This window comes from Lolium rigidum, chromosome 3, assembly GCF_022539505.1.
Source record: "Lolium rigidum isolate FL_2022 chromosome 3, APGP_CSIRO_Lrig_0.1, whole genome shotgun sequence".
Lineage (NCBI taxonomy): Eukaryota > Viridiplantae > Streptophyta > Magnoliopsida > Poales > Poaceae > Lolium > Lolium rigidum.
The window spans coordinates 34,132,836-34,204,924 of NC_061510.1; the positions used below are offsets into that span (position 1 = coordinate 34,132,836).

The 72,089-nt window shown below is 45.6% G+C and overlaps 1 long non-coding RNA gene across 12 annotated transcripts; it reads left to right on the plus strand.

The window, feature by feature from the left end:
- Window positions 1-6,668: 6,668 nt before the first annotated feature.
- Window positions 6,669-39,441, plus strand: LOC124701409. 12 transcript variants are annotated; one of them, XR_007002029.1, is made up of 7 exons: window positions 6,669-6,919; window positions 7,856-8,074; window positions 8,435-8,517; window positions 8,601-8,846; window positions 8,928-9,350; window positions 9,641-9,822; window positions 39,036-39,441. It is a non-coding gene; the product is annotated as an uncharacterized LOC124701409 (long non-coding RNA). The 12 variants fall into 12 exon arrangements; XR_007002027.1 differs by lacking the exon at window positions 39,036-39,441 and adding an exon at window positions 37,932-38,348; XR_007002030.1 differs by lacking the exon at window positions 39,036-39,441 and adding an exon at window positions 14,214-14,262.
- Window positions 39,442-72,089: the final 32,648 nt, after the last annotated feature.

A 72,089-nucleotide genomic window follows, 5' to 3' on the forward strand; every position in this document is an offset into this window, starting at 1 on the left:
ATATATGCAGACATAGTTGAAGCAGAGGGTTGTACTTGTACATCTCTAAACTGTAAAGACCGTTAAAACTCTTCAAAGCACCGCGTTGTTTGTCCATATTAATCGGCTTTTTCTTTGGAATGGCGGATTTTGTAGTTAGTAGTACACATATTACAAATTTGTTCTCCTGTTTTCAAGCCAACTTAGAGCATCTCCAACAGACGCGCTAAAACCCTCGCGCGGCAAAAAAACCGCCGTTTTGCCGCGCGCGGTCGCTGCCGCGCTGCTCCAGCGGACGCGGGAAAACTGCGCGCGCGCTAAAAATTTTACCGCCCGCGCGCTTTCGCGCTATCCCGCGCGGGAAATCTGCCGCGTGCGTTACCGCGCGCGCCATAAAGAGGACACGCGCGAAGCGGCCAACTGCCACTCCTCCCCACGCGTCTTCCTCCCGCGCCCTCTCTCTCCCCGCCGCTCTCCCTCCCGCGCCGCTCCGCCTCCGGCCGTTCCTCCTCGACGCGAAGATGCCGCCGCGCCGCCGCTCATCCTCCGGCTACCGCGGCGTCCGCGCACGGCCGAGCGGCCGATTCGACGCCGAGATTCGCTCCGGCGAGGAGCGGATCCGGCTCGGCACCTACGACACGGCGCATGAGGCGGCGCGAGCCTACGACGCCGTCGCGTGGCGCCTCGGCCGCCCCCGCCGGCAGATGAACTTCGACGATGTGTGGACGCGCGAGCAGGCGGAGATGCTCGCGCCGCCATCGCCGCTCATCACGAACGAGCAGCGGCGCCGCGCCCGCGACCTCGAGCAGCGCGCCGCGCGTGGCGGAGCGAGACGAGCGCAACCGCCTTGCGTGGGCGCGCGCGTTCCCGGAGGACGTCGCCGCCACGGCGGCCTTCTACGCGGAGAAGGAGGGGGAAAAGGCGGCGCGAGCGGCGATGAAGAAGGCGAGTCGCGAGAAGCGCCGCGCCGATTCCGCGGCGAGGAAGAAGGCGAGGGCCGACGCGGCGGCGAGGAGGAAGGAGGAACGGCAGAAGGCCGCAGGGCCGTCGACCGTCGTCCTTTCGTCCTCCTCCGAGTTCCAGTACACGACGACGTCGACGCCGGTGTCGGACACGACACTGAGCAGCTCCGACTTCGACTGGGAGTCCGACGACGGCGAGGAGTAGTTTATTTATTAGTATTTTCGTTAAAATGTCGTATTGTATCGCGCACTTTTAATATATATTCGTATTTTCGATCAAATTTCAGTTTGTTTGATGAATTTTAAAAAACAAACGGTCCGATTTAGCAGTTTGTGACGCGCGCGCGCTGCAAAATAGCGCCTCTGGTGGAGGTGCGTTTTTCGCACACCAACGCGCGCTGCAAAATACAGCCTCTGCCGGGGGCAAATTCGCTATGCCGCGCGCGAGCGGTATACAGCGCGCCCAATCGCCGGTATAGCGCGCGAGGTTTTAGCGCGTCTGTTGGAGATGCTCTTAGAACATATTATCTCATATGGTATTAAGAACTAGTTGAATGCCCGTGCGTTGCTACGGCTACTATATTTTTTCTGGCAGCATGTAAATACAATACCCGCAAAAATTCACGTGTATAAAAAAAGCACAATATATTGCGGACGTCAACGAGGACGTGCGGTCACTCACTGCCCATATGGAAAGTATCTAGTGTGAACTGAACAAAAAAAGAGTCCGCTCCTGCGCGTCGCTCCCGCGGGCGGCGCCAGGAGCTAACCCTAGCCGTCGCCGCCAGTCCCTCCCCACCTCTGTCCCTCCTCCTCGCTGCCGCCAGAGGGCAACGCCCGGGCAAAGCCCCGGGGGCGCCGGCGGCGGCGGGGCCTTTTCTCCCCCTCGCGCGGCGGTGGTGGCGCGGCTGCTGCGGTTGGCGGGGGCGCTGCGCTGGTCGTGGGGCGCGGCGGCGTGGTCGCTCGGCGGCGGCGTGGCGGCTGCGTGTGCTGGTGGTGCTCGTCGGGGTCGGAAGCTCGGGCGCCTTGGCGGCCCAGATCTCGACGGCCGGCTCGGTGACCTCCGGTCGGCGGCGCTGCGTCGATCTGGCCCTGGAAGCCATGGAGCGCGCACGTCTCGAGGTTGGTGGCGGCGGGGGCGCTGCGGGCGGCAGTGCTGGCTTCAGGCGGTCTCTTTCTCTGCCATTGGGCGGCCGCGACGGCGGCGATGCTTCAGGAGGCCGCGGCGGCGGCGCAGCTTCGGGTGCTGCGGCAGCGGGGCTGCTTTGGGCGGTCGCGGCGGCGGCGCTGCATCGGGAGCTGGGGCGGCGGCGCTGCATTGGGCGGCCGCGGCGGCGGGTCTGCATCGGGAGGCCGCAGCGGCGTGTCTGCATCGGGAGGCCGCGGCGGTGGCGCCGCATCGGGCGCAGCGTGGGCGGAGGAGCCAGCCGGTGGCCATGGCGGCGGTGCTGTTTCTGATGGCTGCGGCGAGGGGTGGGCCCTGATCTGGGCCTGCCGGGCTAGTTGGCTGTGCGGTGGCGGCTTCGGATGGTGCGGGTGTTCACGTCTGCGGACTTCGGCGGTCGTCCTCGATCCCCGTGTCGGTGTTGTCGGCGTCCCCTCTATGTGGCGTTCCGGCGGCGCCCACGGTGATCTTCGGCGGTTCTCCGTTGGCTACGGGCTGTGTTACCCTTTGCGCGTCGGCGGCTACGGGTTGGCCAGGAGGTTGCTCAGCGCTTGCAGATGGTGGTTTGTGCCGGTCCTTGTTGGCGGGCGCGAGGTCTTGGAACTCTTCGCTGGGTGAAAGCTCTGACTTGGCGGCCGGCCGGGACCGACGACGGTGACGCCTGTGGGCGCCGCATACTTCTTGAAGGCGTTGTCGTAGCGGGTGTTTCTTGTTCTCCGCTCGGGTTCTCCGGGGGAAACCCTAGATCCCTCGCGGGATCGGGCGTGGGCGGCGCTCTTGCGTCGCTTTGCCTCTTGGGGCCTCGCTTTGGATGTCCACCGGACAAGGGACTTGTGGAGTGTTTTGGTGGTTTTTCGGCGGAGGCGGGTTCGTCTTCGGCCGGGCGGGGCGCGGCCTCGGGGCCGGTGTGGTAGTTGGAGCGGTGGCTCCGGTCTTTCGCCTCCGCCGGTTGCGTTGAGGTGTGGTGTCGACCTGGCTGGTCGTCGACCCGTGTGGAGCGCAGCCTCGGGGCTGGCGTGTGGTGTCGTGTTGTAACGGTTTTCGGCCAGTTTTCCTCATAAACGGGCCAACTCTTTTCTCCTATATCAATGAAAGGCAAAGCTTTTGCCTCATTTCAAAAAAAAAAGTCGTTCAAAATATATTTTGACAACCGATATAATTGGCATTATTTGAATAAAATAAGTACTTGACTAATTATTTTATGTTAACAAATATCTACTCCTCGATGCTCCTTAGATATATGTTAGGGATACTTTCTTTTACTTCATTTTCATGGTACTTGAGTAAGAGTACCGAAAAATTCTTCCCTAGCTTATAAACATCATATAAAACAATACTCCATCCGTCCCGAAATAACCTGGGTAGCATGTATAGTAATTAATTTTTACAAAAAAAACCCTTCCTAATTCCAAACATTTCGAAAACATGTCCGACTCAAATAGTCGTCTTCCTTTGCATCGGGGACAGCCTCGCTCCTGCTGCTCCTCGGGGAGGGCGTCTGATGTCGGCGTCCGCCATCTGCGTCGCCAGGTCGTCAAACGCGAACGTGTTACACATCGACGTCGGTGCGCCTCCCTGCCAGCTGCCCTGTTCCACATCGACGCTGAGAGGAAGAGACTCGGACTCAGAGGATTTGCGAGGTGAGGAAGAGGTTTGAGGCCTCGAGTGTTGCTGTGGTGGATCCAACTGCTCCAAAATAAGGTTTGTGCCTGCTAATTTCACAAACAATTCCGTGATTAATTTTCCAAAATTTCATGACCGATTCTCTAAAATCCGGTGATTAGTTTCCAACAGAAAGAGGCTCTACCCTTCCCTGCCATTATTTAATGTCCTACCAATTCTTTTAAGTATTGTTTTCTAGCAGTAGGAATTTTAACCTTGTAAATGCAAATAACTTTTACGTGCAATGTACATGAGATTTCCGGTAAAATATGTGAAAACAGAACCTACCTGAATGGCATGTATGACATCAGGATAATCAACACCACAAGCAGGTACATTAGAATTAACTAATATCACAACCTTTGACCTTCTTAAATCATCCGAGAACCTTAGTCCTTGCTGATTGTGACTATCTGGAATGAGTCTCTCTAATATTCAGTTTCAACTCGGAGAGAACTTCAGCAAGAAGTTTCGTGACCATTGCGGTAATACAGAATATAATCAATCACCTCTTATATTTCCGGCGGCGGAGGATCTGCTCCTTTCTTGCATCCCCAATCGGTCAACTGTTAATCCATATACATATCAGGTTCACACTCTATCCCTGCTGCTCTCCTATATCTCCGGTCGTGACCAGCTAGTATATGCATGCAAGATAGAGCCCCATGATCACAAACACTGAACCCAGCACGCTGCAAGATCAAGTCATCACAAAATCAACACTGATTGAGCTTGTTTGTACCTACTGCAATCTACAAACAGCATTCTGATGAAACGTAAGTGTTAAAATTTCATAAGTTCAGAAAGGGTGTCAATATGGGTGGCCGACATTCAGAGGTAGACCGTTCGTGGAGGATGAATAGATGGATTCATGTGATGCAAATCTTGGACTGCGTGCTGAAGGTGGACATGAACACTGGACCCTCTATTCATGGAAGTAGGTTAGCATCAGGTACCCAAACCCTGACAGACCACTGCCTGCTCAATCACAACAAACAAATCCACATAAATAAAATTAAATCCCAAAATCCCATCCAATTGAACGATGGATCATGGATCTTGGTCGCCGCCGCCGTACCACCACTCTGTGGTGACCCTCAGCCGCCACCGCGATGACAATATCCACGATGACCCTCAGCCGCCGTTGCTGCTCCACCACTCTACGTAGTCTAGCTGAAACTTGCGAAGACCAGAAACGAACTTGTTAGATGGACAAGCTTGATTAGAGTGGGGTTATATCATTGGATATCAATAAGAGTGGAAAATAAAAAAATGATAATAGCACTAAGAAAAATCAAATATTTTATGCTTTTGCACCACATATAATCAAAGCCTTTGTGAAGGATTTGGCAAAATGTAGCAACATCCGGAAACCAAGTTAATTTAGAAAAAAAGGTGAAACCATTCAACACTATGGGAAATATGGTAACATAATGATCTGCTTGTCATCGTCACAGTAATATAATTCAGATGACCAACTCAATGGAAGTGATCAAATGCCGAAGGGCTAGCTTAAGCAACTGAACCAGAAGGCTGAAAAATAAATAAGTCGTACAAATGAACAATCACCTCATGGACATGGAATCAAACTCTGTAGCTATGGCTGACTCCCATAGTGGAATCAAACCATCCGAGGTGCATTCACAGGTGACATCCGGCCATCTAACCTCGATCCAACGGTAAAAAAAGAGAGGAATGGCACGAAACTGTTCAAAGGTGACAATGCCCATGGCATGGCACCCGATCCCAGTCCATTTTGTACTTTTCTTGTAGCACGTCTAGTCTCTTTAGTAAACCTGCTGATTTTTTTCTATTTACTCTGATCTATTGATCTGGAAGCACTTCTTCTCTTTGGCCATCAATTAGCCATGACGTCTTGCCCAATACCAACATGACTTGATCTTTGCTCATATCTACTGTGATTAACCAAAAGGAGAGCCTCACACGAAATTAAACAACAAATATAGACTGTCAGCGGATTATGGTTTAGAGGTTGATGCCTTCAAAACTAATCAAACATATGGGCTACCAGAGGAGTAAGAATACACAGGGGTAGGCCAGTAGGAGGTAAGGGATTTGGGTGGTCGGGATATACCTTGGGAGGAACAACATAGAAGGATGAGGAGAGGACTTTGGGCGAACTCTCCAGCTAGCATTCCAATGGAACCTCAGCCGTTCCATCATTCCATGGCCTCCTTCCTCTCGCCGTCCTCCTTGTCGCAGCGTTACTCGCCACGATAGCGAGGACTCTCACCATGGTGGTAACCACGGACTTGGCACCAGAGAACAAGCCAACTAAGGACGCGATAAAGCAGAGGGGAGGGGGTGGTTGGTCGCGCCATACTGGAGAGGAGACTGGGCGGCGGCGCGTGAAGAAAAGCCCGACACAAGATGGATTCGTTGGCGTTGGTGCCTGTGAGATTGACTACCAAGTTTTCTGGACGGAGGAGCTAGGAACGTGATTACCCGTAATTGAGCGAGCGTAGTATTTGACTTTCCCTGATTGGGGCGTTAATTGTTGGTACATAAGGTAATGAGGGATAAGGAAATATATCTTGCCGTGATTAACCGTGATGATACGCGCTGACAAAGGAAATGAGGGGCAAGTTGCCGTAACGGAAGGTTAGATATTAAGCGAAGACCGTCAGATTAGATTAAACGGACACGATGCTCCCAATGACGACCATCAAACGCGTTGAGTGTCAAACGACCAACTCCCATTTAATAGTAAAGACAAGCAAGTGCGTGCTACTAGCGAGCCATTCTAGCCTATCCACGATACCCAGTGTCGCGGCCGGACTAGGAACCCGCCTTGCTTCGCCTCCACTCGTTGGCCCACATGCCAGGAGTCAATAGGCTCTTGTGAAGAGCAAAAAAAAGAGACCGTGTGGAGGGGAAAAGGAGGTCGCGACCTAGAAACCCTATCCAGCCATCCAGGAGCCCTCGCATGCTGCAGCCGCCACTCGCATTCTCCTCCCCTCGCGCTTCCCCTCCCGCCGCCAGTCTCCTCCGCCCCCATCCGTCACAGCTGATTCTAGAGATAGCGCCATGGCTGTAGGTGGGGAGCGCCCTGGATGGAAACAAGAGGAGGCCACACTGCCCGCCGGAGCGAGGACGCTGAGTCGTCGTCTGCCTTCTCTTCCTTCATCAGGTCAGCACCTTCTCCCTCACCTCCCCTTCCCTCAATTTGATTTGGTCGCCTGGGGCAAACAGATGATTCATGTGGTTCGGCATGATACAATTTAGTTGGCCACATTTATCTTTTTTGTTTAGATCAGAAGGATGCAACTTTATTACTTGCCCAAATCAAGAGCAAAACAACTTAAAACATAGTCTGGAAGGGAATCATCCCACTACAATTTAGTTGGCCTCATTTATCTTTTGAAGTAGAGCAACTTTGGTATCTTGTAATGCTGCCCTAATACCATTGTTGTAGCACACGACCGAGATCACCATCAGCTATTTGTAACAGATATCCCTTTCGCACATGTTGCATGTATCCCCTGATATAATTAGGTAAGCCATGAAATTTGCAAGATGAGCATCTACTTTTTTGATGGATCTGTCATGCGTGTACTTGTATGCTGCTGAAAATATTTATTTATGCATCTTATGTACTTTGTTTGAAAGTGGAACACCCCGTACTTTTTTCCCAAATGGAAACGATTATGAAATTTATTGTTCCATCAGTTGCAACTATTATTCTCTTTTAGTTTTACTTCTTTATTGGTCATTGGACTACATAATTGTAAGTTCACTAGATTTGCGCTACTGCCATGTGCTTTACTTGCATCTTTTTTTTAAGCATAGTTTTTTGAGATGAAATTGAGTTTTAGCTGGAAAACTTCATAATTCGTTTCTCTGATCTGGTTGCTGCATATTGGTTGGATGTGCACATCTTCTCTTTTTAGTTATAATGGCATGCTACCAAAAGCTCGGCTAGAAGAAAACGTGATTGAAATAAGACGTTGCATATATATTTGCACTAATTGACTGATTATTGTAATGCATGCTTCTTTCATAAGCACTTCTACAGAATGTTACATTTTCTTGAGATTCATAATAATTAAGTTTTTAACTACTGCAGGGTGAGTACGTAGAGTGCTGGATGTCAATGAGTCCCCTATATGCTTGAGTAGAGTGATGGATACTCATGAACGAGTTGCTGCAGTTGTTACCTGCAGTTGAAACACTTGAACTTAGTTGGAAACGGTGTGCAAATGTGGATAATCTATGGAAATGGTCAAACCTATGAAATCTGGACCTTGGATTTAATCATTTGTAATATGTTTTGTCCATTAATAAGGTAAACTTTCCTTTCTAATTCAGTTTAAATTTAAATTAATACAAGCAACACGGACAACCTTGTCATTTATTTGTAGTTTTAGGAATGATTTGGTACAGATGGAAAATGCACACTATTATACTTGATAATGATTTGGAATTATTCAGCCAAATGTTTTTTAGTGTGAGCTAGAATTAGGATTCGAATCGAGGTCTGATTGTTGTGGAAGTGCCAATAAGAGGTTTGGTTACTGAAGCTGGACATGGCCTTAAATACTAATCTGATTCATTTGTGTGCTTCTTTCTTTATTTCATTGACCATTTGGTTTAGCAAGAAGAATGTCTTGTCTTAACGTCAATTTTTCCTCTCCAATTGTTGTAGGCCTACCTAGGATGATGCAGATCCTAATTATGCTATGCACCGCACCGGGCATGGGTGGTACCTATTTGGCCCATTGCTGTATGGTAAGGCGCTCCTTATTTTCTCACAGCGGTACTCCATTTGTTATAAAGATAATGATTTTTTTCTGGTTTACTTGTAATTTCAGGGATGATTTGGTACAGAGAAAAAATGTGCATTGTTGTGCTTGATAATGATTTGGAAGGTAAATTATTCAGCTGGTCGATTTTTAGTGTAGACTTGAATTAGGACTCGAATTGAGGTCTGATTCTTGTGGAAGTACCATTAAGAGGTTTGATTATGGAAGGTGGACAAGGCCTTAAGGACTCTAAGGTTATGTGAGCAGCTATTGCTCTAGGATATCCCTTACACCGCAACTGGAAAAGCCCTTTGGGTAATCAACTAATCTAGAAGTTCTTTATATTTATTTAGCATGTTTGTATATTCTAATGGCTTTTTGATTTCTTTTTATTAGTGATGATGAAGTGGAATATTTTATTATGCAAGAATCAAGATATTGGACTGCAAAGTTGGAAATTTTTAGTAGACTTTGATTGGCAGATATCTGATCTTGAAGACTTTGTTTGCCAAATTATTCTTATGGTTGGTCTGCAGTTTGGTACTGGTTGGCATACTTTGGAGTATCTTTGAATAACAGTCTGATTCTATATTTGAAGCATGGAGCCTAGGGGTTAAGCTTAAAACGATCTCCTCTTTCATTTGCGGTTGGTTATTTCGAGTTGCAGAATTACTAAATTGACCATATGCCTAGCCTCCCAATTTTGTATGGGTGCCAAAAATGTGGATGCATAATTTAAATGGACTGCAGATGAAGGTGGCTGGAGATGGGAATATAAATCTTGTATTTCGCAAGCTTCTTATTGGGGATGAAAAGTAGGTATGCAAAGTCAGATGAAATGTAGCCATGGCCATGCTGCTAGATTGTGGAATAGACTTTGTACTTTGTATTTTTGGCCCTGTAGTGTTAGATGTTCACCATCTATACAGAAAATTGTCCAAATTATGTTACCCCATTTAATGTTAGCAGGACTTTAATTTCTATATTTTATTGTCTTTTTTTAACATTTATGCTATGCATTTCTTGAAGGATAACTGGTGTGAGTTTGTGGATTTGCTCAACTCTCTTCTCTTCTCATTTTTGCTTCCTACTGAATAGATTCCTTGCAGGCATCAGGTTCCATGGATGGTACGAGCAGGAGTACGCTATGAGTTGGAGAGGGTATCATCATCTAACAATGCAAACTATTGATTGTGGAAATGTTCCATTATATTAAAAAAGCAACTAAAGGATAGTTCCATTTGACATTAGTGAACCAATGCATTCTCATGCCATAGCATCTTCTGATCAGGTATCTCAGTTTCTCAAAGCATTTTTTAGCTGCTAATGTCTTTTCTATGTTAAATTATTTTATGTACGTGATTGGATTAGCTTGGTCAGCGAATCTTATTAACCTAAACCTGTAAATCTTGACCAAGACTCTGTAAGTTCTTGGGTCAGAACCTACACTCTCTTGGATGTTTTATCTGAAACATGATAGATCATGTAAAAAAAATTGTATTATGTAAGCAAAATTTAAAGCGTCTGTCTTCTACAAATCCCTGGGAGGTATCAACGATGCACTATTAAAAAAACATCTGATACTGAACCATCCTCCATGCACACCCTTTATGATTACCAGGACTTTCCTTTCTATTTATTGCTTGGGTGCCGCATCATTACAGGTTCACCAAACGAACTCGTATTCAAGAACAGTGTTACCTAATTGTTGCATAAAATTACGGTTTCATGGTGAATCTGTTATGGTGGTGCTAGAGGGATGGCGCGAGAGGGCCGGTCGGGGGCCTTGCCCACGGCCGGTGGCAAGAGGGAAGGGATTTCCTTCTTAATTCTTGCTTGATTAGATTGATACATCTCCTCTCCTTATATAGAGAGGTTTACTTGACTCCCAAGCAAGGCTTACTTGACCCCTAAGCAAACCATAAGACTAACGGGCCCGAGCCCATGACGTACTCTAACACTACACCCCACCTAGACACGCGGCTCGTCCTCGAGCCGCAACCTAAACAAACCATGACTCGACGCAACACAAACCTAACACCTAAAAACGAGCCTTTTACATCTCGGCTTGTTTTATTACTCTCAACCCGAAATGGATCGGGACGCTTTATTGTTGACCCCCGAACATAAAGTGGACACCGTCCGCTCGTCGGACGTGCACCTGTACAGCCCACCGGATCCCATGGAAACCGCGCGGGACAAAAGGAGCCCGCGCGGCGGCCGGCGGCGAATGCAAGTGGTGCTACGCGGTGCGCTCCTGTCGGTGACACCATGCCTTCTCCCCGCCGAATGACCGTCGATGGCGCGGACTTTGAGGTCGCCGCCCGCGGGAAAACAAGCATGTCCGCCGCCCGTGGGGGAAACCGTACGCCCAAGATCCCCGACGCAGCGGGACGAGATCGAGGTCCGTTGCGCAATGAAGCGCAACTTGAAGGAGCTGCAGCTCGCGAGCACGCATCTCCCGCACACGCCGACGCACAAGGAGGCCGCGCGCGGCAGCTTGCGGCCTCACCGCCGCCGACACGTGGCGGATAGCGATCCAAGCCGAAGCCGGTGACGGCGACGAGGGAAACGGACTCGGTGGAAGGGCATCCCGGCGGTGTTGATGTAGAGCCCGGGGCCAAGGTCGTTCCCACACCGCCGAAAGGCGAGGACGGCGTCGGTGGCCGCAGCAGCGCCGTCGCTGCGGTGTTGGTGGCGACGGCAGCAGCCGGCTGCTGTTGCAGCTGCCCACCGAACGGCAGGGGACATTGTCGGTGAGGACAGCAGCTGCAGCCGGTGGCGTTGGTGGCGGCGGCGGCACTGCCGCCGTTGTCGTAGCGTCCCGGCGGGGAAGAAGGCGGTCGACCGGCCGGAGAAGAGGGACCCCGGCTCCGAGGTATGGCCCGACTCGGAGATGATGGACGACGGCAGCGGGACTCGCAGCGGCTCGACGTCGGGTGGCGGCGACGACGCAGCAGCAGCGTGGGCTGCTGCCGGCGGCGGCGGCCCGTAGGATCGGCCAGAAGAGGTGGATCCCCCGGACGGCGAGTGGCGAGATCGCGGAGGGCTGCGGTGATCTCCGCCGGGAGAGAACGGCGGGGACATCGGAGTGCGGCGGTGGCGGGTGGGAAGAACTCGGTGGAGGGTCGGACATAATCGAACCCGGAAAGCCGATACCAAATGTTATGGTGGTGCTAGAGGGATGGCGCGAGAGGCCGGCCGGGGCCTTGCCCACGGCCGGTGGCAAGAGGAAGGGATTTCCTTCTTAATTCTTGCTTGATTAGATTGATACATCTCCTCTCCTTATATAGAGAGGTTTACTTGACTCCCAAGCAAGGCTTACTTGACCCCTAAGCAAACCATAAGACTAACGGGCCTGTGCCCATGACGTACTCTAACTGTAATCCAGCAGAGTACTTGCTCGGGCCATGAACACCATACATGTGTGACATATGGACCTATTATGGATACGTGATAGACAATTTTAGATGTCATTGTATCCAAACCGCAAAAAGAGCCAAGGAAGGAAAAAACAACATAGGGGCAATGAGCTCCACTGGGGATTCGACTACACACCATTCCCCCGTGAGGGATGAGAAGACAAACGTGACCAGCCTTGGTTTCATAGTCTTCCATGCATATCACCTTGAACGATGTCTCATCATCGTCCTCCTTGCCAATGGGAGCGAGGATGGGCACGATTCCACAAGGGCGCTCTTTCTGGGCACCAGTCAGGTCCTCAGGTATGGGCGGAAGCAGCAGGTGGCGCTGGGACGGTGGATCACACACCACGAGGTTGCCGAGCTCGTTCCAACCCAAGGTGTCCTCCTTGAGAAGGAGGTGTCCGTTCGCCGGGCTTGGGGACAAAGGAGTAAGTGAAATTGGCCGTGTCTGGCGAGGGCACGGGCGAGCGGGGCGCCGGGCGGGGTGGAATCTATCTTTCTCGATGAATCCGAGGAGCGACGGATGGGTGCGTTTGCGTAAGCGGCGGAGGAAAGAGCGCTCGGTGATGATGCAGTGGAAACGGGGTAGGTGGTCGAGGCGCGACGAGTGCGGCCGGGTGGGTAAGCATAGGAAGATCTTCTCCAGGATCTCGTCGATGAGGTGCGGCGTCGGGCCGGGCCATGGCGCCCGCCAACGGGGTGGGAGGAAGGGGATTGGTGGCTAGGGCCTTGGGCGGAGTGGAGCGAGCAGCGGCCGTGGCCGTTGTGTTCTGTTTACACCATCTCCACTGGCTGCCCTAATAGTGAGCTTTCTCCTTTCGGAGCCCCGGCTAGATCTTGCTTCTTGCCTATTGATACGTCTCCAACGTATCGATAATTTCTTATGTTCCATGCTACTTTATTGATGATACCTACATGTTTTATGCACATTATATGTCGTATTTACGCATTTTCTGGAACTAACCTATTAACAAGATGCCGAAGAGCCAGCTTGTTGTTTTCTCGTCGTTTTTGGTTTCGTAAATCCTATTAACGAAATATTCTCGAATTGGACGAAATCAACGCCTGTGGTCCTATTTTTGCACGAAGCTTCCGTAAGACCGAAGAGGAGTCGAAGTGGGGCCACGAGGCGCCGCCACCATAGGGCGGCGCGCCCTGTGCTCGGCCGCGTCGACCTATGGTGTGGGGCCCTCGTGTGGCCCCCCACGTTGCCCTTCCGCCTACTTAAAGCCTCCGTCGCGAAACCCCCAGCACCGAGAGCCACGATACGAAAACCTTCCGCAGACGCCGCCGCCGCGAATCCCATCTCGGGGATTCAGAGATCGCTCTCCGCACCCTCGTCGGAGAGGGATTCATCTCCCGGAGGACTCTTCATCGCCATGATCACCTCCGGAGTGATGAGTGAGTAGTTCACCCCCGGACCATGGGTCCATAGCAGTAGCTAGATGGTCGTCTTCTCCTTGTTGTGCTTCATTGTTGGATCTTGTGAGCTCGCCTAACATGATCAAGATCATCTATCCGTAATACTATATGTTGTGTTTGTCGGGATCCGATGGATAGAGAATACTATGTTATGGTGATTATCAATCTATTGTTTATGTGTTGTTTATGATCTTGCATGCTCTCCGTTATTAGTAGAGGCTCTGGCCAAGTTTTTGCTCTTAACTCCAAGAGGGGGTATTTATGCTCGATAGTGGGTTCATTCCTTCATTGACACCGGGACAAAGTGACTGAAAGTTCTAAGGTTGTGTTGTGTCGTTGCCACTAGGGATAAAACATTGATGCTATGTCTAAGGATGTAGTTGTCGATTACATTACGCACCATACTTAATGCAATTGTCTCGTTGCTTAGCAACTTAATACCGAATGGGGTTCGGATGATAACCTGAAGGTGGACTTTTTAGGCATAGATGCAGTTGGATGGCGGTCTATGTACTTTGTCGTAATTCCCAATTAAATCTCACTATATTTATCATATCATGTACATGCATTGTTATGCCCTTCTCTATTTGTCAATTGCCCGACTGTAATTTGTTCACCCAACATGCTTTTATCTTATGGGAGAGACACCTCTAGTGAACCGTGGACCCTGGCCCTATTCTTTACATAGCATACAATCTACTGCAATTGTGTTTTACTGTTTTCTTGCAAACAATCATCTTCCACCCGATACGCTTAATCCTTTGTTACAGCAAGCCGGTGAGATTGACAACCTCACTGTTTCGTTGGGTTAAATTACTTTGGTTTTGTTGTGCAGATTCCACGTTGGCGCCGGAATCCCTGGTGTTGCGCCGCATCACATTTCGCCACCATCAACCTTCAACGTGCTTCTTGACTCCTACTGGTCCGATTAAACCTTGGTTTTTATCGAGGAAACTTGCCATCGTGCGCATCATACCTTCCTCTTGGGGTTCCCAACGGACGTGTACATCTACGCGCATCAAGCAAATTTCGGCGCCGTTGTCGGGAGATCAAGACACGCCGCAAGGGGAGTCTCCACTTCTCAATCTCTTTACTTTGTTTTTGTCTTGCTTTATTTTATTTACTACTTTGTTTGCTGCACCTAAACAAAACACACAAAAATTAGTTGCTAGTTTTACTTTATTTACTGTCTTGCTCTTGATACGTCTCCAACGTATCGATAATTTCTTATGTTCCATGCTACTTTATTGATGATACCTACATGTTTTATGCACATTATATGTCATATTTATGCATTTTCTGGAACTAACCTATTAACAAGATGCGTAAGAGCCGCTGTCTTGTTTTCTCGCGTTTTTGGTTTCGTAAATCCTAGTAAGGAAATATTCTCGAATTGGACGAAATCTTCGCCCAGTGGTCCTATTTTTGCACGAAGCTTCCGTAAGACCGAAGAGGGAAGGAAGTGGGGCCACGAGGCGCCGACACCATAGGCCGGCGCGGCCCGTGCCCCGGCCGCGCCGACCTAGGGTGTGGGGCCCTCGTGTGGCCCCCGCGTTGCCCTTCCGCCTACTTAAAGCCTCCGTCGCGAAAACCCCGCATCGAGAGCCACGATACGGAAAACCTTCCGCAGACGCCGCCGCCGCGAATCCCATCTCGGGGGATTCAGGAGATCGCCTCCGCACCTGCCGGAGAGGGGATTCATCTCCCGGAGGACTCTTCATCGCTATGATCGCCTCCGGAGTGATGAGTGAGTAGTTCACCCCTGGACCATGGGTCCATAGCAGTAGCTAGATGGTCGTCTTCTCCTTGTTGTGCTTCATTGTTGGATCTTGTGAGCTGCCTAACATGATCAAGATCATCTATATGTAATTCTATATGTTGTGTTTGTCGGGATCCGATGGATAGAGAATACTATGTTATGGTGATTATCAATCTATTGTTTATGTGTTGTTTATGATCTTGCATGCTCTCCGTTATTAGTTGAGGCTCGGCCAAGTTTTTGCTCTTAACTCCAAGAGGGGGTATTTATGCTCGATAGTGGGTTCATGCCTTCATTGACACCCGGGATCGTGATGTAAGGTTCTAAGGTTGTGATGTGTTGTTGCCACTAGGGATAAAACATTGATGCTATGTCTAAGGATGTAGTTGTTGATTACATTACGCACCATACTTAATGCAATTGTCTGTTGCTTAGCAACTTAATACTGAATGGGGTTCGGATGATAACCTGAAGGTGGACTTTTTAGGCATAGATGCAGTTGGATGGCGGTCTATGTACTTTGTCGTAGTGCCCAATTAAATCTCACTATATTTATCATATCATGTATATGCATTGTTATGCCTTTCTCTATTTGTCAATTGCCCGATCGTAATTTGTTCACCCAACATGCTTTTATCTTATGGGAGAGACACCTCTAGTGAACCGTGGACCCGGTCCTATTCTTTACATAGCATACAATCTACCGTAATTGTTCTTTACTCGTTTTCTTGCAAACAATCATCTTCCACACAATACGGTTAATCCTTTGTTACGACAAGCTTCAGTGAGATTGACAACCTCACCGTTTCGTTGGGGCAAAGTACTTTGGTTGTGTTGTGCAGGTTCCACGTTGGCGCCGAATCCTCGGTGTTGCGCCGCATCACATTTCGCGACCATCAACCTTCAACGTGCTTCTTGGCTCCTCTCGGTTCGATTAAACCTTGGTTTCTTTCTCGAGGGAAAACTTGCCACCGTGCGCATCATACCTTCCTCTTGGGGTTCCCAACGGACGTGTACATCTACGCGCATCAAGCCTCGTTTTCTCGGCGCCGTTGCTCGGGAGATCAAGACACGCCTGCAAGGGGAGTCTCCACTTCTCAATCTCTTTACTTTGTTTTTGTCTTGCTTTATTTTATTTACTACTTTGTTTGCTGCACCTAAACAAAACACACAAAAAATTAGTTGCTAGTTTTACTTTATTTATTGTCTTGCTCACTATATCAAAAACACAAAAAAAATTAGTTACTTGCATTTAATTTATCTAGTTTGTTTTATTTACCGTTGCTAAAATGAATACCCCTGAAAATACTAAGTTGTGTGACTTCACAAATGCAAATAATAATGATTTCCTATGCACACCTATTGCTCCACCTACTACTACAGCGGAATTCTTTGAAATTAAACCTGCTTTACTGAACTTGGTTATGAGAGATCAATTTTCTGGTGTTAGTTCTGATGATGCTCGCTGCCCATCTCAATAATTTTGTTGAACTTTGTGAAATGCAAAAGTATAAGGATGTAGATGGTGATATTATTAAATTGAAAGTGTTTCCTTTCTCATTAAGAGGAAGAGCTAAAGATTGGTTGCTATCTTTGCCTAAGAATAGTATTGATTCATGGACTAAATGCAAGGATGCTTTTATTGGTAGATATTATCCTCCCGCTAAAATTATATCTTTGAGAAGTAGCATAATGAATTTTAAGCAATTAGATACTCGAACATGTTGCTCAAGCATGGGAGAGAATGAAAACTTTGGTAAAGAATTGCCCAACCCATGGACCGACTACTTGGATGATCATCCAAACCTTCTATGCAGGACTAAATTTTTCTTCGCGGAATTTATTGGATTCATCTCATTGGAGGTACCTTTATGTCCATCACATTGGGGCGGCTACAAAACTTCTTGATGATATGATGATAAATTACTCCGAATGGCACACTGAAAGAGCTCCACAAGGTAAGAAGGTAAATTCCGTTGAAGAAACCTCTTCCTTGAGTGATAAGATTGATGTGATTATGTCTATGCTTGTGAATGGTAGATCTAATGTTGATCCAAATAATGTTCCTTTAGCTTCATTGGTTGCTCAAGAATAAAATGTTGATGTGAATTTCATTAAAAATAATAATTTCAACAACAATGCTTATAGGAACAACTCTGGTAATAACTATAGGCCATATCCTTCTGCTAACTGGTAATGGTTATGGTAATTCTTATGGGAATTCTTACAACAATAATAGGAGTGTACCCTCCGGTCTTGAAGCCATGCTTAAAGAATTTATTAGTACACAAACCGCTTTTAACAAATCTGTTGAGGAAAAGCTTGATAAAATTGATACTATTGCTTCTAGAGTTGATAGACTTGCCTCCGATGTTAATCTTTTAAAATTGAAAGTTATGCCTAATAATGATATTGATAATAAGATTACTACTACAAAGAAATGCCATCCAAGTTAGAATTGAGGAGAATATAAGATTAATGGCTGAACTGCGTGCTAGGTGGGATAGAGAAGAAAATGAAAAACTAGCTAAAGAAAATAATGTAGCTAAAGTTTGGACTATTACCACCACTAGTAATGCTAATTCTTCACATGTTGCTGCACCTCCTACTATCAATGGTAAAATAATTGGTGTTGGCAATGTTTCTACTCCTAGTGCAAAGCGTACAAAACCGCCTCTTGCTAAAATTGCTTGAAACTCGCTTGTGATAAAACTCGCTGAAATTTTTTTCAACCTTGGGAACAATGATCCCATTGCCGTAGCTCATAATGATTTAGATTTTGATGATTGCCACATCTCTCGAAGTTATAAAGTTCTTACAAAAACTTGCTAAAAGTCCTAATGCTAGTGCTATAAATTTAGCCTTTACAAAACATATTACAAATGCTCTCATAAAAGCTAGAGAAGAGAAACTAAAACTTGAAACTTCTATTCCTAGAAAGTTAGAAGATGGTTGGGAGCCCATCATTAAAATGAAATTCAATGACTTTGAATGTAATGCTTTATGTGATCTTGGTGCAAGTATTTCGTTATGCCTAAAAAGATTTATGATATGCTTGACTTGCCACCATTGAAGAATTGTTATTTGGATGTTAATCTTGCCGATAATGCTAAAAAGAAACCTTTGGGGAGGATTGATAATGTGCGCATTACGGTTAACAATAACCTTGTCCCCGTTGATTTTGTTGTCTTGGATATCGAATGCAATGCATCTTGTCCTATTGTGTTGGGAAGACCTTTTCTTCGAACCGTTGGTGCCGTTATTGATATGAGGGAAGGTAATATTAAATATCAATTTCCTCTCAAGAAAGGTATGGAACACTTCCCTAGAAAGAGAATGAAGTTGCCTTTTGATTCTATTATTAGAACAAGCTATGATGTTGATGCTTCTACTCTCGATGTTACTTGATTTGCACTTTCTGCGCCTAGCTGAAAGGCGTTAAAGAAAAGCGCTTATGGGAGACAACCCATGTTTTTACTACAGCAATTTTTTTTGTTTTGTTGAGTCTTGGAAGTTGTTTACTACTGTAGCAACCTCTCCTTATCATGTTTTTGTGCCAAGTAAAGTTTCTATGTCAAAGTTGATGTTATATTTGGGCTCGCCGCGCAGAACAGCATTGTTGTCTGTCACGAATCTGGGCACAGTTCTCTGTAGAAAATTCGAAAAAATCTGCCAATTTACGAGCGTGATCCTCAGATATGTACGCAACTTTCATTAGTTTTGAGTTTTTCCATTTGAGCAAGTCCGGTGCCATTTTAAAATTTGTCTTTACGGACTGTTCTGTTTTTGACAGATTCTGCCTTTTATTTCGCATTGCCTCTTTTGCTATGTTGGATTTATTTCTTTGATCCATGAATGTCCAGTAGCTTTATGCAATGTCCAGAAGTGTAAAGAATGTTTGTGTCACCTCTCGAATGTGTGAATTATTAATTGTGCACTAACCCTCTAATGAGTTTGCTTGAAGTTTGGTGTGAAGGAAGTTTTCAAGGGTCAAGAGAGGAGAATGATATACTATGATCAAGAGGAGTGAAAGCTCTAAGCTTGGGGATGCCCCGTGGTTCACCCCTGCATATTTTAAGAAGACTCAAGCTGTCTAAGCTTGGGGATGCCCAAGGCATCCCCTTCTTCATCGACAATATCATCAGGTTCCTCCCCGAAACTATATTTTTATTCAATCACATCTTGTGTTCTTTACTTGGAGCGTCGGTTTGTTTTTGTTTTTGTTTTTGTTTGAATAAAATGGATCCTAGCATTCACTTTGTGGGAGAGAGACACGCTCCGTCGTTGCTTATGGACACATATGTCCTTAGGCTTTACTCATAATGTTCAAGGCGAAGTTTCTTCTTCGTTAAATTGTTATATGGTTGGAATTGGAAAATGCTACATGTAGTAATTCTAAAATGTCTTGGATAATGTGATACTTGGCAATTGTTGTGCTCATGTTTAAGCTCTTGCATCATATACTTTGCACCCATTAATGAAGAAATACATAGAGCTTGCTAAAATTTGATTTGCATATTTGGTCTCTCTAAGGTCTAGATAATATCTAGTATTGAGTTTTGAACAACAAGGAAGACGGTGTAGAGTCTTATAATGTTTACAATATGTCTTTTATGTGATTTTTGCTGCACCGGTTCATCCTTGAGTTTGCTTCAAATAACCTTGCTAGCCTAAACCTTGTATCGAGAGGGAATACTTCTCATGCATCCAAAATCCTTGAGCCAACTACTATGCCATTTGTGTCCACCATACCTACCTACTACATGGTATTTCTCTCGCCATTCCAAAGTAAATTGCTTGAGTGCTACCTTTAAAATTCCATCATTCACCTTTGCAATATATAGCTCATGGGACAAAATAGCCTTAAAAACTATCGTAGTATTGAATATGTACTTATGCACTTTATATTTTATTAAGTTGCTTGTTGTGCGATAACCATGATTCTGGGGAACGCCATCAACTATTGTTGAATATCATGTGAGTTGCTATGCATGTCCGTCTTGTCTGAAGGATCTATCATTTTAGTGGTTGGAGCATGCAAAAATTGTTAGAGAAGAACATTGGGCCGCTAACTAAAGCCATGAATCATGGTGGAAGTTTCAGTTTGGACATATATCCTCAATCTCATATGAGAATAATAGTCATTGCTACATGCTTACGCATTTAAGAGGAGTCCATTATCTGTTGTCCATGTTGTCCCGGTATGGATGTCTAAGTTGATAATAATCAAAAGCGAGAAATCCAAAATGCGAGCATTCTCCTTAGACCTTTGTACAGGCGGCATGGAGGTACCCCTTTGTGACACTTGGTTGAAACATGGCATGCAAAGATCCGGTAGTCCAAGCTAAGTAGGACGAGGTGCGGACACTATTAGTATACTATGCATGAGGCTTGCAACTTGTAAGATATAATTTACATAACTCATATGCTTTATTACTACCGTTGACAAAATTGTTTTATGTTTTCAAAATAAAAGCTCTAGCACAAATAAAGCAATCGATGCTTTCCTCTTTGAAGGACCATTCTTTTACTTTTATTGTTGAGTCAGTTTACCTATCTCCCTCCACCTTAAGAAGCAAACACTTGTGTGAACTGTGCATTGATTCCTACATACTTGCATATTGCACTTGTTATATTACTTTATGTTGACAATATCCATGAGATATACATGTTATAAGTTGAAAGCAACCGCTGAAACTTAATCTTCCTATGTGTTGCTTCAATACCTTTACTTTGATTTATTGCTTTATGAGTTAACTCTTATGCAAGACTTATTGATGCTTGTCTTGAAGTACTATTCATGAAAAGTCTTTGCTATATGATTCACTTGTTTACTCATGTCATTACCTTTGTTTTGATCGCTGCATTCATTACATATGTTTACAAATAGTATGATCAAGATTATGATGGCATGTCACTTCGAAATTATCTTTGTTATCGTTTTACCTCGCTCGGACGAGCAGAACTAAGCTTGGGGATGCCGATACGTCTCCAACGTATCGATAATTTCTTATGTTCCATGCTACTTTATTGATGATACCTACATGTTTTATGCACATTATATGTCATATTTATGAATTTTCCGAAACTAACCTATTAACAAGATGCCGAAGAGCCAGCTTCGTTTTCGCTGTTTTTGGTTTCGAAATCCTAGTAAGGAAATATTCTCGGAATTGGACGAAATCTTCGCCCGTGGTCCTATTTTTGCACGAAGCTTCCGGAAGACCGAAGAGGGAATGAAGTGGGGCCACGAGGCGCCGACACCATAGGCCGGCGCGGCCCGGGCCCCGGCCGCGCCGACCTAGGGTGTGGGGCCCTCGTGTGGCCCCCGCGTTGCCCTTCCGCCTACTTAAAGCCTCCGTCGCGAAAACCCCAGCATCGAGAGCCACGATACGGAAATCCTTCCGGAGACGCCGCCGCCGCGAATCCCATCTCGGGGGATTCAGGAGATCGCCTCCGGCACCCTGCCGGAGAGGGGATTCATCTCCCGGAGGACTCTTCATCGCCATGATCGCCTCCGGAGTGATGAGTGAGTAGTTCACCCCTGGACCATGGGTCCATAGCAGTAGCTAGATGGTCGTCTTCTCCTTGTTGTGCTTCATTGTTGGATCTTGTGAGCTGCCTAACATGATCAAGATCATCTATATGTAATTCTATATGTTGTGTTTGTCGGGATCCGATGGATAGATAATACTATGTTATGGTGATTATCAATCTATTGTTTATGTGTTGTTTATGATCTTGCATGCTCTCCGTTATTAGTAGAGGCTCTGGCCAAGTTTTTTTCTCTTAACTCCAAGAGGGGGTATTTATGCTCGATAGTGGGTTCATGCCTTCATTGACACCTGGGATCGTGACAGAAGGTTCTAAGGTTGTGATGTGCTGTTGCCACTAGGGATAAAACATTTATGTTATGTCTAAGGATGTAGTTGTTGATTACATTACACACCATACTTAATGCAATTGTCTGTTGCTTAGCAACTTAATACTGAATGGGGTTCGGATGATAACTCTGAAGGTGGATTTTTAGGCATAGATGCAGTTGGATGGCGGTCTATGTACTTTGTCGTAGTGCCCAATTAAATCTCACTATATTTATCATATCATGTATATGCATTGTTATGCCTTTCTCTATTTGTCAATTGCCCGACTGTAATTTGTTCACCCAACATGCTTTTATCTTATGGGAGAGACACCTCTAGTGAACTGTGGACCCCGGTCCTATTCTTTACATAGCATACAATCTACTGCAATTGTTCTTTACTGTTTTCTTGCAAACAATCATCTTCCACACAATACAGTTAATCCTTTGTTACAGCAAGCCGGTGAGATTGACAACCTCACTGTTTCGTTGGGGCAAAGTACTTTGGTTGTGTTGTGCAGGTTCCACGTTGGCGCCGGAATCCCTGGTGTTGCGCCGCATCACATTTCGCGACCATCAACCTTCAACGTGCTTCTTGGCTCCTCCTGGTTCGATTAAACCTTGGTTTCTTTCTGAGGGAAAACTTGCCACTTTGCGCATCATACCTTCCTCTTGGGGTTCCCAACGGACGTGTACATCTACGCGCATCAGCTCTCTATATCGAAAACACAAAAAAATTAGTTACTTGCATTTAGTTTACTTTTGTTATCATGTCTAGCTCTGCACTTGTTACTTCTTCACCTGAGGAATTAGTTTTTACTTTTAAACAAGGGGATGAGGAGAGTTTTAAAGATGCTTGGTCGAGAATTTTTACTTCTTATCGTAAAGCTGAACCTCAAATGACTCTAAGTTTGCTCCTTAGTAATTTTTATTTTGGTCTTATGATTCGCTATAGGTATGCCTTGGATGCTGTAGTAGGGGGAGATTTCCTTCATTGTAATGGGGATCAAGCTTTTAATGCCATAAAGAAGTTGGTTGCATCACATGATTCAGCTAATAACTTTGATTCAGCCCTTATTAGCATTTATAATAGATTAAACACTCTTGAGACAAGGGCATCTTGCTTGAATGAAAATTATAGATATGTTCGTAACCGTCTTGATCAAGTTTTAGTGAACTCTGAACCTTCATTATGGGATCCTACTATTAAAATTGTTATAGGTGACCAAACTCTTCATGCCAATTGTGATATTATGTCTGAATTTTGCTTAATGCCTAAGAGTATTCATGAATCTTTGCAACTTTGGGGATTCGTTGAAGGGGGAGAAGGAATAACTCTTATTGATAACTCCGTTATAATCCCTAAAGGAATAGCTGAGGGTGTGCACACAACCATTCTTGGTAGAACAATATCCATTGATTATCTTGTTATTGAATGTGCAGGAACAGGACAAATCACACTCGGAAGATCCCTGCTGAAACTATTGGGGGCAGTCATAGATATAGGAGAAGGCACTCTAAAGTTCACCTCTACACCTGGGGGTAGACATGTATTCCCTAAACCAAAGAGTAAGAAAAAGAACAAGAATGGTAAGGGTAAGGCCCAAGGTAATGTTGATGCTTCTACTCTTGATGTTACTTGATTTGCACTTTCTGCGCCTAGCTGAAAGGCGTTAAAGAAAAGCGCTTATGGGAGACAACCCATGTTTTTACTACAGCAATTTTTGTTTTGTTGAGTCTTGGAAGTTGTTTACTACTGTAGCAACCTCTCCTTATCATGTTTTTGTGCCAAGTAAAGTTTCTATGTTAAAGTTGATGTTATATTTGGGATCGCTGCGCAGAAACAGCATTGCTGTCTGTCACGAATCTGGGCACAGGCCTCTGTAGAAAATTCGAAAAAATCTGCCAATTTACGAGCGTGATCCTCAGATATGTACGCAACTTTCATTAGTTTTGAGTTTTTCCATTTGAGCAAGTCTGGTGCCATTTTAAAATTCGTCTTTACGGACTGTTCTGTTTTTGACAGATTCTGCCTTTTATTTCGCATTGCCTCTTTTGCTATGTTGGATTTATTTCTTTGATCCATTAATGTCCAGTAGCTTTATGCAATGTCCAGAAGTGAAAATAATGATTGTGTCACCTCTGAATGTGTGAATTATTAATTGTGCACTAACCCTCTAATGAGTTTGCTTGAAGTTTGGTGTGAAGGAAGTTTTCAAGGGTCAAGAGAGGAGAATGATATACTATGATCAAGAGGAGTGAAAGCTCTAAGCTTGGGGATGTCCCCGTGGTTCACCCCTGCATATTTTAAGAAGACTCAAGCGTCTAAGCTTGGGGATGCCCAAGGCATCCCCTTCTTCATCGACAACATCATCAGGTTCCTCCCCTGAAACTATATTTTTATTCAATCACATCTTGTGTTCTTTACTTGGAGCGTCGGTTTGTTTTTGTTTTTGTTTTTGTTTGAATAAAATGGATCCTAGCATTCACTTTGTAGGAGAGAGACACGCTCCGCTGTTGCATATGGACAAATATGTCCTTAGGCTTTACTCATAATGTTCAAGGCGAAGTTTCTTCTTCGTTAAATTGTTATATGGTTGGAATTGGAAAATGCTACATGTAGTAATTCTAAAATGTCTTGGATAATGTGATACTTGGCAATTGTTGTGCTCATGTTTAAGCTCTTGCATCATATGCTTTGTACCCATTAATGAAGAAATACATAGAGCTTGCTAAAATCTGATTTGCATATTTGGTCTCTCTAAGGTCTAGATAATATCTAGTATTGAGTTTTGAACAACAAGGAAGACGGTGTAGAGTCTTATAATGTTTACAATATGTCTTTTATGTGAGTTTTGCTGCACCGGTTCATCCTTGAGTTTGCTTCAAATAACCTTGCTAGCCTAAACCTTGTATCGAGAGGGAATACTTCTCATGCATCCAAAATCCTTGAGCCAACTACTATGCCATTTGTGTCCACCATACCTACCTACTACATGGTATTTCTCCGCCATTCCAAAGTAAATTGCTTGAGTGCTACCTTTAAAATTCCATCATTTACCTTTGCAATATATAGCTCATGGGACAAAATAGCCTTAAAAACTATCGTAGTATTGAATATGTACTTATGCACTTTATCTCTTATTAAGTTGCTTGTTGTGCGATAACCATGCTTCTGGGGATGCCATCAACTTTATCTTTGTTGAATATCATGTGAGATGCTATGCATGTTCGTCTTGTCTGAAGTAGTGGATTTCATGATCAAATGGTTTGAGTATGCATATGTTAGAGAAGAACATTGGGCCGCTAACTAAAGCCATGAATCATGGTGGAAGTTTCAGTTTGGATATATATCCTCAATCTCATATGAGAATAATAATTGTTGTTACATGCTTATGCATAAAAGAGGAGTCCATTATCTGTTGTCCATGTTGTCCCGGTATGGATGTCTAACTTGAGAATAATCAAAAGCGAGAAATCCAAAATGCGAGCTTTCTCCTTAGACCTTTGTACAGGCGGCATGGAGGTACCCCTTTGTGACACTTGGTTGAAACATATGTTATGCGATGAGAATCCGTGTTTTCCGAGATAGTAGGACAAGGTGCGAGCACTATTGGTATTCTATGCATGAGACATGCAACTTGTAAGATATAATTTACATAACTCATATGCTTTATTACTACCGTTGACAAAATTGTTTCATGTTTTCAAAATAAAAGCTCTAGCACAAATACAGCAATCGATGCTTCCTCTCGCGAAGGGCCATTCTTTTACTTTTATGTTGAGTCAGTTCACCTATCTCCCTCCACCTTAAGAAGCAAACACTTGAGTGAACTGTGCATTGATTCCTACATACTTGCATATTGCACTTGTTATATTACTTTATGTTGACAATATCCATGAGATATACATGTTATAAGTTGAAAGAAACCGCGCGGCGGCCGGCGCGGAATGCAGTGGTGCTACGCGGTGCGCTCCTGTCGGTGACACCATGCCTTCTCCCCGCCGAATGACTGTCGATGGCGCAGACTTTGAGGTCGCTGCCCGCGGGAAAAACAGCATGTCCGCCGCCCGTGGGGGAAACCGTACGCCCAAGATCCCCGACGCAGCGGACGAGATCAAGGTCCGTTGCGCAATGAAGCGCAACTTGAAGGAGCTGCAGCTGCAGAGCACGCATCTCCCGCACACGCCGACGCACAAGGAGGCCGCGCGCAGCAGCTTGCAGCCTCACCGCCGCCAACACGTGGCGGATAGCGATCCAAGCCGGAAGCGGTGACGGCGACGGAGGGAAACAGACCTGGTGGAAGGGCATCCCGGGCGGTGTCGATGTAGAGCCCGGGGCCAAGGTCGCTCCCACACCGCCGAAAGGCAGGGACGGCGTCGGTGGCAGCAACAGCCGCTGCTGCGGTGTTGGTGGCGACGGCAGCAGCTGCTGCTGTTGCAGTTGCCCACCGAACGACAGGGACATTGTCGGTGAGGACAGCAGCTGCAGCGGTGGCGTTGGTCGCGGCGGCAGCTGCTGCTGTTGCTGTAGCGTCCCGGTGGGGAAGAAGGCGTTCGACTGCTGGAGAAGAGGGACCCCCGGCTCCGAGGTATGGCCCGACTCAGAGATGATGGACAGCGGCAGCGGGGACTGCAGCAGCCCGACGTCGGGTGGCGGCGACGACAGCAGCAGCGTGGGCTGCTGCCGGCGGCGGCGGCCCGTAGGGATCGGCCAGGAAGAGGTGGATCTCCTGGACAGCAGTGGTGAGATCGCGGAGGGCTGCGGTGATCTCCGCCGGGGAGAGAACGATGGGGACATCGGAGTGCGGCGGTGGTGGGTGGGAAGAACTCGGTGGAGGGCTGGACATAATCGAACCCGGGAAAGCTGATACCAAATGTTATGGTGGTGCTAGAGGGATGGCGCGAGAGGGCCGGCCGGGGGCCTTGCCCACGGCCGGTGGCAAGAGGGAAGGGATTTCCTTCTTAATTCTTGCTTGATTAGATTGATACATCTCCTCTCCTTATATAGAGAGGTTTACTTGACTCCCAAGCAAGGCTTACTTGACCCCTAAGCAAACCATAAGACTAACGGGCCCAGGCCCATGACGTACTCTAACAGAATCCAGCAGAGTACTTGCTCGGGCCATGAACACCATACATGTGTGACATATGGACCTATTATGGATACGTGATAGACAATTTTAGATGTCATTGTATCCAAACTGCAAAAAGAGCCAAGGAAGGAAAAAATAACATAGGGGCAATGAGCTCCAGCTGGGGATTCAGCTACACACCATTCCCCCGTGAGGGATGAGAAGACAAACGTGACCAGCTTGGTTTCATAGTCTTCCATGCATATCACCTTGAACGATGTCTCATCATCGTCCTCCTTGCCAATGGGAGCGAGGATGGGCACGATTCCACAAGGGCGCTCTTTCTGGGCACCAGTCAGGTCCTCAGGTATGGGCGGAAGCAGCAGGTGGCGCTGGGACAGTGGATCACACACCACGAGGTTGCTGAATTGGTTCCAACCCAAGGTGTCCTCCTTGAGAAGGAGGTGGCCGTTGCTGGGCTTGGGGACAAAGGAGTAAGTGAAATTGGCTGTGTCGGCGAGGGCACGGGCGAGCGGGGCGCCTGGGCGGGGTGGAATCTATCTTTCTCGATGAATCCGAGGAGCGACGGATGGGTGCGTTTGCGTAAGCGGCGGAGGAAAGAGCGCTCGGTGATGATGCAGTGGAAACGGGGGTAGGTGGTCGAGGCGCGGACGAGTGCGGCCGGGTGGGTAAGCATAGGAAGATCTTCTCCAGGATCTCGTCGATGAGGTGCGGCGTCGGCTGGGCCATGGCGCCCGCCAACGGGGTGGGAGGAAGGGGATTGGTGGCTAGGGCCTTGGGCGGAGTGGAGCGAGCAGCAGCCAGGGCTGTTGTGTTCTGTTTACACCATCTCCACTGGCTGCCCTAATAGTGAGCTTTCTCCTTTCGGAGCCCCGGCTAGATCTTGCTTCTTGCCTATTGATACGTCTCCAATGTATCGATAATTTCTTATGTTCCATGCTACTTTATTGATGATACCTACATGTTTTATGCACATTATATGTCGTATTTACGCATTTTCTGGAACTAACCTATTAACAAGATGCCGAAGAGCCAGTTGCTGTTTTCTGCTGTTTTTGGTTTCAGAAATCCTAGTAACGAAATATTCTCGGAATTGGACGAAATCAACGCCCAGGGTCCTATTTTTGCACGAAGCTTCCAGAAGACCGAAGAGGAGTCGAAGTGGGGCCACGAGGCGCCGCCACCATAGGGCGGCGCGGCCTGTGCCCCGGCCGCGCCGACCTATGGTGTGGGGCCCTCGTGTGGCCCCCACGTTGCCCTTCCGCCTACTTAAAGCCTCCGTCGCGAAACCCCCAGTACCGAGAGCCACGATACGGAAAACCTTCCAGAGACGCCGCCGCCGCGAATCCCATCTCGGGGGATTCAGGAGATCGCCTCCGGCACCCTGCCGGAGAGGGATTCATCTCCCGGAGGACTCTTCATCGCCATGATCGCCTCCGGAGTGATGAGTGAGTAGTTCACCCCTGGACCATGGGTCCATAGCGAGTAGCTAGATGGTCGTCTTCTCCTTGTTGTGCTTCATTGTTGGATCTTGTGAGCTGCCTAACATGATCAAGATCATCTATCTGTAATACTATATGTTGTGTTTGTCGGGATCCGATGGATATAGAATACTATGTTATGGTGATTATCAATCTATTGTTTATGTGTTGTTTATGATCTTGCATGCTCTCCGTTATTAGTAGAGGCTGTGGCCAAGTTTTTGCTCTTAACTCCAAGAGGGGGTATTTATGCTCGATAGTGGGTTCATGCCTTCATTGACACCTGGGACAGTGACAGAAAGTTCTAAGGTTGTGTTGTGATGTTGCCACTAGGGATAAAACATTGATGCTATATCTAAGGATGTAGTTGTCGATTACATTACGCACCATACTTAATGCAATTGTCTGTTGCTTAGCAACTTAATACTGAATGGGGTTCGGATGATGATATGGGGTGGCCCGATCTTCTCAGTAAGCAACGGTGGTGATGATGATCACGGGTGGTGGCAGCGGAGATACACGACGATGAAGTGGATGATAACTTGTATGACGCAACGAGATCTCTCGATTGGTCCTCGTTGCCGGATGCAACGAGCTCTCAACCCTGCAAGATATTCGCAACTCCACACACTTGCGCACGTAGCCGCCGACCACGAAGCGGTAAGTTGCAACCGTCTAATTCCCAATGGAACAGCGAGATCACACAAGACTTAAACAGGATCTACACAATATCCAAGCAATATGGTGTAGGGAATTCAATAGTTTTGCGAGCAAACAACTAAGAACTAGGGTTTATCTTAAACATGGTCTAAAGCAGCTAGGGGCGTCCCGGGCACTTATATAGGCGTCCGGGACGAGTTCTGGTCGAAAAGATACAAAAATAACCGACCCGGAATAGATCTCGGTCGAGACAGACTCGGACACGTCCGGTCTGGGATCCGGTCGACTGGGCTGTGGACCGGCCGGTCCGGTTGGCGGCCGGTCAACCGGGCTGTGGACCGGACTGTCCGGTCTGTGGTCCGGTCAACCGGGCTGGGGACCGGGAAACTGTGAAGTTTCCGGTTTTCGTCCGGTACGAGGGGATTCGTCCGGTTGTCGTCCGGTTAGCGGCCGGTCGACCGGGCCAGGGACCGGGCTGGCCGGTCTGGGGGCCGGTCTGACCGGGTTCTGGACCGGCCTGGACTTCTTCTTCTCCTCTCGCGCATGCCTCCCGCTCCTCCCTCGCGCGTCCATGAGATATCTTCATGTCCAGCTCCATGTCCAGCTTCACGGCCATCTTGTCGTCCGTCTTCATGTCCAGTTGCTCCTCTCCTCGTGCGATGCTCGTCTCCTCTTGATACCTGATGATACATAAGTAATAGGACTTAGGCGGTATAAAGTTCTCATCAATCAAAGTATCGTTTAGAAACAAGTTCACTCGTTGTTTAAGTAGCTTCGCACGAGCTCGTGTCATTGGTCCAATCCGAACTTCATTGGACTTGAGCTTCACAAGCAGGTTCATCTTCGGTTGGTAATGACGGAGGTAGTAGTGAGGTAGGGATGTCCTCATCATCTCCCCCCTTCAAAAGGCGTCGACCCCGACGCTCCAAGGTCTTCTCCGTCATATGGTGTCAAATCAGCAACATTGAAAGAATTATCGACACCAAACTCATCCTCCGGAAGATCTATTGAGTATGCATTATCATTGATCTTGGCAAGCACTTTGTAAGGACCATCACCACGAGGCTTCAACTTAGACTTTCTCAGCTTCGGAAATCTATCCTTGCGAAAATGTACCTGCACCAAATCACCAGGCTTGAACAACATCTCTTTGCGCTTCTTATTCATCCTTGCAGCATTGCTCTTGCCTTTCTTCTCAATCAACTCTTTAGTCTTCTCATGAATCTTCTTTACATAATCTGCCCTCTTTGATGCCTCCATATTAACTCTCTCATGTATGGGCAAAGGCAACAAGTCAAGCGGAGTAATGGGTTTGAAACCATACACCACCTCAAAAGGACATAGCTCTGTGGTAGAATGTACCGCCTCGTTGTAAGCAAACTCCACATGCGGCAAACACTCTTCCCACTCCTTCAGGTTCTTCTTGATCATGGATCTCAACAATTGTGACAATGTTCTATTCACCACTTCAGTTTGACCATCGGTTTGGGGATGACAAGTAGTGCTCGAACAGCAGCTTCGTCCCAAGCTTTCTCCAAAGCGTCTTCCGAAGTAGCTCATAAACTTCACGTCACGATCGTAAACAATAGTCCTCGGGACTCCATGTAGACGTACAATCTCCCCGAAAAACAGGTTAGCAATATGCGACGCATCGTCGCTCTTGTGGCGAGCAATAAAGTGGGACATCTTAGAAAATCTATCCACTACCACAAATATAGAATCATGGCCTCTCTTAGTACGCGGCAAACCCAACACAAAATCCATACTAATATCCTCCCAAGGTGTAGTAGGTGCCGGTAAAGGAGTATACAAACCGTGAGGCTTCAGCTTGGATTTGGACTTGTTGCAAGTAATGCATCTCCTCACATATCTATCCACGTCCCGCCTCATCTTTGGCCAATAAAAGTGGTCAGCTAGCATGAGTAGCGTCTTCTCACGCCCAAAGTGACCCATCAAACCTCCGAGCATGTGATTCCTGCAATAAGAGCAAACGCACGGACGATTCCGGAACACATAGTTTGTTAGCCCTAAACAAGAAACCATCATGTATGTGATATTTTTCCCATGCTTTACCAAGAGCACATAAGCGATATGGTTCAGCAAAATCATGATCAATGGCATACAAATCACATAGTATCTCTAAACCAGGAATTTTAACATCAAGTTGAGTTAATAGCATATTCTTCATAGATAGAGCATCGAGCAACAATATTATCTTTTCCCTTCTTATGCTTAATAATGTATGGAAAAGACTCAATGAACTCAACCCACTTAGCTAGACGCTTATGCAAAGTAGATTGAGCTTTCAGGTATTTTAAAGCTTCATGATCAGAATGTATGATAAATTCTTTTGGCCACAAGTAATGTTGCCAAACCTCAAGAACTCTAATTAAAGCATACAATTCTTTATCATAGATAGGATAGTTCAACTTAGCACCAGATAGTTTTTCAGAAAAATATGCAATTGGGCGACCCTCTTGCATCAACACACCACCAATTCCAATACCACTAGCATCACATTCAATCTCAAATTGCTTATTGAAATCAGGAAGTGCAAGCAACGGTGAAGAAGTTAACAATCGTTTCAGTTCATCAAATGCATGATCTTGGGCTGCGCCCCATTCAAAGACAACACCCTTTTTAGTCAAATCATTCAAAGGTGCAGCAATAGTACTAAAGTTGGGCACAAATCTGCGATAAAACCCAGCGAGACCATGGAAACTTCTTACTTGACTCACATTCATGGGAGTAGGCCAATTTTGAATAGCTTCAATTTTAGACACATCTACTTCTACTCCATGCTTAGAGACAACATAACCCGTAAATATGACCTTATCTTTGCAAAATGTGCACTTCTCAAGATTACCATAGAGTTTATTATCACGCAACACTTGCAAAACATGTCGAATATGTATAGTATGATCAGATTCATTGCGGCTGTAGATTAATATGTCATCAAAATACACAACCACAAATTTGCCAATAAATTCACGCAAAACATGGTTCATCGAGTCTCATGAAAGTACTAGGTGCATTAGTTAATCCAAAAGGCATTACTAACCACTCATATAAACCAAATTTTGTTTTAAAGGTCTGTCTTCCACTCATCCCCTTCTTTCATCCTAATTTGATGATAGCCACTACGCAAATCAATTTTAGAGAACACAGCGAGCACCACTCAATTCATCTAACATATCCTCTAAACGGGGAATAGGATGACGATATCGAATAGTAATGTTGTTTATAGCTCTACAATCTACGCACATACGCCAAGTACCATCTTTCTTAGGAACTAGAATAACAGGAACAAGCACAAGGACTAAGGCTTATGCGAATATAACCTTTGTCGAGTAGCGCTTGTACTTGCTTCCGTATCTCCTTCGTCTCTTCGGGATTAGTGCGATATGGCGCCCTATTGGGCAGCGAAGCTCCGGGAATCAAGTCAATTTGATGCTCAATACCTCGCAATGGTGGTAGTCCTGCGGGTACCTCCTCCGGAAACACGTCGCCGAATTCCTGCAAAACACTAGAAACACCAAGAGGAAGAGGGGTCATGTCGTTAGAAACCAAAACCGTACCCCTGTACAAAAGCACAAGAGGCATGGCCGTAGGATCCTCACTAAATTCTCTCATGTCTTCTTTGGTGGCTAATGAGACTAAGGAATTCACTCTCGCACTTTTCGTTATATCACTCACGACATTACAATTCTCTCGCCTATCTAGAGGTGCATCCTCCAAATTCACTTCGATCTTCTGATGAGACTCATTGACAATTTGTTGTGGCGACATAGGCTGTAAGTTAATTTTCTTGCCCTTGTACTCCAAGTGATATGTATTGGCACGGCCATTGTGTTGCACAGAACGGTCATAGAGCCAAGGCCGACCCAATAACAGGTGACAAACCGTCATAGGAACCACATCAAAGTCAATGCAATCCTTATACGGTCCAATCGCAAACTCAACACGCACCATGTGGTTTACCTTCATCTCACCATTATCGCTCAACCACTGAATATAATATGGATGCGGGTGCGGTAGATACTTCAACTTCAGCTTGGTACATAACTCCTTGCTTGCTAAATTGCGGCAACTCCCACCATCAATAATGACCTTGCAAGCCTTGTCAGGACCAACTAAAGCTTTGGTTTGGAACAAATTGCAGCGCTGAGTAGATGCACTAGGCAACACATTAAGAGCACGCTGCGACACAACAATGGTGCGAGCATCAGAAGGATATGCATCTTCACCATCAGTGTCATAGTCATCATCGTCTGGAGCATTTGGATCAACATCATCTCCAGTCTCATACTCATTGTCCTCATTGATAAACATGACTTTGCGGTTAGGACAATCTCTCTTGAAGTGACCCTTGCCACCACATGTATGGCAAAGCATATCGCGGTTGCGTGTCGTAGACACACCAGAACCACTCGTACTTGCAAGCAGATTCGGACTTCTTTGCATTAGATACATTGGAGACCGGTTTGCTAGGCGGAGTAGAGTAAGGAGCGGAGCGCGTCGAAGGCGCCGGCGCCGTAGAGGGCGCGCGGGGTGTAAAACGCCCAGCTCCCGTAGCACGTCCCTTAACCTTGGCTTCTTCAGACTAACCGTGATTCAGCTTCTCTTGCATGATGTAACAATTGATTCATATTGGTGTAGGTGTAATGACGAACAATGCCTTTAACATCATACTTCAGTCCATTCGAAAACGCTGCATTGTCATCTCTAGAGACTCACGGACACGACCACGCTGCATAAGCATCTCCATCTCCATGTAGTACTCATCAACAGTCTTCACACCTTGCCTCAATAGTGTTAGCTTATCAAATATGTTCCGCATATAATTGGTAGGCACAAAACGAGAAGTCATAACCTCCTTCATTGCACGCCATGTACGGATAGGCTGCGCACCATCTTCGTCGCGGTTACGAACCACGAATCCCACCAACGCAATGCATAACCATCAAATTCAGAAGACGCAAGCTTGATCTTCCTATCTTCAGAGTAGTGTGGATGTAGACTCCATAATTTCTCAATCTTGAGCTCCCAAGTAAGGTATTCTTCAACATCAGCTCCTCCTTCAAACTTGGGTATGGAAAACTTAGGCTTACCCAATCCATCTTCTTCATCTTGTCCACGACCATTGCGGCCAAGTGGAACCCAGCCACGAGGACGATGACCATGAGGCGCACCACGAGCATTGTGTGCGTCATCTTCAAGCTCAGGATCTTCATCATCTTCTTGTTGTTGTTGTTGTAGTACAGTCAAGTTCTCAATAGCGAGACGCATATCCGCAATATTGCGCTGTATATCCGTCATTTGATCAGACAATCCCGTGACGGTGACATTAGTAGCATCCAGCGTTTGTTTGATCTCATCAAGCTGTACTCTTAAGCTCATCATCGTTAGTGCGGAATTCACGTCGCATCTCATTACGAAGAGCTTCATATTCCCTCCATGTGATGATATCTCGCCGAGTTCTTGTTTTCCTGGTTAACAATCTTATTATCACTAGCAGACATGATTAGTAGGTTAGTGCACTAAATCAAAAATATATGGTGGTACTCTCACAACTCACTCAAAACTGATAAGAAAAGGAAATCTTACCGTTCCAAAGTAAATTAGTGTTGCTTACCACTTGTAGGAACAACTAGTGCACGGATGTAGCGAAGCGAATATCAAGGGTATAAGAACAATCACACGACAAAGCAGGGTATATGTGGGGCTGTAGGTAGGCTACCTATTTGCACCAATAACAAGCTCTAGCGCTGACCGTAGACAACCAAAGATACTCACACAAGGCGATATAATGGGGCAATGCAACTATATGGAGGAAAGGTTGCAATGCACAAGAGAGACACTAGCAAAGCTCAACGAGACAGGCACAAGATTGCTCAACTACGGATGCAGTAAAGAAAACTTAGGCCTTTCACTTGACTTCAACTAGCACACACTTTTCTTTTTGTACACACGCAGCTATGTAGCTCTTTTTGCTTCTTTTCTATTTTCTCTTTTTTTTGATTTTATGACTCAACTCCTTGATAACACGGCCAACAAGATATGCAAAGCACCAAAACCCTAATGAGCAGCACTGTCGAGCGGTAGAACTAGTCTCTTCTGGGGAAGTTCCTAGTCACGTATATCGAAAGGCTGTAGCTATGGTTTGGACAAACACACTGTATGCTATGTGGACTCGGAGTAAACAAAAACTGACTCTAGATGATCACTAGATGAAAACACAAACCCTAACGATTCTACTAGACGAAAGATAAAGGTACGCAAAAACAACTACGAAAAGCAACTAAAACTCGAAATTAGTGCAATCTAAGGCGATGGCAAACCCTAACCCTAAATATTTTTGGCTTTTTCTGGATAGGAAAACACTCACAACTCAACTATGGGGTGGAGTGTGGATGGCTTACCGAGGAAAACTGGAAATCTGATACCAAGATGATATGGGGTGGCCCGATCTTCTCAATAAGCAACGGTGGTGATGATGATCACGGGTGGTGGCAGCGGAGATACACGACGATGAAGTGGATGATAACTTGTATGACGCAACGAGATCTCTCGATTGGTCCCTGTCGCCAGATGCAACAGCTCTCAACCCTGCAAGATATTCGCAACTCCACACACTTGCGCACGTAGCCGCCGACCACGAAGCGGTAAGTTGCAACCGTCTAATTCCCAATGGAACAGCGAGATCACACAAGACTTAAACAGGATCTACACAATATCCAAGCAATATGGTGTAGGGAATTCAATAGTTTTGCGAGAGCAAACAACTAAGAACTAGGGTTTATCTTAAACGTGGTCTAAAGCAGCTAGGGGGCGTCCCGGGCACTTATATAGGCGTCCGGGACGAGTTCTGGTCGAAAAGATACAAAAATAACCGACCCGGAATAGATCTGGTCGAGACAGCACTCGGACACGTCCGGTCCGGGATCCGGTCGACCGGGCTGTGGACCGGCCGGTCCGGTTGGCGGCCGGTCAACCGGGCCGTGGACCGGACTCGTCCGGCTCGTGGTCCGGTCCAACCGGCTGGGGACCGGGAACCGCGAGTTTCCGGTTTTCGTCCGGTACGAGGGGCTTCGTCCGGTTGTCGTCTCGGTTAGCGGCCGGTCGACCGGGCCGAGGACCGGGCTGGCCGGTCCGGGGGCCGGTCTGACCGGGTTCTGGACCGGCCTGGACTTCTTCTTCTCCTCTCGCGCATGCCTCCCGCTCCTCCCTCGCGCGTCCATGAGATATCTTCATGTCCAGCTCCATGTCCAGCTTCACGACCATCTTGTCGTCCGTCTTCATGTCCAGCTGCTCCTCTCCTCGTGCGATGCTCGTCTCCTCTTGATACCTATGATACATAAGTAATAGGACTTAGGCAGTATAAAGTTCTCATCAATCAAAGTATCGTTTAGAAACAAGTTCACCCGTTGTTTAAGTAGCTTCGCACGAGCTCGTGTCATTGGTCCAATCCGAACTTCATTGGACTTGAGCTTCACAGCAGGTTCATCTTCAGTTGGTAATGACGGAGGTAGTAGTGAGGTAGGGATGTCCTCATCGGATGATAACCTGAAGGTGGACTTTTTAGGCATAGATGCAGTTGGATGGCGGTCTATGTACTTTGTCGTAATGCCCAATTAAATCTCACTATATTTATCATATCATGTACATGCATTGTTATGCCCTTCTCTATTTGTCAATTGCCCGACTGTAATTTGTTCACCCAACATGCTTTTATCTTATGGGAGAGACACCTCTAGTGAACTCGTGGACCCCGGTCCTATTCTTTACATAGCATACAATCTACTGCAATTGTGTTTTACTGTTTTCTTGCAAACAATCATCTTCCACTCGATACGCTTAATCCTTTGTTACAGCAAGCCAGTGAGATTGACAACCTCACTGTTTCGTTGGGGCAAAGTACTTTGGTTTTGTTGTGCAGATTCCACGTTGGCGCCGGAATCCCTGGTGTTGCGCCGCATCACATTTCGCCACCATCAACCTTCAACGTGCTTCTTGACTCCTACTGGTCCGATTAAATCTTGGTTTCTTACTGAGGGAAACTTGCCACTGTGCGCATCATACCTTCTTCTTGGGGTTCCCAACGGACGTGTACATCTACGCGCATCACCTATCTCGATCGCCTCCCTTTCTCTGCACTTGCTTGTCCTCTGTGTCCAAGTTTCCAAAATGGGCCGACACAAGATAGTGATCTGTCGGGTCGACAACTCCACAAGCCGGCAGGTGACTTTGGAACGGGACACATTTAATAGTTTGGTAGCTTCAGTCTAGAAAGGAATATATCCAAACCATATTTGTTTTATGGAAGAAAATTATCAAAGCTACATGTATGGAGCGATTTCAGATCTTGGTGCAAATTTCTTATAGGTTGCGTGGGAAATATTTGAAAAAACCCGTAAATATTTGGAATGCATGCATATCAGAACTTGATGAGCTCAAGCTACCTACATAGTACTGCAGTATTGGTCACACTTTCTTTTAGTTACCGTAGTACAGAAGTTGTACCTAAAGATGGTCTACAATCTGATTTGGGTCACCTTCTTTATCCAGTATATAGTTTTTTTGCCCTTTTTTTACTCTATGTGATTTGATTTTGTATCTACAACTTTTGTATTGTAAATATTAAATTATTTCTTCCTGCTAAATAAAACATTTACATTGTATTCCTATTTTCCAGGTTTGTTCATCAATCGCTTGGTGTGAATTCTTTAATTGTCTTCTTATTATCTGCCAATGGAGTAACTTGGGTCGACATCCAGAAATAGCATGTGTGGTACAGTTTTATCTGGACTCTTTGATGTTCTCCATCTTGTTGTACATATAAATTGTTCTCAATGCTTGATTTCCCGAGAATTGCTGAATTCTCTTCATGGTGTTTCTTTTGTTGTTTTACACAATCATATGTTATTTAACACAACAGTTCTGGCATGTTTGTTGGATTTGTGTGAATTATGTGTAATTGAACCAAGTTTAGCTATATGAAAGCTCCTCTGTATCTTATACTGGTGCTGATTTATCTTTGTGTTGTAACAAGCAGATATATCGTTGCGAATACACCTCACGTTGTATTTTGAAAAGAGAGAAGAAACTTGAGATAGTTTCACTTCTACAAATACCAAGGTCTAAAGGATTGTCGACAAATCTCTACAAATGATTGAGTCTTGTTTGTAGAGATGAGATTGAATGACTGGGCAGCAAACTTGGTGATGCAATTTTTACCACGGGTAGTGATGAGACAAAAAATAGGTAAAAGAACGTGCTGAGACGAAAAAACAAAAGGCTGAAATAGTAGGAAATTGGGCATCTATTTAGACGAGATTGAGCTACCACTGACCGGTGAGGAGATAGACTGGATCTTTAGCAATGTATGATCCAGTGGCCTCGCGTAAGCAGATATCATGGTTGTTTACTTTAGAATTCCAGAATCCACATGTTAGTAAGTATGGAGTAGCAATTTTCGTAACTTGCTACATAAGTGGCTCTGAAATGAAAAGCATTCTTTTCTAGGATTTTGCTATTAAATACTGGTTCTTACTAAGACATAAATTAATGCTTGCATGGATCTAAATTTATTTTAGTTGGTTAAATCATTTAACATGCAATATAGTCATTTCATCTTAAGAATATGCCCGAATTCAAGCATAAATGTAGTACTACTATGGTAGCATTTTATCTATTTGCTCTAATGGTACAACCAGGTTTATTGACATGTGCATTTCCAGCATTTGTCTATGTTTTTGTGAAAGCAGTTTTAATTGGATGCTGATGAGTTCTTTTGCAGCTTAAGTATTGAACTGTGATACTTCTGTGTTTATGCACAAGCCAAAGATAAAAGTTCTAATTGACACGAGCATCTGTTGTAGCTTCTGGATACATCAATTTCAGCAGCAGAGGACTATGATTATCTTCTAGCCAGATGAGTAAACTAGATGTGCCAAAATTTAGGAGATTGAATACTCTGTTGGCTAGCAGCCTTTGTCTTTGCACTGTAGATATGTAATGAGTTGGAGAGTGTAGACTTAGTTAATAAATAAAAGATTCATGACTTCTCAGTCCTACCTGCTTGAGGGGATTGTCACAGTAAAAAGGGGGTGTAATAAGCAATGCATTCCTGATTGATTAGTTAAAATGGTAAACTGATGGTAGGAGAAAGGATGCAATCTTGCACTCATGACTCTTCAAGTTTGTATATATGTATGGTGCTATGTATACGGTTTACATCATCACAAAATAGTTGTTTTCTGAGATGGTTGATTGCTGTTGTAAGCTATGCTTTTTTTTTTGCTTCATGGTCTAGGTCGGATAAGGGGTGCATACAGTTTACTTCCAAGTTTTAATTGACTCACTTCCATGGTAGAAAGAAATATAAATGGTGCCTGGGCAAGAACAACAAATCAGGCAGAGGAATAGGGCCGCACCAGACCTGCCAGGAGGCGCCCCATGGGGCGCCCCAACCACTAGTGTAGTTGAAATTAGCGTGAGACATGTGTGAATATCTCATATGGGTATTAAAAACAACAGTTTGAGATGCCATTCTTAGATAGCCCGCGATCCATATTGGCCTAATATCTCAGAAAGCCACATACGGAAAAACTGAATGGGCTATCTCAGAAGCCACACAAAAAAAGGAGTACATATCTAGTGTATCCATATTACAGGCCTCTCATCCATGTCCAAGTCTTATCAAGTTCATACGTACACATGTATCCCGATCACATTTCACTTAACATGTATCCGGTCTAATTAGCAGATGGTACTAGCTTTATTTTAGGGTTACATGATCCCACGCCTTCACAGGATTCTACTGATATACAATGGGAAGACTAGGAAAATCGAGTGCATAATTGTGTTCAGTTAATATCATGTCCCATGAATTGTAAGGTACTCCGGACCAAGAAAATATTCCACATGTTCCAGTGTTCTTGATAGGAAAATTGTCTAAGAGAGAATGCACCTAACGGTTAACCACTCTGGGAGTGGAACCACCAATCACAATAACATCAACATAGAACATCATGTAGATATGAGTACCACTCTGGCAAAAAAGAAAAACAAGAATGTATCATCTTCTGAAGAGATGAAGGCAACTATAGATAAGGTCAATCAACTGAGCATACCAGCCAAGAGGAGACTATTTTAATCCATAGAGAGCTCCTTGCATCTTGTACACATGCGAAAGATATCGAGCATCCTCATAACTAGGCAGCTACTTCCTCTACACATCCTCAGACAAAAACCCTCGTGACATCATCAATCAGCCAAAGGCTCGAACCTCATGAGACTGCAATAGAGAGGACATGACAAACTATCGCGGGTTCACAACAAGACTGGACGTGTCACCATAATCGATGATACATCCTTGTTCATATGTCTTTTGTAGACGTGTTATATTCATATGTGTTTTGAAAACAAAATAAAGCCAAAAATAAAATGAAATATATTGAAAAAATTGAATAAAATATTTTAAAGGGATAACAACAAATGAAAAGAAAGAAAAGAAAAATGAAAGCAAAAAAAGAAAGACAGGAAAACAAAACGATTACCTGGGCGGGCAACCAGGCAGAATCAAGTGAGCGTTATGTGGCTAATGCACACTGGAGTACAACATATTCGCGCAGTGTAACGAATTGAATTTCTGCGGGAATCAAGCCCAGCTACTCTCCGGTAGGTGTGTAGATGAGGGCGCTCCTCCACACCGACCTGGTCGGCGCTGGGAGGATGCCGCACAACCTCGCGTGTCCCGGGTAGCTAGCTGGGCCGCGGCCCAACATCATGTAATGCGTTTTTTCCTTTTCGTTTCTTTTTGTTTTCTGTTGTTTGTTTTTTTAAAAAATATTTTTTTAAAAATCTAAACATTTGTCAAAATTTAAAAAATTCAAATTAAAAAGAAATAACTTTTTAAAAATCTGAACAATTTTCAGATTTGAATATTTTTTAATTTGAATAAAAATGTATTTTACTCTATGAACAATTTCCGAATTTGAACATTTCTGAATTTGAACAAAATTTATATTTGAACGGTTTTCGAATTTGAACGGTTTTCGGATTTGAACGGTTTTCAACTTTGAACATTTTTGAATTTAAGCATTTTTCAATTTGAATAATTTTTTAAAATTGAAATTTTCGAATCTGAAAAAATATAAACAAAACCGAAAATAGAAAAAAGAAAACAGAAAACAGAAAAAGAAACCAGAAAAAAAAAGAAAAAAGAAAAACGAACTGCTACAGGCAACAGATACAAATGGGCGTGGCCAATACCCGACCAGGGGGTGTGCGGTGGCTGGTTGCCACCGACCTGGTCGGTGTATAGGTTTTGCCTGCTGTTTGGGGAGCTCCTGGCGCTCGCGCGCGGAGCTCCACGCCACCGACCTGGTCGGTGGGTGGAAGGCACCGCACACCCCACACGATCCAGTAATTTAGTGGGCCGCGGCCCATTGCATCAGGTGAGTTTTTTTTTCCTTTTTCTTCCTTCTTTTCTGTTTTTTCTTTTCTGTTTATATTTTCGTTTTTTAAAATCTAACACTTTTAAAAACTTTTTTCATAAAATTTGAACAGTTTTCTGAAATTAAAAAAGTTTTTAAATTTGAACATTTTTTGGATTTGAATATTTTTCAAAATTCGAAATTTGAAAAAAATTTTAACTCGAATAATTTTCAAAATTGAACGTTTTTTGAATATGAACAAATTTCGAATTTGAACGATTTTTCAATTTGAACGATTTTCATATTTGAACAATTTTCAAATATCCATATTTGAACGGTTTTCGAATTTGACCGGTTTTCAAATTTAAACAGTTTTGAAATTTGAACATTTTTAATTTAAATATTTTCTCAATTTGAATTTTTTTAAAAAATCAAAATTTTCGAATCTAAAAAAGATATAAACAAAACCGAAAATAGAAAAGAAAACAGAAAAAAGAAACCAGAAAATATAAAATAGAAAATAAAAAAAACGAAACAGCCACAAATGGGCCTGGCCCATACCCGACCAGGGGTGTGCGGTGGCCGGTAGCCACCGATATAGGTTTTGCCCTCGCGCGCGCCCCCTAGATGTCGTCGTTTCGCTTGTTTGGAGCCGAGTTGGGCCGGCCGATGTATGTTCTCTGCCGTAGCGTTTTTCTTCGTGTCTTGCGCGCTGTGCCTGAATTCCGGGTAGTGCGGCTGACGAACGCGCACATTTACATACAATCCCGGAGGAAGCTAGTATTTAAACCGGTCCTCCACTCCTTAACTTTCCGAGGTGGGACTAAATTTATATGCAGTGATTCGACCGGACGCGCTGGGCTGCATGCACCACTGCCACCTCCACTTGCTGCGGGCCCGCGCTGAGCTGTACTCTGCATGTTCCGTCAAAAAGAAAAGCCGCTAGCTGTATTATTTTTTTCTCTTCCGCTGCAAGTCATTCGTTCGGTCGGAGCCAACCATTTCAAAGTCATGTTTCGCGGCGTCCACGAGAGAACATGAATGCACAAGTTATATTCCCTATTTTAAACTCGCTCCTTTCTTTCTAGTCTTGCTATTTATCGATCGAGTTAGGTGCTGACTCTATTTTTGAACTAGTACTAAACTGATATTCTCGCCGTTTGTGTTTTCTGTTTTTTTAAGTCAAACTTTGTTAAATTTGATCAAATAGTTAGAAGAAAGTAGTAACACCTATAATATAATCGCTATAAAAACATTTTTTATTATATGCATTTGGTATTATGTAAGTTATTTTTTTGTTTCTATATTAGTGATAAAGTTTGACGAAGTTTGACTTTAACAATAATATTGCCTTGAGGAACACATCTAGTATACCCGGGGAACAAGATCCTTCATAAGGAGGAACCAGTTGAGGGTATGTGAGGAACAACCCCGTAGATTATGAGGACAAGAATATTACGTCTGACAAAACACATCTCCTCTTGTCAGGAACAAGAATAATGCGTTCGAGTAACATATCTCGTCTACTCGTGATCCTTTGTTTCAATGCATAATTATTCATGATCTTTTGTTTGAGTTACTTCTCATGTTATAAACATAGTTGCTAAGTTCTATTGTTAGAATTATATCTACCATGCCTATGTTTAGAGTACTTCAATCCCAGCTTACAATGCTTCACACTAACTTGATCAAGATTGTGTTGGCTACATGTCACCTCAAAAATTATTATGTTATCCCTTACCTACTCGAGGACGAGCAGGAGTTAAGCTTGGGGATGCACAAACGTATTTATAATTTTTGATGTTGCATGCTTGTTTTACACCAGTTTATATACGTTTTGCTTACACTTCGTTGCACTTTTATACATTTTCCGGCACTAACCAATTAACAAGATGCCATAGTGCCAGTTCCCTTTTTCTGTTGTTTTGTATTTCAGAAAAGTTGTACAGGAAATATTCTCGGAATTGGACGAAACAAAAGCCGAAGTCAATATTTTACCATAATGAAGACAGAGTCCACAGGGGAGACGAAGAAGAGGCACAGGGTGGCCAGACCATGCCTTGGCGCTGCCAGGCATGGGCCCACGCCAAGGGGTGGTGTGGGCCCCCTGGCCTCCACCAACCTCGCCCTTCCACCTATTTACTCACGATCTCAGAAAAAACCTAAACACCCGAGCCTCCATCCACGAAAAGTTCCATCACGGCCGCCATCGCAGACCCTAGCTCGGGAGGGTTCTAAAGCTCTTCCCGGCATCCTGCCGGAGGGGGAGATCATCACCGGAGGCCTCTATATCGCCATGCCCACCTCCGAAGTGATGCGTGAGTAGTTCATCCCTGGACTATGGGTCCATAGCAGTAGCTAGATGGTTGTCTTCTCCAATTTGTGCCTCATGTTTAGATCTTGTGAGCTGGCTAACATGATCAAGATCATGCTTATGTAATGCTACATGTTGTATTTGCTGGGATCCGATGAATATAGAATACTATGTTGAGATCGATCATATACTTGTCATATGTCATTTATGATCTTGCATGCTCTCCGTTGCTAGTAGTTGCGCTGGCCAAGTAAATGCTTGTGACACCAAGAGGAAGTATTTATGCTCGATAGTAGGTTCATGCCTCTAGCTGGAAGACTGACAGTAACTTCTAAGATTATATATGCGTTGTTGCTACTATGGTGAAAACAACAATATTTTATCCAAGGGTATTCTTTGGTTTACTTTACACACATTACTGAATGCGATAATATGTTGCTTGTAACTTAATACTGGAAGGGGTTCGGACGATAACTGGAAGGTGGATTATTAGTCATAGACGCAGTTGGATTACAGTCTATATATTCTGTTGTAATGCCCAAACGAACCTCATAGTAATTATCTTGTCATGTATGATCTTTATTCTGTCAATTGCCCAGCTATAATTTGTTCACCCAGCATGTTATTTATCTTTATGGAGAGACACCTCTAGTGAACTGTGGATCCGGTCCTTTCTATCTACTACAATCCTGTTATGTTTACTTTCTGCAAGCACTGTTCTCTTTAATTCCATTGCAAACATCTCTTTCCACGCGATACGTTTAATTCTTTGTGTTCAGCAAAACCAGTGAGATTGACAACCTCAATGTAAGTTGGGGCAAAGTATTTTGGTTGTGTTGTGTGCAGGTTCCACGGTGTTACTGACGCCAGTAGTGCGCCCTGCCAATAGTCAGCTAGCAACACCTTCAGAAATCACGCCTTTCTCCTACTGGTCGATTAAACGTTGGTTTCTTACTGAGGGAAAACTTGCTGCTGTGCTCATCATACCTTCCTCTTGGGGTTCCCCAACGGTGTGAAGTCTATGCTGGAGGGTGCGGTCGCGTGATGACATCGCACCGTCGTCTCCTTGTGGCAGCATCTCGCCACCATCTTCTCCTCACGGCATCGCACCGTAGTCGGCTTCTAGCAGCATCACACCCTAACAACCTTCACCTCGCTCCATCGACCTCCACAACACATGGATTTCGCCGCCACCGTTGTCGGCTTCAGCGGCATGGCACCGTCATCGCCTTGTAACCGCATCATCACACCGTGGTCTCCTCTTGACGTCAACAACGCCTTCCCGACACCGATCACCACGCCATGCCCATCCAGCGGCAAAGCGCCTCCACCGGCCTCATTACACAGCTGGCGTCCATCTCGCATGGAGTGCGCTGAGCCGCCACCACAGATCTTTGTGGCACTAATAGCAATTGTTGGGGCTGAATCACTCAGCCCCTCTTCTTCTTCTACCTCTCACCCTCCTCAATCTCTCTTGTTTCTCTCAATACAACACAAGAACACACATCATGAGAAATATTATAAATGCGACAAGCAAATAATGAAGAATTATAAAAGAAAACGCAGCGGAGACACGAGATTTAACGTGGAAACCCCTTCCAACACAGAAGGAGAAAAAACCACGGGCGCCAGCCAGCAAAATTTCACTCTATCGAGGAGTGTTTACAAACTCCGTGGGTTATCTTATAATCTGATAAACCCTAGCCGGTGGCTTACAAGATGTATATATAGGCAGTGGCAACGATCCGTACTGCTCAAGCCTACCGGCGATGGGTCTTGCTCCGCTCGTCTGAAGTTAGTCTCCCTTTAGTATATGAATATGGATCAGAATATAACAAGAAAGACTAGATAAAACACACACACGCACACCTCACCAAGAGGAAATCTTGCTTTGCATTTTCCTCCCGGCCGGTGAAACTACTCTGGCTACATTGTATTCTCTGCCCTCACGGCATCCTTTTCTCTTTCATTTGCTCACCTTATATAGTCAATACAAGATAATTACTCACACCCACTAACCCCTGGAATCACTCCAGCAGACCAGCTCCACATGACCAGCCACTACTCACGACCTGGCCATGCATTTCGCACGGTGCTAACTAACTTGACCATAGCTAGGACCTTTTCTCAAGTAAATAACAAACTCGCCCATTAAGCTAGGCTAGCACGCGTTCAAACTCCTAATCAACACAATCAATCTAATGACGCAACTAAAACAACACGGTGTACCCAACGTACAACCTTAACCAACAAACGCATCTCAAGATTATCTCTAACAAGGCCTAGAAGTGACATATTTGCAACTCAAGAATGTTAGTCATCTCTGTAAATGGATATGATGTTGTAAAACGAAGAAGGTCCTTGGTAGGAGTTGGTTGGAGCTAACTACTTGAAGAAAGGCACTTTTATTCAAAGTAAACCTAGTCCTTCACGTTCTAATTTTTGTTCTGGCCTGGTGTCGAGCAAAGATACTTTTTAGGAGGTCAGTTGGATCGGTCATCAACCACTCTTTCGAAGCTTCCCACACCTTTATAATCCCTGTTATAGTCAGTTTGTTACAGTACTTCAGTACATACAGTTCTTACTAGAGGAGATTTGATTATCTAAGATTTAGAATGTTTTTGAGAGAGGAAACCACAAAGAGATGTGGTTTAAATTGCTAGATGTTTGTGGACAAGTCTAGTTGACTAACGAACCAGATAGAGTCTCGTAGCTTTTAACAAAGTCTAGAGTTTTTCGGTCAGGTCGATCTTTTCTAGTAGCCAAAAATAATAAAGTTTTGTCGGCCCTCAAACTTCCATTGAGGATCAAAGTTTTCTGTTGGTTGGTGATAAGTAATAGGATTCTAACTAAAGAAAATCTTAAGAAAAAGGATGGAAAAAACAGGAACTGTGCTAGTTTTGTGATGATCACGAGACTCAAGAGCATTTGTTCTTTTTTGTCCTTTAGCTAAGTCATTTGGAGTGTTGTTGGTATGTCTCTAGGTATTTGTAAGCTACCTGAATACTTTACCTAGCTTAATACTCATTCGGAAAGAGACAAAAAAAAAGCTGTTATTATTGGGTCTGTGGCTATTATTTGGGCAATTTGGAAAACACAAAATAAATCTTGCTTTCAAAGAATTATGTAAGGAGATCCTACAAATATAATCTTATTTGCTTCTCAGTTTATTAACATATGGGTGAAACTGTTGAAAAGCGGGCTTCGAAGGCTTCTACTGCAAGGAGCTAAAAGAATGACGCGGGTGGCGCATGAGATCTTTGGGCAGAAGCACGGATGTGAGTCTTACATATCCTGGTGATGACCTGCACACCTTTTGCCTGCTGGTTTCGTGTAGTAGATCGTAGCTTGTCTTGATACCTATCATATGTTTTGGTAAGGAACTTCATTGCTTTGTTTCGGAAGGCTTTCGTTTGGCTAGTGTATAGATAGCAGGGGCTTGTCCTGCGAGAGCGGCGATTTTAAAGGAGCTGGTAGGTGTAGGTGTCACATCTACCGTTCACTTTGTGCTTTGAGATTGGTGAGGCTTTTGACATTTGTCTAATATAAAACTAATAATTGAAACACAAGTGAAACTTTTTTGAAACTAAAGTGATACATGGAAAATATTGTAAAACAGTCTGACAAAAAGTGAAACTGATGACATCATTGCTGATGTCACTACGGTTTGTTTCACAAAAATATTAGTGTTTCAGTTATGTTTCAATTAAGTTTCAAATTTGTTTCACAATTTTGTGAAGAAATTGGTTAGCACATGGCTGACGTCATTGCTGACGTCACTCCGGTAGGTACCGGCGCTGATGCGCGTGATGTACACGTCCGTTGGGAACCCCAAGAGGAAGGTGTGACACTACTAGGAAAAGGCCTAGCCGTAAGACAGCCATCAGTGGCGCACCACGACTGCCGTGCGCCACTACTACTTAGCAGTGGCGCACCACAAAACGGTGGGCCACTGTTACAAAAGTAGTAGTGGCGCACCCCAAATGTGGTGCGCCATAAGTAAGTGGTGACGGGAGGCCAGCTCCTCCCCAACCTAGTAGTGGCGCACGTCTCCGGGGTGCGCCACTGCTACATTACTTACCTATGGCGCACGTTAAAGTGGTGCGCCACTGCTAGGAGATGTCCAGAGCCCGTTTAGAGATGATAGGATTAGCAATGGCGCACATCAGTGGTGCGCCACTGCTACATAGGTTACCTATGGCGCATGTCTTTAGGTGCGCCACTGCTAGGGGGTGGCCAGAGCCCCTTTAGAGATGAGAGGCTTAGCGGTGGCGCACCACACGGCGGTGCGCCATTGCTACGTCACCCTAGCGGTGGCGCACGACTAGGTGGTGCGCCACCGCTAACCCGGGACCATTTCCTGCTTTTCACCCTCCACTCACATGTGCCACCCACTTTCCCCAAACACTCTTCCACCACCACCTCCCACCAAATCCGGATCCGGTCGTGTTGCCCCTCCTTCCCACCTCATTTTCACCTCTTCATTCACCAAAATTAAGTTGGTAAACTTAATTTTCTTCATAGGTAAGTAATGGTGAAGCTTTCTTAGCTCAATACCCTACTCAATCTCAACTTTTTACCTCATCCAACACTCTAGGTCTCGCCGTATCGGTAACTTTGTTGGTTTTATGCTTTGTGTGTGACCGCGCCGGTTCCAATCGTCTTGCACACACACGTGTGTGTGCACATATGTTATGCGAAGCTCATGTGTGTGTGTTGTGTGCGCATGCGCGAAAAGCGTCTCACGCGTGCATGTGTGTTGTATGCGAAGCCGTGTTGTATATGCAAAGCCTCCGATCCACACATGTGTTGCATGTGTTTGTTTGCGGGGATTTGAAATGCGATGGAGTTGCCAATATTTTGCCGAAACGTTGATTCATTTCCGTTTCGGCGAATAGTGTGGGCATACTACGCATATACATATGTCCTATTTTTAGGGGAGGTCATGCCAAAATTTTCTTTTGGTATGCTAAGATATCCATTTTCTCTATACCCGCAGACCGACCATGGTCCGCATGATGAGCGAAGGCGTTGTGGCTAGGTTTTTGAAAGCCGCGACAGCCGAGATGATTAGAAATAACCAAAAGGAGATAAGATGTCCGTGTCGAAGATGCAAGCTGACGAGCCTTATGGACCCTAAAGACGATATGGTGCGGGACCACCTTCTCATGCGTGGTTTCATGGATGGCTATCGGTGGGAAGGCGACGAAGATGATTATGAATTTGTCCATGGGATTTCAACAAGAAATAAGGAAGGAGGTGATCAGGATGTAGAAGATCTCGGGCATGATCAGGATGTAGAAGATCCCGGAGATGATCATGATCATAATGTAGGAGATCCTGGACCTGATGATGGGGAAGATCAAGATGGAGGTCATCATGAAGATGAAGACGATGGACCATCGTCGATGGACTGGGTGCAGGACCCTTATCTTCAAGAGCTGCTTCTCAAGCAGACGAGTAACGCAAGAGCTGCCGCCCGAGAGAAAGCCAAGATGGATCAACTGGAGGTAGACGCGGTTACTCCATTGTATGAAGGATGCAGGCCGGAGGATACCCGCCTGAAAGTAACGCTCATGGCACTGGAGATGAAGGTAAAGCACAAAATGACGCATGAAGGTAAAGCACAAAATGACCGACACATCCTTCAACGACAACATGTCATTCTGGCAGGAACGTCTTCCCAAAGGTAACACGTGTCCGACTAGTATCGAGGAGGCCAAGAAAATCGTGTGTCCTCTGGATTTACCGCATGTGAAATATCATGTGTGCTTGAACGATTGCATCATTTATCGGAACGAGCACGCGGAGTGTACCATATGTCCGGTGTGCGGCGTCAGTCGGTACAAGAAGGGGAAGAAAGCTCCTCGGAAGGTGGTGTGGTACTTTCCGATCACTCCTCGTCTGCGGCGGTATTTCGCGGATCCTAAGCAAGCAAAGCTAATGCGCCGGCACGCGGAGATGAGGAAGGGAGAAGATGACGCGGATGATCCGAAGAAAAGAAAAAGGACAGGATGTTGAGACACCCTTCAGATGCTAGCCAGTGGAATGCGTTGAACCTCGAGTACCCAGAATTTGGGGACGATCATAGGAACATAAGGCTGGGCGCGAGCACCGATGGAGTCAATCCGTTTGGCAGCCAGAGCAGCACGCATAGCACCTGGCCCGTGTTTGTGTGGATGTACAACCTCCCCCTGGTTGTGCATGAAGAGGAAGTACATTCAAATGAGTATGCTAATCGAAGGGCCGAAACAACCAGGGAACGACATCAATGCGTATATGGGGCTTCGAAAGAGGAGCTAGCCACGCTATGGGACACGCACTGCCAATACGTGGGACGCCGCCGCGGAAGAATATTTCCCTATGAGAGCCGCACTGCTCACGACGGTGCACGACTTTCTCGGTTACGGATATGTCGCGGGGCAGGTGGTCCACGGATTCAATGCATGCGTCAGGTGCATGGACGACACAACGTACCGCCAGCTAGATAGAGATCCCGGGTCCTCGAAAACGGTGTTCATGGGACATCGAAGGTGGCTTCGCGATGAAGACCCATGGAGGAAACGCAAGGATCTGTTCGATGGTGAAGACGAACCCCGAAGACGGCCACGTACGAGAAGCGGCGAGCAAATAGACGAGCTATTGAAAAATTGGAAAGAGTGCCCACCGCCGGGAAAGAAGCGAAAGGCGCCGGAGCCGCTGCTTAAGGTATGGAAGACGAGGTCCATTTTCCGGGACTTGCCGTATCGGAAGATCCTCCGTGTGCCTCACAGCCTTGATGTCATGCACATCACGAAGAACGTGTGCGAGAGTCTGCTTGGTACCCTCCTCAACATGCCCGAGAAGACCAAAGATGGGCCGAAAGCAAGGTACGACTTGCAATCAATTGGGATCAGGGAGGAGCTTCACGCGGGACGCCCTAATGATGATGATGATGATGATGACGATGACGATGATGAGGCGGAGGACACGCAAAGTCGTCGCAAGGGCAAAAAGGCCAAAAAGATTGAATATTACTGCCGCCCCGCGTGCTTCACTCTAAGTCAGAAGGAGATCGAGCAGTTTTTCGACTGTCTCCTAGGAGTAAAACTTCCCTACGGGTACGCGGGGAAGATAAGCAGGTACCTAGACAAAGCGAAGCAGAGGTTCAGCGGGATGAAGTCTCACGACCGTCACGTGCCGATGACGCGGATACTTCCGGTTGCAATCCGTGGGATCATGGACGCGCACGTCCGTGAAACGCTTTTTGGCCTATGCAACTTTTTCGACGTCATCTCTCGGAAGTCCGTTGGCGTGAGGCAACTTAGAAGGCTACGAGGAAGAGATCGTGGTGATACTGTGCGAGCTTGAGATGTACTTCCCGCCCGCTTTCTTCGACGTTATGGTGCATCTGTCGGTACATATCGTGGAGGATATCATCCAACCGGGGCCGACGTTCTCGCACGAGCATGATGCCGTTCGAAAGGATGAATGGTGTCATCAAAGGGTACGTTCACAACAGGGCACGTCCGGACGGAAGCATAGCCAAGGGCTTTCGACCGAAGAGTGCATCTCCTTCCGCACGAGTTATCTAGAAATCGAGAACCCCGTTGGCCTGCCCGTAAACGGGCATCTCGGGAAGCTCGCCGGATGGGGTCACCGCGACGGTAGCCGCGAAATGCATGTCGACTTCAAGGGTCGAATCGCCGACTTTGAAAGAGCAAACCTAGTCGCGCTACAACACATAGACGTGGTCGATCCTTGGGTGGTAGAGCACAAAACCTTCATCGCAAAGACGTACAGTGATCAGGGCCAACAGAGGACGGACGGAGATATAATCAAAGAGCACAACTCAACCTTCACGCGGTGGTTCAAGAACAAGATGCCGACGTACCCTATAGACGAGGATTCTTCTGCGGAAGAAAAACTCATCTTCGCCTTGTCACAGGGCGCCGAACACAACCTGATGACATTTCAGGCGTACGATATCAACGGCTACACATTCTACACCGAGGAAAAGGACATGAAGAGCGATTATCGAACTCCGGGGTAACGATGGAGTCCTACACCGGTGACGTCAGCGAGAGATACTACGGAAAGATCGAGGAGATCTGGGAGCTGAGCTACGCCGGAGAGAATGTGCCGATGTTCCGTGTCAGGTGGGCCAAGAACGTCATAAAAGAAGACCGGCATTTCACCACCATGGTTATACCCGAAGCCAAATCCAAGACAGCGGGCGCAAAGGTCACCGCGAAATATGAGCCATGGGTACTAGCTTCCCAAGTGGACCAATGCTTCTTCATTACCGACCCGCGAAGCCCAGCCGTGTTGTCGTGAGGAGAGGCAAAAGGAGCATCATCGGAATGGATGGAGCAGCCAACGAGCTAGACTTTGACCAGTGACGGCGATCCGAAGATGGAAGATGACGACGACGATGATGAAGAACCATACACAACAAGAAGAAGCAGGACCACCCTACCTAAAGGCCGTCCATTCAAGAGAAGAAGTCTAGGAGTTCCGGGGCTAAATTATTCAACCGCGAGAAAGAAGGGCAAGAAGATTGTGAAAAGATAATTATGTATCATTTTCTTGTATGAATAATGTTTGTCATATTGTTAATCTACACATTGTACCGATCAAAATAGACATATAATTTATATTTTTGGATATTTTCTAGATTCTATAGTATTTTAAATATTCTACATAATTATAATTATTTATGCCTTTTATTTTGGTGTATTATGCTATTTTGGATGTTTATTATAATGTTAAATCAATTTAAAAAGAAAAGGAAAAAAATTGGGGCCGCCAGGGTTCGAACCTGGCCGGCAGGGTTTGGCACAAACCAACCGGGGACGAGAGCCGATGCGGTAGTAATCGGAATATGTCAAATCCCCACGCGTTTTGCTTTTGACCTAGACATAAAGTGGTAGTGGCGCACCCCTAGAGGTGCGCTATTGCTAAGCCTCATAGTGGCGCACCACTAGAGGTGCGCTATTGCTAAGGGTGTCTGGGACTTAGCCAAAAATCCCCCGTCCCGACCACGCATCCTCCATTCCCCATTCTTCCCCAGTACCCCTCGATCCTCTCCGACGCCGGCGGCCACCCCTCCCCCGAACGACGCGAGCGACCCCGGCGACGCCCTCCTCTCCTCGCCACCTCTCCGACGCCCTCACCACCCCGGCGACGCCCTCCTCTCCTCGCCACCCCGGCGACGCCCTCCTCTGCATCGTCACCGACGCCCCCTCGATCTTGATCTCCGACGTCGCGCAGGTACGTCCCCCTCGATTCACCTCCCCGCCGGCGGCCGCCTCCCCCTCGATTTACCTCGATCCCCACCCGCCTCACGTTCTCACCCCCACGCAGATCCTCTCAAGCTTGCCGTGGAGCAGGAGCAGCACGTCGGCGACCTCGTCTGTGACCCCCTTCGACCTCCGCCTGCCTCGCGCTGCCACCCCTCCCCTGAGCGACGCCCTCCTCTCCGCCGGCCACCATCCCTCCCCTAAGCGACGCCCCTCCCCTCCGCAGGTGAGGCCCCTCTCCCCTCCCTCCCTCTCTGACCTAACTGGTGCACATACATTGTTCCATTTTTGTTCAATTTAAGGGGGAAAAAAGAACACAAACGCTACTTGTTGTAACCTACAGGGATATTAATTTGTAGCTTGTGTTGAGGTGTAACGATGGAAGGGAATGACAAATCATTTCATTGGTGGGATTGTATCATTGTAATAGAAAGTTGTAACGTAAAAACAGATTGAATATGTAGTTTGCTAGGTAGTTCTTGCTGTTGTTAGGTTGGTTAGGTTGCTAGGTAGTTCTTGCTGCTGTTAGGTTGGTTAGGTTGCTAGGTAGTTCTTGCTGCTGCTAGGTTACATATCCTCTATTTTTTAGAACAAATGCATTGTAAAATCATTCATTTTGTTATAGAGCCCATTGGGTGTAATTCTAGGAATATGTTGGTGCATTTGCTTCAATTAGGATGTCTATTTGCTTAATTTGAAGGAAACACATAAATAAATGGCTATGTGCACCGACCAATGAGCATTTCCTTCTTAAAAAAATACAGAGCTACCCTTTAAGAGTGAAATAGGCCAAATCTAAACTAACTTGTCATTTTTAAGGTTGTTGTTGCTGCTAGATAGGTTGCTTGCTGCTTGATAGGTTGCTTGTTGTTAGGTGTCGCTTGCTTGCTTGCTATGCTGCTGCTATGTGTTTTTCCCTAAGTGATGAAAGAGTGGAATAATTCATACATGGATGTTTCTGTTCCTCAGTTTGAACTCCATAGTACCATGAACAAGTTTGTTGTGGTGTAAAGTGAATACTTTGCTAGCTCCACGACATGGTTTGCTTGCTGGTAGTGTGCAAAGTGTTGATATGCATACTTTAAACAGATATGCTGCTTATACATGGTTACTTTATTTGATGGCTGGCTTGTGGCCTTGCTTGCTTTTCTGGTTCTACTTAGTTGGCCTAGGAGTGATTTCCTAGACCCTAAGTATATACTTCTACAGCTAGTGGATTTCGGTGAAGGGATGTACTATATATTTATGATAAGAACAGATGATGTACTTGATTAATAATACATGTGCCATGGCATTCTTAGTGTTTGTTCATGAAATGGCTTAGTTGATATTCTGTACAAGAAATGAGAATTAGCTTAGTTGATGTTTGTTTAAAGCAATTGATTTCACTAATGTATATAGAGAGTGAGAGAGCAAAATGATGTTGTAATTGGTTATCTCAACAATGATGCTGACAGCCATTTTATATGTCAAAAGATATCTGCTTGTGGCTGCTGTTGGTTGGCTGGTAGGTGCTTCTGCTAGCATATTAGTGATAGGTGCCGCTGCTACATATAGTAGATGTACATGTAGTTCCTGCTCGTTAATGAGAATGCCATTAATTCACCATCGGGTTAACTCGGCAACATTTGCAACATTTGCAAGGCTGCTAGGCTGTTGTAGCTCTTTTATTTTTATAGTTCAAAGCTTACTGACTTTTTATTTTGAACATTTGCAAGGCTGAGACTTGGAGCAGGAGCAGGAGAAGCACACCGCGTTGCCCTCGACTGCTAACGCCGCTGCAGAAGACCGCCGCCGCATCCTCCAAGGTAGCCCTCGATGCTGATGGTGCTTGCTGCTGCTAGCTTGTTGCTTGCTGCTTGTTAGCTGCTGCTTCTTGCTTGCTGCTGCTTGCTTGTTAGCTGCTGCTTGCTGCTTGCTAGCTGCTGCTGCTTGCTGCTTGCTAGCTGCTGCTTGCTTGCTACTGCTTGCTAGCTGCTAACTGATGTTGCTGCTAGCTGCTGCTTGCTAGCTGATGCATGCATATACCTAGCTGATGCATGCTGTTGAGTGCTCAGCTGGTGGAGGATCAACTGTATATGGAGGAACAATTGTATATGTGCCATGGTGCTCAGCTGGTGGATTGTTTTCCTGGTGTATTTGTGTCATATTCTTGTGCAGGGATCGACAGAGTTGCCCATTATCGCCGAAATGTTGATTCATTTCCGTTTCGGCGAAAATGGGGCACTCATATGTCCATAAATTAGCATAGGTCATGCCCAATTTTTCCGTGAAATCTTGCGCTAATTTTATGCATTTTTTCCTACTTAGTTCGAACATGGCCAACAACGAAGAGGCCGGCGGCAGCGGCAGCAAGCCGTTCCGGATGCTAACCGATGAAATGGAGGTGATGGAGTCACAACCTCGCCGCGACGACGGCGAGGATGATGGCACCGATCCGGAGTACCGAGCGGACGATGCCGCCGAGGATGACACCACCGATGGTGCCGCCGAGGATGACACCACGGATGGTGCCGCCGAGGATGACACCGGCGCACCGAAGAAGCTACGGAGGGAGCGTCGCCCGAATGTGCTCAGCACCGTGAAGCAGGCATTCACCGAAGTGAACGCCAGTGGCACAAATATCAATCTCTTGTGCATCCTACCTGGCCTCGCTAACGCCATCCCGGGATGTTCATATTTGTTTCGACCGACAAAGTATGAGGCCCTTGTCATTCTTCCATTTGCTTTCGCACCATTGGCCGATGATTAGAATGTTTGGTCACCTATACGCCGCAATATACTTTGTAGACGGGCCCCCCTTTCCCCGGCCGCCGTTCGTTGAACGAGTCCTTGACGAGACAACAACGCCGACATGTCTCTTCGGCGCAGAACCACGCCGGTCCAGCCGTCTCCCTTGTGGCCGTGTCTAATGGGCTCTGCGCTTTTCTCCATGGCCGGACCACGATTGGACTCACCGGGAAATACCGATAATCGCCATCACCACTATCGTCGAGTCCACGAGTGTAGAGTACTTTGCAGCGAGATGCCGCTTTTCTTCTCTCGCCGTCCGGTGAACGAGTCCTTGATGCAAAGACCGTGCCGGCCTCCGGGCAGGCCGGCACGGTCTTTGCATCAAAGACTCGTTCACCGCACGGCAAGGGAAGAAAAGTGGCATCTGCCGCAACCGCTATGCTCCTGTGGAGTCCGGCGATAGTGTTGATGGCGATTATCATTATTCCCCGGTGAGTCCAATCGTGGTCCGGCCATGCGAAGAGCGCGGAGACGCGGCCACAAGGGACGCGGGCTGGGTCCGCCGTGGTTCCTGCGCCGGAGAGCGAGATCAGCGTTGTTGTGTCGTTAAGGACCCGTTCACGGAACGGCGGCCGGGGAAAGGGGCCCTTCCGCAAAGTATACTTGCGGTGTATACCTGCAACTATGGTTTCGACCATAGTATTTGTGTTGACCAATAATGTATGAGGCACTTATTTCATTTTGTCATTCCATTTGCTTTGAGATTTTCAAAATGCCGATGATTATAATGGTTGGTCAACTCTGCTGGGAGGGGCAAGTGAACTCGGTGCGATGACACAAGTATCAATCTCTTGTGCATCCTACTTGGTTTCACTTACCCCTTCGCGGAATGTTAATATTTGTTCCGACCAACAATGTATGAGGCATATGCTATTTAGTTGATACCACTTGGCTCTTTCTTCCATTTTAGTGCCGATGATTAGAATGTTCGGTCAACTGTACACTCCGGGGTGTCGCTAGTGAGCCTGGTGTGATGGCACAAATATCAATCTCTTGTGCATCCTACCTGGCCTCACTAACGCCATCCCGGGATGTTCATATTTGTTCCGACCAACAATGTATGAGGCATGCCTTTTAGTTCATACTACTTGGATCGTTTTTGAGTTTGCTCTTATTCGTTGCAAACATCTATGAGCGTGCACTAATGTTTCTTTGGCTTGTTTATATATGTGCAGATATGACGTGGTATGTCGTGTACAAGGGCAAGGTCCCCGGAGTCTACAACGACTGGGAGGAGTGTCGGAGACAGGTTCACCGTTTTAGCGGTAACGACTACAAAGGGTACACCACTAGAGCGGAGGCCGAAGACGGATACGCACGCTATGCGGCGGGAGAGAGGACGGAGCGGAGGAGGAACCGGATGAAGACCACTTTCATCGGGACGGTGCTAGTAGTAACTCTAGCTCTCTTCTATGTGATGCTAGTTTAGATGATCGACCTTGTGTAACCACTAGCTCATTTGTGAATTTGTAACTCCGTAACTTGCATTGTAACATCGTAACTTCTCTAATGTCAATTCTTGTGAATCATGTGGGGCTAATGTGAAGAACTATGTATGGATCGGTTGTGCTGTTGTTTATATGTGTTATATATCCTGTATTGTGCTATTGTATTGTGATATACAACCTGTATATATACCTGCCAGCATACAAAAAAAAATCGAAATAGTAGCAGTGGCGCACTAGAGGCCCATCAGTGGCGCACGTCCACTAAGTAGCAGTGGCGCACTGCGCTGGATCTAGTGGCGCACTGCCCTGTGATCCCCTCCGAGACTAGCGATGGCGCACCAAGAACCTCAGCGGTGGCGCACGTCCCGGAGACAGCGGTGGCGCACGTCCACACGCAGCGGTGGCGCACCATCTCGCTGAAACGGTGGCGCACGCAAAACGGTAGCGGTGGCGCACCACATCTAGGCAGGTGGTGGCGCACGCCTCGACCAACGGTGGCGCACCACTTTGGAGTAATAGTGGCGCACTGCCTGGACATGTCAATGGCGCACCACGCAGTGCGCCAGCGGTATCCGAGCTAGTAGTGGCGCACCCCTAGTGCGCCACTACTAGGAGTTAGCAGTGGCATGATAGCAGTGGCGCACCACTAGTGCGCCACTGAAGGCTATATGTGGTGCGCCACTGATTGCCTTTTTCCTAGTAGTGTGATGCGCACAGCAGCAAGTTTCCCTCAGTATGAAACCAAGGTTATCGAACCAGTAGGAGCCAAGAAGCACGTGAAGGTTGTTGGTGAAGGAGTGTAGTGCGGTGCAACACCAGTGAAACCGGCGCCAACGTGGAACCTGCACAACACAATTAAGATACTTTGCCCCAACGTAACAGTGATGTTGTCAATCTCACCAGCTTGCTGAAAACAAAGAATTAAACGTATCGAGTGGAAGATGGTGTTTGTTTGCAAAGAACAGTATAGAACAATGATTGCAGTAGATTGTATTCAGATGTAAAAGAATGGACCGAGGTCCACAGTTCACTAGTGGTGTCTCTTCAATAAGATAACTAACATGCTGGGTGAACAAATTACAGGTGGGCAATTTACAAATAAAGATTCAATACATATCAACGATGATTACTATGAGATTTAATCAGGGCATTACGACAAAGTACATAGACCGCTATCCAGCATGCATCTATGCCTAAATAATCCACCTTCGGGTTAGCATCCGCACCCCCTCCGGTATTAAGTTGTAAACAACGAGATAATTGCATTAAGTATGGTGCGTAATGTAATCAACACAAATATCCTTAGACAAAGCATTGATGTTTTATCCCTAGTAGCAACGAGCATATCCACAACCTTAGAACTTTACGTCACTCGTCCCAGTTAAATGGAGGCATGAACCCACTATCGAGCATAAATACTCCCTCTTGGAGTTACAAGTATCAACTTGGCCAGAGCCTCTACTAGCAACGGAGAGCATGCAAGAACATAAACAACACATATATGATAGATTGATAATCAACTTGACATAATATTCTAGATTCATCGGATCCCACCAAACACAACATGTAGGATTACAAATAGATGATCTTGATCATGTTAGGCAGCTCACAAGATCTAAACAATGATAACACAAGCGGAGAAGACAACCATCTAGCTATTGCTATGGACCCATAGTCCAAGGATGAACTACTCACGCATCAATCCGGAGGCGGGCATGATGTTGTAGAGCCCTCCGGTGATGATTCCCCTCTCCAGCAGGGTGCCGGAGGCGATCTCCTGAATCCCCCAAGATGGGATTGGCAGCGGCGGCGTCTCTGGAAGGTTTTCCGTATCGTGGCTCTCGGTACAGGGGGTTTCGCGACGAATGCTTTAAGTAGGCGGAAGGGCGGAGTCGGAGGGGTCACGGGGGCCCCACACGCTAGGGCCGCGTGGGCCCCCCTTAGGCCGCGCCGCCCTAGTGTGGCGGTGCCCCGTGGCCCCACTTCCTTTCCCCCTCGGTCTTCTGGAAGCTTCGTGGAAAAATAGGACCCTGGGCGTTGATTTCGTCCAATTCCGAGAATATTTCCTTTGTAGGATTTACGAAACCAAAAACAGCGAGAAAACGACAGACTGGCGCTTCAGCATCTTGTTAGTAGGTTAGTGCCGGAAAATGTATAACAATGATGTAAAGTATGTATAAAACATTCAAGTATTGTCATAAAAGTAGCATGGAACATAAGAAATTATAGATACGTGTGAGACGTATCAAGCATCCCCAAGCTTAGTTCCTACTCGCCCTCGAGTAGGTAAACGATAACACAAATAATTTCTGAAGTGACATGCTACCAACATAACCTTGATCAACATTATTGTAAAGCATATGAGATGGATGGAGTGATCTGAAGCAAAAGATTGCTAACAAAAGATGATGACTAAACAAATGAATCATATAGCAAAACTTTCATGAATAGTACTTTCAAGACAAGTATCAACAAGACTTGCATAAGAGCTAACTCATAAGCAATAAATTCTAAGTAGAATGCATTGAAGCAACACAAAGGATGATTAAGTTTCAGCAATTGCTTTCAACTTGTAACATGTAAATCTCATGGATATTTGTCAACATAGAGTAATATAACAGGTGCAATAAATAAACATGTAAGAATCAATACACACAGTCAACACAAGTGTTCGCTTCTAAGATAGAAAGAAGTAGGTAGACTGACTCAACATAAAGTAAAAGAATGGCCCTTCGCAGAGGGAAGCATGGATTAGTATTTTTCTGCTAGAGCTTTTATTTTGAAAACATAGAAACAATTTTGTCAACAATAGTAATAATTCATATGTGCTATGCATAATACTTCCTACAAGTTGCAAGCCTCATGCATAGAGTACTAATAGTGCTCACACCTTGTGCTAATCATCTCGGATAACACGGATTATCATTGCATGACATATGTTTCAACCAAGTGTCACAAAGGGGTACCTCTATGGCGCATGTACAAAGGTCTAAGGAGAAAGCACGCATTGGATTTCTCGCTTTTGATTATTCTCAACTTAGACATCCATACCGGGACAACATAGACAACAGATAATGGACTCCTCTTTTAATGCTTAAGCATTCAACAACAAATAATATTCTCATAAGAGATTGAGGTTGTATGTCCAAACTGAAACTTCCACCATGATACATGGCTTTAGTTAGCGGCCCAATGTTCTTCTCTAACACATGCATACTCAAACCATTTTGATCATGAAATCACACTTACTTCAGACAAGACGAACATGCATAGCATCTCACATGATATCCAACAAAGGTAAAAAGTTGATGGCGTCCCTAGAAACATGGTTACCGCTCAACAAGCAACTTATAAGAACTAAGACACATAACTACATATTCATCACCACAATAGTTTTTAAGCTATTTGTCCCATGAGCTATATATTGCAAAGATAAAGAAATGAAATTTTAAAGGTAGCACTCAAGTAATTTACTTTGGAATGGCAGAAAAATACCATATAGTAGGTAGATATGGTGGACACAAATGGCATGGGTTTTGGCTCAAGGTGTTTGGATGCACGAGAAGCATTTCCTCTCAGTACAAGGCTTTGGGTTAGCAAGGTTGTTTGAAGCAAACACAAATATGAACAGGTACAGCAAAACTTACACAAGAACATATTGCAAGCATTATAAGAATCTACATTGTCTTCCTTGTTGTTCAAACACTTTACCAGAAAATATCTAGACTTAGAGAGACCAATCATGCAAACCAAATTTTAACAAGCTCTACGGTAGTTCTCCATTAATAGATTAAACTACATGATGCAAGAGCTTAAACATGATCTATGAGAGCTCAAAACAATTGCCTAGTTATTCCAAACCATATGAAGCATTTTCTGATTCCAACCAAATAGCAATTAACGAAGAAATTTTCAGCCTTCGCCATGAACATTAAAGCACAATTAAGAACACAAGTGTTCCATATGAAAAAGCGGAGCGTAATATCTCCAATATAAGGATGGTGGGATCCAACTTTATTCAAACCAAAACAAAAATAAAAGCAAACCGACGCTCCAAGTAAAGAACATAAGATGTGACGGAATAAAAATATAGTTTCACTAGAAGTGACTCGATAAGTTGTCGATGAAGAAGGGGATGCCTTGGGCATCCCCAAGCTTAGATGCTTGAGTCTTCTTAAAATATGCAGGGATGAACCACCGGGGCATCCCCAAGCTTAGATCTTTCACTCTTCTTGATCATAATGTATCATCCTCTTCTCTTGACCCTTGAAAACTTCCTCCACACCAAACTTCAAGCAAACTCATCAGAGGGTTAGTGCATAATCAAAAATTCATATATTCAGAGGTGACATAATCATTCTTAACACTTCTGGAAATTGCACAAAGCTTCTGAAAGTAAATGGAACAAAGAAACTCATTCAACATAGCAAAAGCGGCAATGCGAAATAAAAGGCAGAATCTGTCAAAACGAACGATCAGTAAAGACGAATTTTGCAGGGGCACTTAACTTGCTCAAACGGAAAAACTCAAAACTAATGAAAGTTGCGTACATATCTGAGGATCACGCACGTAAATTGGCAGATATTTTTGATTTTTTTTACAGAGAGTTCTGCGCGAATTCATGACAGACAACAATTCTGTTTCTACGCAGCAATCCAAATCTAGCATCAACTTTACCATAGAGACTTTACTTGGCACAAAAACATGATAAGGAGAGGTTGCCACAGTAGTAACAACTTCTAAGACTCAACAATACAGTAGATAAAATGAAACATGGGTTATCTCCCAAGAAGTGCTTTTCTTTAACGCGTTTCAGCTAGGCGCAGAAAGTGCAAATCAAGTAACATCAAGAGATGAAGCATCAACATCATAATTTGTTCTAATAATAGAATCAAAAGGCAACGTCATTCTCTTTCTAGGGAAGTGTTCCATACCTTTCTTGAGAGGAAATTGATGCTTAACATTACCTTCCTTCATATCAATAACAGCACCAACGGTTCGAAGAAAAGGTCTTCCCAACACAATAGGACAAGATGAATTGCATTCAATATCCAAGACAACAAAATCAACGGGGACAAGGTTATTGTTAACCGTAATGCGAACATTATCAATCCTCCCCAAAGGTTTCTTTTTAACATTATCAGCAAGATTAACATCCAAATAACAATTTTTCAATGGTGGCAAGTCAAGCATATCATAAATTTTCTTGGGCATAACAGAAATACTTGCACCAAGATCACATAAAGCATTACATTCAAAATCATTGAATTTCATCTTAATGACGGGATCCCAATCATCTTCTAATTTCCTAGGAATAGAAGTTTCAAGTTTTAATAAGAGCAGTTGTAATATGTTTTGTAAAGGCTAAATTTATAGCACTAGTATTAGGACTTCTAGCAAGTTTTTGTAAGAACTTTATAACTTCAGTAATATAAAAATCATCAAAATCTAAACCATCATGTTCTACAGCAATGGGATCATTGTCCACAATATTTTGAAAAATTTCAGCAGTTTTATCACAAGCAGTTTCAGCAGTTTCAGGCAATTTTGCACGCTTTGCACTAGGAGTAGAAACATTGCCAACACCAATTATTTTACCATTGATAGTAGGAGGTCTAGCAACATGTGTAGAATCAACATTACTAGTGGTGGTAATAGTTGACATAGGCATCCCAAATGGGCCTGCCGAAGATAGTACCCGGGGTTTACTGGAGGCCCACTACTCGAAGAATAAGAAGATTCGGAAGCCCATTTAGTATTAAGGAAAGATAGTTTGTTTTAGGAAAGATAGAGTTTTGTAATCTCACGGGTTGAGTATGAAACCCTCCCGAATTCGTAACTTGTGTATTACGAAACCCTCGGCTCCACCTCCTATATAAGGGGGAGTCGAGGGACAAAGAAAGGATCGAATCTATTGTTAACATAACCCTAGTTTTCATAATCGTCGAGTACTTTTCGGCTGAAACCTTCGAGATCTACTTGCCCTCTACTTCTAACAAAACCCTAGTCTACAATCTGTAGGCATTGACAGGTTAATCCCTTGTCAATTGGCGCCGTCTATGGGAATTAGAGGTTGCAAGGAGCTGATCTCGATGGCACGTTCAAGATCGTCGACTTCGTCGGTAGCAAGCAATGCGATGGATCGAGGTAACAAGGGAAAAACTGATCTAGTCAATTTTATTCCTCACCCGCCCTCCCGTATGGATGCATGTGCCTATCTGGAGGAGCCCATCATCATGACGCTCGGAGAATTCCGATTTGGCGTCAATAAGGACGGATCTTACCGTCTCGAAGTTCCGATCTCGTCGGAATTTTCAGCGGTTGATTCTGACTTCTCGTCGACTGACGAGGAGTTTTCTTCGCCACGCTTCATCGACACCAAGGCGAAGGGAAAGCTCGTCAAGATCTTCAGCGACACATCCTTCGAGTCGTCCGCGGACTCCTTTATAAGCAGCGATTCCGATAGCGTCGACGACTTCAACTTCATCGACAAATCTGTTGCCATTGGAAAGGTCTTCACCAATCTATACGATGGTGTCACCAATCTCGATAAAAATCAATGCTCAAAATATCATCGGATCTATGCGATCGAAGAGGCGAGGCCGATCAGAGCCAGAAACATCAGAGGCTTTCGACGCTTTGGGAAATCCATACGTCGATCCCGCTGATCTCAGAAGAGGCCTAGGCAATAAATACGTCGGGTCCTCGCCTCGAGAAAGAGTACAACTCCCGCAAGCAGCATGGGACAGGGCTGCAAGAGCCATGGATGGTTCAGAACCAATGACCACCACCGCTATCGCACAAGAGCTACAAGCATATCAATATAGACTTGCTCGAGTAAGTCGAGAGCTGGAAAAAGCAGACAGCATCCTTGAATAGGAGAAAAGAGGCGGCTTCCGCGTCCAGCGAGCGTCGAGCAGGGCTCAGTCGACAGTCAGAAACTTCGGCGGATAGCCATAGAGAGGCCCGAAGAAGATCGAGATCTCGGCTGCAAAATATACCCGAAGGAGAGAGGGGAAACCTAATTCAAAATCTCGACATGTCCTTCATGACGATCGATGAAAGGGGAAATATCATCCCAAAAACACCAAAGCGAGGTTACATGGCAACACGAGGCTTACATCCTCGCGTCCAGACCACCTCCTGGGGACCCGAGAGAACCATTGTTCAATATGGCGATGGCTGGAGTAGGAGTTATGGGAACAGCGTTTGCAACAACGACTCCCGAAGAAAATCCTAGGCAAAATAGTCCACGACCCACCGCAGCAGTTCAAGACCCCTCAAGAACAAGTGGAGCAAGAGACACAGCAGTCCAAGTAAGGGTAGACAGAGCGCGACAAGAAAGAAGGGAGCGTCAGCACTCACCAGAAGTTGCCGACGAAGATATGTGTGGGCTCCCGTGTTTCACGAGAAGAGTTCGAAAAACTCGAGTCCCAAAAGGGTTCAAGCTACCTGAAAATTTCAAGAAATTCGACGGCCTGCAAGATCCCGAAGATTGGCTCGTGGATTATCTCGAGATGGTGAAGCTGGTAGGAGGAACCAGAGCAACAGCTATGCAAAGTATACAAGTCCACTTGAGAGGTGCCGCGAGATCTTGGATAAAGAAACTCCCCCCAAGTTCCATCGACAGCTGGGATAACTTTGAGGACATCTTCGTGAAAAATTTCCGATCCACCTGCAAGAAACCTGCGTCATTGGAAGAGTTGAGAGCGTGTCGACAAAAACATGACGAGTCAATGAGAAAATATATACAGCGATGGAACATTATAAAAAACTCGGCAGAAGATATATCTGAAGAGAGAGCAATAGATGCATTCGTAGCAGGAATTCGGCGAGGAGACTTCGTCGAGGACTTAGGGAGAACTAACCCTAAGACCATATCAGCACTCATGGAGATAGCCAATAAGTGGGCAGATGGAGAAGACGCAATATACAACAAGCGACACAGGTCGCCAGAAGAGGATCGTGGTCGAAATTATCAAAATAGAAGACGATTTTCTCGCCAGTTCTACAACAACGATGCTCCCGGCCATATATCGGCCGGATTTCGGGGAAATCCTGGAGGAAATAGTCGAGATGACTATCAAAGGAGTAATGAGCAACAAGGCGACAATAGAGGTGATTTTCGTGGCAACAGGCAAAATAGTGGACCAAGGATTCAAAGACCTTACGTGTCTCCCGAGGAGATGATGAACGGTCCGTGTCAAATGCACTTTTACCTCCACAACAATGGAAAGAGGCAGTCGGGACATCTCCGGAAAGATCGCCGTAATTTTCGAGCAATGCTGCGAGCCGCAGGAATTGCAAATGCCCAAGCAAATAACGAAACCCTCGGGAGCCAAGGAGCGAGATCCACCTTCCACCTCCTCCCGCAATTACCGACGAAAATCGACACCAGCTCGGAATAGCGGCAGCACCACACCCACCTCCATATGTTGATCCTAATTCTAACGGTGCGGTCTCGATGATTCGTAAAGCTAGGCCATCCAACAGGGCGCGTAAGGTAATCTCACGACAAGTGTTCATGGCGAGAAGATGCCTCCACCAACGATCGAGTACTTAAATTGGTCGGGGCAAGACATCGGCTTCACAATCGCGGACCATCCGCAGCAAGTTCCTCGACCGGGACAATCGGCACTCATTTTACCCGCGGTAATCGCCGGTTTCGACGTGTCGAGAGTTTTCATAGATGGCGGCAGCAGCTTAAACCTCATGTATGCAGATACATTGAGGAAGATGAACATATCCCTGGCAAACTTGAAACCAACTGACACACGTTTCCATGGGATTACACCAGAGAAGCCAAGTTATCCGTTGGGCAAGATCAACCTCGACGTCCAGTTTGGAACCCGAGAAAACTACAGGATAGAGAATTTGGAGTTCGAAGTTGTGGATTTCCCATCGCAATATCATGCTTTATTGGGACGACCAGCATATGCCAGGTTCATGGCAGTACCGCATTATACATATCTCGTTGTGGAGGTTGCCCGGACCTAAGGGACCTATCACAATCAAAGGAAGTTTCGCGTTATCCGATAAATGCGACAAGGATTTTCATCGACTATCGAAACTTTCGGGATGCAAGCAGAATATGCGGCACCAAGATTCACTGATTATGATGTGCTGCCAGAGGTAGGGAGATCTTCCAAGGAGCCAACCTTCAATACAACAAAGGATTCAAAAGAGGTACAGATCCACCCGACAGATCCAAAGAAAACAACATCCATTGCTGCAAACATGGATGTCGCATAGGAAAGCGCGCTCGTCGAGTTCCTCCGTGAGCACTGGAAAATCTTCGCATGGTGTCCAGCTGACATGCCAGGAGTACCCAGGGACTTGCCGAGCACCACCTCAATTTGGATCCTCTCGCAAGACCAGTAAAGCAACCTTTGCGGCGTTTTTCGAAGCCTAGCCGCAAAGCCATGTTATCGAAATAGATCGACTCAAAGATGCTGGTTTCATCGGAGAAATATCTACCGAAGCCACATGGGTAGCTAACCCGAGTGATGGTGCCGAAAAAACACACAATAGTCCTTCGGATGTGCGTCGACTTCACGTGTCTCAATAAACATTGTCCCAAGGATCACTTTCCCCTCCCAAGGATCGATCAAATCATCGACTCCACGGCAGGATGCGAACGTCTTTCCTTTTTGGACGCATACTCTGGTTATAACCAGATCAGATTAAAAGAAGAAGACGAAGCCAAAACAGCGTTCATCACACCTTATGGCGTGTTTTGCTACAAAACAATGCCCTTTGGTTTGAAAAACGCGGGAGCAACATATCAACGGATGATGCAGAAGTGCCTAGCAACACAGATTGGAAAAAATGTACAAGTCTACATCGACGATGTTGTAATAACATCAAAGAAGGGGTCGACTCTGATCGAAGATTTGAAGGAAACCTTCGACAACCTCGACAGGTTCTGTCTCAAGCTGAACCCGACAAAATGCTCTTTTGGAGTTCCGGCAGGAGAACTTCTCGGGTTCTTAGTATCAGCAAGAGGGATTGAAGCAAACCCCGAAAAAATCCAGGCCATCGTTACTATGAGAAAGCCAACAAAGTTAAAAGAAATACAACAGTTAACGGGGCGAGTCGCAGCTTTAAGCAGATTCGTCGCCAGGCTAGGAGAAAAGGCGCTACCGTTCTATGCATTGATCAAACAGGGGGAAAAATTTCAATGGAACGAAGAAGCAGATAGAGCTTTCGAAAATCTCAAGCGGGCAATTTCGACACCACCGATATTGGTGGCGCCTAAAGAGAAAGAACCTCTCTTCTTATACATCGCAGCCACACCCCAGGTGGTCAGCACAACACTAGTAGTCGAGAGAGAAGAAGAAGGCAAGCTTCATGGAGTTCAGAGGCCAGTATATTTCATCAGCGAAGTACTGTCGCCTTCAAAACAGCGGTACCCGCAATATCAGAAACTGGCATATGGAGTATTCATGACAGCAAGAAAATTGCGACACTACTTTTCGGCGCACCCGATAATAGTGATCAATGAGGCTCCCTTGTCAAACATATTGAACAACCCAGAAGCTACGGGTCGTGTCTCCCTTTGGGGAATAGAACTTTCCCTCGGGACATCACGTACGAAAAGAAAAGCAATAAAATCGCAGGTTTTACCGCATTTCATTGCGGAATGGATGGAACTACAAAACACGGGGCCTCCGTATTTATCGAGAACTTGGACCATGAACTTCGACGGGTCCAAAAGGTTGGAAGGTGCTGGAGCAGGCGTGATATTGGTATCACCTGAAGGCGATAAGTTGAAATATGTTCTGCGGATGACGTTCCCAAACGCATCTAACAATGAAGCAGAATATGAAGCTCTTATACACGGGATGAAGATGGCGAAAGCTTGTGGTGCAACCCGATTAAAAAATTTCGGCGATTCACAATTGGTGGCACAGCAAGTTATGAACCAATGTGATGCAGTCAACGAAAGTATGATAGCATACAAAGAGGTGTACAATGAGCTGGAGAAATTATTTGATGGTTGCGAGGTAAACCACATCAGCAGGATGAATAATGATGAAGCCGATGTTCTTGCGAACATCGGGTCGCAGTGTCTCGCAATCCCTCCAGGCGTGTTTTGGGAAGAGATAAGCGAGAGATCAACAAAGCCAGCAAAAACAAAGAAGGAGAAAAAAGCGAAATCCTCGAGTACCACCAACGACACGGTAGAAGAAGAAGAGGAGCAGGAGCTAGTCATGATGGTGCAAATTCCATGGATGCAGGCTTACATATCATACATCCTAAGGAAAACGATACCCGACGATCCAGTTGAAGCAAGGCGAATAATCAGGAGATCAAAAGCTTTCACTGTGGTAAAAGGGGAGTTGTACAAACGAAGTATTTCGGCGTGCTACAGCGATGCGTTACACCCGAAGAAGGAAGAATCATCCTGAAAGATGTGCACGAAGGAATATGCGGGCACCACGCGAGCAGCCGGGCCATCGCGGCTAAGGTTTTCAGAGCAGGATTTTATTGGTTAACAGCTATAGAGGACGCGAAGGAAATAGTGAGAACTTGCGACGCGTGCCAACGATTTGCCGCCAAACCTCACTCTCCCGCAGCAGAACTTATGCCAATCCCATTATCTTGGCCTTTTGCTCAATGGGGTCTCGACATGGTGGGAAAACTACACAAAGCTTCGCCAGGAGGTTATGAGTATATGCTGGTCGCTGTCGACAAATTTACAAAGTGGATAGAAGCAAAGCCGATAAATTCACCGGACGGCGCATCGGCGATTAAGTTCGTCAAAAGCATCGTCTTCAGATTTGGAGTTCCTCATAGCATTGTCACAGACAACGGCAGTAACTTTACATCCAAGGAGTTCAAAGCATATTGCGCAGAAGTGGGCATCAAATTGAGTTTTGCGTCTGTTGCGCATCCACAGACCAACGGTCAAGTTGAGAAGGCCAACGGCATCATATGCAATGGTATCAAGAAACGCCTACTAGGTCCATTGGAAAAAGCTCGGCATACTTGGCCAGATGAGCTGCCAAGTGTGTTGTGGAGCATCCGAACAACACCAAATACGGCGACACAAGAGACGCCGTTTTTTCTGGTCCATGGCGCCGAAGCAGTCCTGCCGATAGAAATAGAGCACGATTCTCCAAGAGTCACAGAATATGATGAAGAAACCTCGAGAAAAGCTTTGGAGGACGACGTCGATGCACTTGACGAAGCTCGAGATGAAGTCCTGTCACGAGTCGCCAAATATCAACAGGACCTGAAGAATTACCACAGCCGACGATTGCGCCCAAGGTCTTTTCAAGTTGGTGACTTAGTTCTGCGGCTCAACCAAAAAAGTCACGAAAAACTCGAATCACCATGGCTTGGACCCTACATCGTCACGAAGTAATCGAAGGAGGAGCATACGAATCAAGGACAAGAAGACGGGGAACGTCGAGCCAAATCCTTGGAACGTGGCGCAGCTCGGTGCGTTTTACGCTTAGATAACGAAATATAGTCTCCTCTCGTAAACATACAATGTACCGAAACGCCCGCGAGTTTTCGGACGCACTCTTTTCCTTTTTCGGGGCACCGAGTGGGGCCGGAGAAGGTTTTTAATGAGGCGGGCTCGCGGTGCTGCAATATAATAAAGATAGTGTCAATATAACTTTTCTTTATCGACATGCTCAAAGTCCCCGACCCGACGAATTCCAATATAGTTCCTCGAACAAAGAAAAGCCTTGCCTTGGTATTAAAATACCTCGTGAGTCAATAAAAATACGAAACAGTACTCAACAAAGTAGCTCGGGGGCTGACATTAGCCAAAACTACACATTGAATAAATGCCTTGGTTCAAAATCTCGCATTATACAAATACAGCGAATAGCCACCGAAAACACTCGGGGGCTAGACAAATATAGAAATATGATGTTTGCTTCACAATATAATCACAATCATGATTTACAAGGAAGAATTATCTACCAAAGGAAAATAATTAGTCTTGATTCAATATATCATCAAGGGTAATTCTGTTTTCTTCGAGAGCGCGCCAAGAAAATCAGCATAATGACCATCTGCAAAAAAGTCGGCATCCATCCGAAGAAGGTCTTCAATCATTTCTTCGGCTATAGGTGAAACCTTCGTGTTAATACGATCGACACCAACTCTTCGGCGCCGTACCTTCTCGTGAACTTTCGCAACAACTTGGGTCAGATCAAGCTTTGAGTGGCAGATCTGAAGCATGATAAGGGCAAATCTGGCGCCAGCTACCAGTTGAGCTCTGACAAAGTTATGGATCCTGTGGGCATCCTTAAACTTCTCCATTAACTCGGGAAGAGTTTTTGGTTGAATGTTCCGAGGAAACATAGAGTTATAAACCATAGACAGGGGTCTTGGTACGAAGTCAAGATACTCCCGAACCCGAAGCGCGCGATCTTGAAATCCGACAATCTGGCGAGTTCGTTCGTGGCGTACCCCAAAATAGTACTCCATGCTCTTTGGCAAGACGAAGAAGTACATTGGACCGAGCTTCGACACGTTCATCCTCAGTAGTAGCATCCAAAAAAGAACCTATTTTTTCCAAGAACCAGTGCGCAATGAGAAGACAAGCAAAAAGGAAAAGAAAAGCACGACAATGAAGCATACCCGCCATATCCAAGCTAGCATCTGTCAGCAGTTGAAGCATGGCATTTTCGCGGGAGATGGCTGCAGCAATCTCAGCAACAGCGGCGTCCTTCTCAGTCATGGCATCTCGAGCTTGTTGGAGTGCAATTTTCTCCCTTTCAGAAGATTCTCGAGATTGCTCCATAAGCATAAGCGATTGCTTCTTCACGGACTGGAGTTGTACTCGAAGTTCTTTCAATTCTTCTGTCAGATCCTTACTCGCAGAATCATCAACAAGATTAACAGGGACAGAAGACTTCTTCGGAAGAGACGAAGGAAAAACTTCGGAAGGACCAGGAATTGACGTATAGTTGTCAAAAATCAACTGAAAAATAGAAAAACGTCAACATCAATCATTGAGACAAAGTTCGAATTCCATTCATTCTCATAATATATACATGTCTATTACAAAAGAAGGACCTCTAGAAGACCTAATCATCGCCAGGAGCACTATGGCGACAATACCAAAAGGAGGAGGCAAACTAAAAACAAAGCAAAAGAATATGAAACTAGACCTCCGGCCTTGATGAGCTGGGAGTCGAAGATGGCTTGATCCCGAGATAGGCCAGGATTTTCTTCGTATTCAGCTTTGCTGCCTTGATCAATGATCGCCATCGTGTTTGCTCTATCTGCTCCGTGTTGCCCACTTTTGCCCAGTCAATTGTCTGTTGACTGTCAGCAACTAAGGCAACAGTGCTTTCAACGGCAACCTTCATATTCTCATGGCGCATCTTCAGCCTAAGATCTTCGGGAGGATTAAAGCACTTGGCAAGACCAAGGAAGGTTGCGGGTTCCTCTTTCTTCGGGAAGAAGTAGGGGAAAAGCTTCGACAACCCTCGTCCTAGCTTCATCAATGCCCTCACGCGCTTCCGTCCCATGAAATTCAAGGAACGAAACGGCGTCAAGAAGAGGATCATTGTCGGGATCCTCAAGTTCAAATTCTTGAGAGGTTTT